At 31.7% G+C, this 50,543-nt stretch overlaps 5 protein-coding genes across 6 annotated transcripts; 1 reads left to right on the top strand and 4 right to left on the bottom strand.

The window, feature by feature from the left end:
• Positions 1-8,736: 8,736 nt before the first annotated feature.
• On the bottom strand, positions 8,737-9,090 carry LOC123199576 (precursor of CEP5-like). The gene has a single exon (XM_044614610.1). It carries the CDS (start codon positions 9,088-9,090, stop codon positions 8,737-8,739), a length of 354 nt encoding a protein of 117 aa, XP_044470545.1.
• Positions 9,091-21,176: 12,086 nt separating this feature from the next.
• LOC123199577 (precursor of CEP5-like) lies at positions 21,177-21,530 on the bottom strand. The gene has a single exon (XM_044614611.1). The coding sequence runs from the start codon at positions 21,528-21,530 to the stop codon at positions 21,177-21,179; it is 354 nt and encodes a 117-aa protein (XP_044470546.1).
• Positions 21,531-25,257: 3,727 nt separating this feature from the next.
• Positions 25,258-25,806, bottom strand: LOC123199578 (precursor of CEP9-like). The gene has a single exon (XM_044614612.1). It carries the CDS (start codon positions 25,804-25,806, stop codon positions 25,258-25,260), a length of 549 nt encoding a protein of 182 aa, XP_044470547.1.
• Positions 25,807-31,299: 5,493 nt separating this feature from the next.
• Positions 31,300-35,449, bottom strand: LOC123198910. Of its 2 annotated transcripts, none has more exons than XM_044613717.1 (6): positions 35,112-35,449; positions 34,351-34,595; positions 34,013-34,271; positions 32,047-32,226; positions 31,898-31,960; positions 31,300-31,690 (listed from the first exon to the last, which is right to left on the bottom strand). In XM_044613717.1, exons 1-6 carry the CDS (start codon positions 35,139-35,141, stop codon positions 31,523-31,525), a joined length of 945 nt encoding a protein of 314 aa, XP_044469652.1. In that variant the 5' UTR covers positions 35,142-35,449; the 3' UTR covers positions 31,300-31,522. The 2 variants fall into 2 exon arrangements, with proteins under 2 accessions (XP_044469652.1, XP_044469650.1); XM_044613715.1 differs by having other exon boundaries at positions 31,805-31,960.
• Positions 35,450-45,742: 10,293 nt separating this feature from the next.
• Positions 45,743-48,469, top strand: LOC123199735 (patatin-like protein 1). The gene is made up of 7 exons (XM_044614787.1): positions 45,743-45,885; positions 45,973-46,154; positions 46,276-46,462; positions 46,677-46,838; positions 46,918-47,223; positions 48,096-48,271; positions 48,385-48,469. Exons 1-7 carry the CDS (start codon positions 45,748-45,750, stop codon positions 48,449-48,451), a joined length of 1,218 nt encoding a protein of 405 aa, XP_044470722.1. The 5' UTR covers positions 45,743-45,747; the 3' UTR covers positions 48,452-48,469.
• Positions 48,470-50,543: the final 2,074 nt, after the last annotated feature.

Raw genomic sequence — 50,543 nt, forward strand, 5'->3', positions numbered from 1 at the left:
TGAGTTGATATCACATTAGATTAATAGGAAGTTTCGGGACCCAAAACCTCATTAGGTCAGCCTCCTTCAAAATGATCTCTTTAATAATTTTGCTTTAACTGCACCTTACAAACATTTGATTTCTTAATTATAATGATGCCATAAATCCGTCTGTGCGTTTGAGTACTAACTTTTTCCATCTATTCTTTAGAGCTCACTTAATACTAATAGAAACACTTGGTTTCTTTTTCATTTTCTGAAGCAAAATATATTAGCAATATTTTTTTAAAAAAGATTTGTTTGAAAAAATGTTACTTATATATTGCTTTTTGCACAAAGATTTTGCTGAAAGCATTTCCATGGAAAGATTTTGCAACATTAATGATGAGCATATGCCAGTTGCCTTTCAGTGGATGGGGACTTAAATTTAACACTTGTCTTACCACGATCATCCAAGTTGCCTATTCATTAATTAAATTTACTCCATTTTTTTAGTGAAGCCGAATCCCATAGAGATTTGGAAACAGAGATCCATATTACTCCATTAATATCTACCGGTTACAGTGTACCTTGTTTGAATATTCTTTTGAGCTATTCTTCATTCTTTCCCTATTGCTCGCTTCTAGTAATTAAATTTACACAACAATAAAAGCACTATAGACTTGGAGCAAAAATACACTTCAAATAAGGAAAGACTTTTTATTCGCCGCCCTAATGGATACACTTTTTGACATTAATGTATGGTTTGTGTAACAGCCGTAATCTGATTGAATATCAATTGTCTTGATTCACAGTAATGATATATTATGAATCTTGCATTTTTTATGGTTCTGAATTTGAAACATTCTGACTCCTATATACGTATAAAATTTTCTAAACTTATAAACTTAATATAATTATTTGGGTTTGACCTTTCAGATTCCCCCGAACCATGGAGATCCTGCTGTAATTTATACACAAGCCGTATGTTTTTATTCTTTAGATGTTATCATGGTTCACCACAGATTTGTAACTTGAGTGGAGTAAGTTAAACATTTCTACAGCGTGCACGACTTCAAATCATTACTAATAGTTCTACTTTTAGAGAGAATTACTAGAAGTGAATTTGTCTTTATACATAAAAATTTAATTTTACTTTAATTATTGAAGCTTACTGCACATGTACAGTGGAATTCACAAGCGATGATCGATATTTAATGCATAATTCCCCTTTGAAATATTTATATTTGATGATCGATCCATAACATACTAATTTCTACCTAGAACAGTATTTATAAACAGTATCACACTTGTCTATAAACAGTACCTATGAACAAGACTCATAAACAGTGTCTGAACAATAATCATAAATAGTATAGTCAATAGTAACAATTTTAATTTCTCAAGGTTAAGAATAAGGGTAAAACATATATGAAGTTGAGCTCTTGACTATATTAGTATATTACATAAAAAAGTGCATTAATATTGTATAACATAACTAAAAAATGTTAAATTAATTAATTTCACAAGCATTTCTTCCTCACAAATAAATTGCATCTTTTTTGTTACACCATGGGTACACCCGCATTCACTTTGTGGTATTGAATGAAGAACAAACACATGAATACTACAAAAACTGATCAAAACAACAACCAAAATCATGAGACTCAGCGACCAAAATTGGTAAAAAAAAAAAATAAATAAACAAATCAACAGTAAATACACTCAAAGAAAACAACCAAGAACTGTGATGAATTGTGGCCAAGATTAAAACATAATCAGAGGGAAACCATCGAGATGAAAACCAAGAATTGTGTTAAACTATAATCAAAATCTAAGAAAGTAAATGATCGTAAATTGCACAAAGATTGATGGTGTCATTAAAAAGTGAGGAAAAAAATAATCGATAACAACCTACACAAGGAAAAACGATGAAGCCTCAATGATGTTATTGTTGAAATTGTAGTTGAATAGTTTAGGGGTGAAACTATCACATCTCAAACTTGCAGGGAGGCGATATAAGAAGTAAAAGAAGCGACCCAAATTTTAGGGTTAGAAGTGTTGAGTTGTGGAAGTCAAAAGAGATTTATTACTATGATACCATGAAGAAAATAAAATATTTGGAAAGGGAAAATTTTGTCTCAATAAATAAAATTTTAATTAATATGATAAATAATATGAAAAATATTTAAAAATAATTATATTCGAGGCATTTAAGTAAAATAATTTACTAGTAATCTTTTATTACCTTTAACTAAACACAATAATTATTTATACCTATCAAATTTTATTAAGGGAAATTATTAAAAATAGCCAAAATACCCTTTTATTAAGCAAAAATGTCCAAAATCACTATTTTCAAGCAAAAATAGACAAATTCACTATTCTTAAGCAAAAATGCCCATGATTTTTTTTAGAATGCCAAAAATACCCTTCCCTTCATTTATATAAACCTTCTCACTCACTAGAAAGGGTTAAATGAAATTTTATTAAAATTAGGGGGTATTTTGATATTAAACATTATAAGAGCATTATAAATTTCTCAATGAAATTTTAAGAATAGATAATTGAGGGGTCAAATGAAATGTTATTAAAATTTAGGGGGCATTTTGATAGATCGACTCGTTTTTTCAGATTTTTGAAGAATTTTTCGATTGTTCTCATTCTAAGGTTTTTCAACTTTTAGAATTCGAATTTCAATTCCGTTTTTTCGAAATTCACCATTTTACGATATATCGACTCATATTTTTCAGATTTCCGAAGAATTTTTCAATTGTTGTCGTTCTAGGGTTTTTCAACCTTTAGAATTCAAATTTCAGTTCCGTTTTTTCGAATTTCACCGTTTTACGATATATCGATTCATATTTTTCAGATTTCCGAAAAATTTCTCGATTGTTGCCATTCTAGCGTTTTTCAACTTTTAGAATTCGAATTTCAGTTCCGTTTTTTCGAATTTAATTGTTTTACGATATATCGACTCGTATTTTTCAGATTTTTGAAGAATTTCTCGATTGTTGCCATTTTAGGATATTTCAACTTTTAGAATTCGAATTTCAGTTTTGTTTTTTCGAATTTAACCATTTTACGATATATCGACTCGTATTTTTCAGATTTTCGAAGAATTTTTCGATTGTTACCATTTTAGGGTATTTCAACTTTTAGAATTCGAATTTCAGTTCCGTTTTTTCGAATTTTATCATTTTATGATATATCGACTTGTATTTTTCAGATTTCTGAAGAATTTTTCGATTGTTGCCATTCTAAAGTTTTTCAACTTTTAAAATTCGAATTTCACTTCTGTTTTTTCAAATTTAACCGTTTTACGATATATCGACTTGTATTTTTCAGATTTCCAAAGAATTTTTTGATTGTTGCCATTTTAGGGTATTTCAACTTTTAGAATTTGAATTTCAGCTCTATTTTTTTGAATTTTACCGTTTTACGATATATCGACTCGTATTTTTAGATTTTCAAAGAATTTTTTGATTGTTGTCATTCTAGGGTTTTTCAACTTTTAGAATTCGAATTTAAATTCTGTTTTTTCAAATTTCATCGTTTTACGATATATCGACTCGTATTTTTCAAATTTTTGAAGAATTTTTTTACTGTTGTCATTTTAGGGTTTTTCAACTTTTAGAATTCGAATTTCAGTTCTGTTTTTTCGAATTTCACAGTTTTACGATATATTGACTCGTACTTTTCAGATTTCTGAAGCATTTTTTATTGTTGTCATTCTAGGGTTTTTCAACTTTTAGAATTCGAATTTCAATTTTGTTTTTTCGAATTTCATTGTTTTACGATATATCAACTCGTACTTTTTAGATTTCTGAAGCATTTTTTGATTGTTGTCATTCTAGGGTTTTTCAACTTTTAGAATTCGAATTTCAGTTTCATTTTTTCAAATTTTATCGTTTTACGATATATCAACTCGTACTTTTCAGATTTCTGAAGCATTTTTTGATTGTTGTCATTCTAGGGTTTTTTTAACTTTTAGAATTCGAATTTTAGTTTCATTTTTTCAAATTTTATCGTTTTACGATATATCAACTCATGCTTAATAGTAACATCACTGAAATCACATATCCATATATAACCACAGATAAAGTATATCATACACATATGCACATACAATAAATATATATATCTAAACATAGGAAAAACGATAAATAAACAATGAGTTAACTAAATATACATCCGTGAGCTACTCGATACAGTGAAAATACAACTGCGCCGCTAAACGTCGATGCATAGAGGTGACGACTCTCGGGGAAAATCATAGCTCCGTGACAACACCAAACACTCAAAAAATCGTAACATGAACACGCCATAGATTTTCAAAGAATCGATGTAGCTGGAATGAATGAACTAATATACCAGAAAATTTGGTCTCGGGTAAACGAAGAAAATATCCGAAACATGTCATCTCAAATAGTCGTAGCTACTTCGGGGTCAGTGTAGACGTAATCCTAGATAAAGCTGTGCGTTGTGCACGACATATCAGATCTGTTTGGAAGTGTCTAGACTCAACGGGGATTCGCAGCTCGCTTTCAACACGTCTTCTTTTGCAAGAAATATCCTGCGAAAATTTACAAAATTCGTTAGTCATTCATAAATAGCAAATATATAAACAAATGTCTTCATGAAAAAAATCATAAAAAGATAACAAATACAAAACAATAAAAAAAGTGATCGCAAACTTTTAAAAATAAGATTTCAGGATTGTAAAATAGTTAAAAGAAAAAAACAAAACTGAAATTATAATTTTATACGTTAAAATACCATATAATGTTAACAATCGAAAAAACGAAATTGAAATTTGAATTTTAAAAGTTCAAAAACCCTAGAATGACAATAATCGAAAAAATCTTCAGAAATCTGAAAAATACGAGTCGATATATCGTAAAACGGTGAAATTCGAAAAAATGGAACTGAAATTCGAATTCTAAAAGTTTCAAAACCCTAGAATGGCAACAATCGAAAAAATCTTCAGAAATCTGAAAAATACGAGTCGATATATCGTAAAATGGTGAAATTCGAAAAAACGAAACTGAAATTCGAATTCTAAAAGTTCCAAAACCCTAGAATGGCAACAATCGAAAAAATCTTCAGAAATCTGAAAAATATGAGTCGATATATCGTAAAATGGTGAAATTCGAAAAAACGAAACTGAAATTCGAATTCTAAAAGTTCAAAAACCCTAGAATGGCAACAATCGAAAAAATCTTCAGAAATCTGAAAAATGCAAGTCGATATATCATAAAACGGTGAAATTCGAAAAAACAGAACTGAAATTCGAATTCTAAAAGTTGAAATGCCCTAGAATGGCAACAATCGAAAAATTCTTCAGAAATCTGAAAAATACGAATCGATATATCGTAGAACGGTGAAATTCGAAAAAACGAAACTGAAATTCGAATTCTAAAAGTTGAAATACCATAGAATGACAATAATCGAAAAATACTTTGGAAATCTGAAAAATACGGGTCGATATATCGTAAAACGGTGAAATTCAAAAAAACGGAACTGAAATTCGAATTCTAAAAGTTGAAATACCCTAAAATGGAAACAATCGAAAAATTCTTCGAAAATTTGAAAAATATGAGATCATTATATCGTAAAATGTGTCCGGAAGGCACAAAAAACGAAAAACTTAATCTCAAATTCGAAAACTACATATTGAAAAATCTTAAAACAGAAAAAACGGATATAAAATTCGAAAACTACGCGTCGAGAAACCCTAGATGTAAAAATATCAATTTAACCCCTAAAAATTTTTTTATTACAAACAGGTTCAATATTTATCCCTTGCCCCCTTAGTAATTTTTGAATATTTACCGCCCCTACAGTTTCAATTCAACCCAACCCACTGTCACACATGGCAAATTTCAAAAATGCCCACAGTGGACCAACAATACAACCATATTCCTAATATGTTTAAAAAGCCACTAAACACCCCTAACCCACTGTCACAGTGGGTGTTCTTCATGACAGTGGGAAACACTGTTCCCACTGTCGCACAGCAGATCGCTTTAGAGGCTTTTTTCGACCAAAAATCCGTCATTTCAGCCTCCAATTTCAACATAAATCAAATCTACATAAGCTATAACATAAAACCCCTCAACAAATTCAACAAAAACACCCAAGAATCAAAACATATTAAGCATTTTACAAAATCAAAACCCTAATATTTCAAACCACAAAATCTCACTCAAATCTCAATAATATTAACAATAACTTGATTCAAAAAAGATTACGGAAGATATACTAACCTTCTTGACCATTTTCGCTCGTCGGAAAGCAAGAAAATCGACAGAAATCGGCTTCACAGTGGGACGACAGTGGGCGACGGTTTACCGTGGGAAAAAAGTCAATTTTTCTTTGGATTTGCACAGTAAAAATGGACGTTTCACAGTGGGAAATAAGAAATTTTGCCTTGTTTATATATAGGGGTAGTTTAGACATTTCACAAATGTTGGGCATTTTTGCTTTAATTTGAATTTTTTGGGCAATTTTGCTTAAGCCCCTTTACTTTTGCCTATTTTTAATAATTTCCCTTTTATTAAACACAGTAATCATTTATACCCAGTAATCTTTTAAGTAATCTATCTTCAAGGTAATCTTTCTATTTTGGTAATAAAACATTATCCAAACTAAACGCTCCCATAGAGTACAACTTGCACAATTTACATAGCAATCTAAGTCTTAATATTAGTTAATTACAATTGGTTAATAATAGTAACATGAATCAATAAGTAGTTGATTGTTTATTTGAGGAAACAAGCAACTAGATTATTTTGTATAATTAAATGATAAAAAATAATGTCTCGATATAAAATATGTTCTTGTAGAGTCAAAAAAGTAATCAAGTCAAAAGAACTATGATCACCAACCCCCACGGGGTCGACTAGGCCGACCATGCCACTTACATTTCATAAGCTTTATGTTTTCTTTTCTTTTTATTTTTTTGATCGAACAAGTCAAACCAATGATCAGGTAAATGTTAAAGTGGCTTGCCTCAACTGCCATTCATCTTCTCCCAACAATCACAATAGAAAATGAATTAAGAAGCTTCCAAAAAGGTCTTTCATGGTTGGCTACTCCAGGTTTGGAGACCCAGCGCCAACCTCCCACTCATCTTATAAACACTAAATTAATTCATTAGGTACAGAGTACAAAAATAAATTCGATTCTCATTGTTGATGTGCTTGGCTGTAGTGCACGACGTTGGTTTACTTTTAATGGTTATAAAATAAAGTTAGTTTGCTTTTGCAATTTGTTTGATTGTGACTTTTGTTGGTGGACAAAGATCTGCCATCATGCTTTCCATTTCTACTGTCCCAAATATTATAATTTTTCTACTGTATTTCTTCTGCCGTTACTGCCCAATCGCGGTCTTGCAATTATAATATTTTATTTTAGGAGTACATAATATTAATTTAAAATATAAAATAGACTAGTAAAATACGAAGAGTTCTAATAACAATAAAATTATTCTGATATATTCTGTGTACATAAATAAATAAATATAAATATATTATTATATAATTAAATAATTTTAAAAAAATAATAAAATAATATTTAATAATCTGATAATACATCAATATGTATATATATTTATATATAAAAAATATGTATACATATCATTACTCTTATGAGAATTAAGATTGTTATGAAGGATAATTAAGATGATAAGGAAAAGAAATATGTCATGACTCTTGAATTACAAAATAAATTTTACGTTATTTATTAACCAAGTGTGTCATATATATGATCAATGATGGTGATGGAGTTATTTATAATAAAACCAATCAAGTATTATTTTCAACTAGATATTAACTTCGCTACTAGCTTGCTAGTTTTTACTTTGCATTTTAGGTCTAAATTAATTTGAGGTAGTCTTCTGCTCTTGAATCTTTCACAATTATTCACAAATCTCTCTTTCGGCTGCGCAATGAAATGAAATGTTTAATGGGAACCTTCATATTGAAATATTTGCGGTTTACTTTTTCAGGAGCATTAATTTAATTACAATTCTGTACTAATTAAGATGTTTTCTTTCTCTCCGAAGATCTTGTGCAAGCGAACAATACAATCGATCTTGAACCTTGACCACATTAATAAACAGAAAATAGATTTCCTTTTGGTTTTAAACTGGTTAGGTAAACAATTGACTTGCAATTAAACAGTTGAAGAAGTGTGCAAATATGATTTCAGATTAATAATAGAAAAATCATACTAACAAGTATCAGAACTCGTGTATGAAAATGCAATGTTTTCTCAAGGTGAACAAGCACAATGGTGTCTCAGCAAAGTCTCTATTCAGATAAAGAACTTGAGGAACTGACTACATATCTCGTGTAGTCAAGGTTTGGCGAGACATAGCTTGCCTTTATGTAAATAGGAGTGCCTTGTGATTTCATTGTAGAATTGTAAAAAGTAAGGATTTTTTGAAAATAATTGGTGCAAGATGCTGAAAATCAACTGGGTGGAGAGAGGCATGCATAAAATCGTTGGAAAGATAGAAAACAAAATGTAAATAATTTGGAAGATTAAGTAGTAGTAAGAAACCCCAAATTACATTGCCTTACTGAGCATCAATACATCTTTGTACAAACAAACATCTTACAGAATACCAATTAAATTCCATTAACTGTACCTGAAGTACAATGGCTTATATGATGCAATCAATGATAATCTCAGTTAGCACAATACATAATGTTTATTTAGCGCAAATACATATTATAGCATGTAGGACAACATAACAAATGAAAAGTAGCCCTAATTTTGAATGGCATGCCCAACACCGGGGCTGTGACCTGGAGCTGTAGGCCTGAAGTCATCTGCACGTTTTGGGGGTGGAGATGGGGATTCCCCAACTGGCAAACTCGGAGCTGTAGGGGGAGACACATTATCGTTTGCAGCTGTAACAGTGGTGTTCTCGTCACCATGCAAATTACTTTTTTGCTTAGCAAGCTCCCTTGTTACTTCTTCGAGGATTTTGTTGTATATCTGAAGCTTTGGGAATTCATTTTGTCTCTCTAACTTTAAATGTCTTCCCTCGATACTTTGAATTTCTTGGCAGAAAATCAAAACGAGCACAAGACAAGCAAAGGTGTGCTTATTTTGAGCCATAGAGAGAAGCCTTATAATTAAGCTTTGACAACTGAGGAAGTAACTTGAAGGAGACGAAAAACTGAAAACTTGAATCAACTTGCTTATCGTAGAGCTATTCAAAACAAGTAGGCTACACTTAGCAAATTGCATGCCTAAACCCTTTCCTCTCCTTGGTATTTATAGAGCTAAAACAACTACATGACATGAGTATCACAATTCACATGTCCGAACTAGTGAGGAATTACTTTTTTTAATTAAAAAATAAAACAAGATATATGACTTTGATGTCATGGATGCCATGCTTAGATGCTTACATGCATGCACGAAGCATCTTATTCATACGCATGCACACTGTGTACTATGTAATTTGAATTAACAGGATCATATATATCCTGCTGTTTTTGTCAACATATACAACTTTATGATATGGTTAATAAATTACATGTTTTGAGTGCTAAGTACACGGTCAATAGGAAGTAGTGAAGATTTCGATTAACGGGCACAAATTCATACTACAATACAGTTCATTTTGAAAAATAATAACAAATAAAAAATTAAGATGCTGATACTCATAATTCATATATATTTGTTTTGTGCCAAAAGACATATTCCCACCCAAAGGTTGTTGCGAACCCAAACTAATATCCGTTAAGTATTAAAAACTTAAACTCTTATTTATAAATTGTCGAAAGTAACAAAAAAATAGTTTTAAAAATAAAATCGTCATTTAATTAGTAATATATTAAAAATAAAAAATATTATTATTTCTTTTTTAAATTAAAAAAAAGTCACATTTTCAAAATTTATGTTGAGATTTTTTGGGTGGGACTGCGTCTTTTGGACTTTCATTTGAGGTCTTTTTATAGTACTTTTCTGTTCCATTGTTGTGCCTGACTGAAAGAAAATAACATATATATATATATATATATATATATATATATAGATATTGTTAAAATAACAAAATTTATGATTATAAAACAACATAAATATTATATTATGTACTTAATAATAGAATGGGTAGTATAAAATTATGTTGAATATATATTCATATTTAAAGTACATCACAAATTGAAGTATAATTTTATAACAACACTTATAAATAACGAGTTCATTTTTCTCACATGTAGATTTTGTCCAAGAGTTAGTATGTGCCATGAGCTTGTGCAATGGTTTAGGTAAAAAGTTTGAATGCTCTTGCAGCCGCCACTTGTAGTGAGGACTTGCCGTTTTAATTTTTCTCAATAAAAATTAAACAGAAGAGTGAAGTAGTACCAAACATTTATAGAATTTAGGTGTTGTCAAATTTTTTATAACCATACAATATATTAAAAAGTCAAGATAATTGAGGTAACAGCTGGAGAATATATAATTTATTATGCATACATATTGCAATATATCGCCGATTCTAAGACTACATATAATAACATGTTGGAACATGAAGTGCACATTTATATAAAGTAGAGAGAGGAGTGTATAGACAATCGGTAAATTTAGTCCCCACAACGCACTTTGTAAAGGATTTTTCTTGAATATTCTGTTGCTCTTCTCTACTTATTCGACGAGCATAATAATATATACAAAAAGTGAATTTTATTTTATCTTCACAACTACCAACATTATATTTTACTTCTGTAGTTACAATTCAATGAACATGACCTGAATTTGGCTTTGGTTTGGATTTAGAGTAAAAATTCATGGTTTGGTTTGGGTTTGAAAATGTTTCAGTTTAGTTTGAATTAAAAAATACTTTGGTTTGATTGGAAATATTTTTAAAAGTGGTTTAGGGTTTTGGTTTTTCTAAATGATTTTTATACCAAATTAAATTGTATACATTTTTTAAGATATATAGAGGAAATAAATGTTAAAATGCCACTGGTAACACATCCTTTTATTAATAATATTATATTTTATTATTATTGTAAACTAAATTAGGTCAAACTGTAATTTTTTAGTTTTATTATATTTGATTTTAGGTTTTTCAAAACTTTTTTTTCTTAGTTTGATACGAAAAATTTTCAAAACCAAATCAAATAGGACTTTACACACTCCTACTTAATTGGCTTCCATGTCCATACATGTTGATTCTTCTGTGGCATGTTCAATTTATAATTCATATATTCAATCTCATGTACATCTAGCTTAATTAATAATTGTAGAAAGTATTTATACTTTCAAGATGCTCTGATGGTTTAGATTTCTCATATTAGTATATCCATAAACTGCCCCAAATGGTCAGTTTTTCTATTTATATATATTTGAATTTATATATATACTTTAGTAAACAGTGAAAATCCTTCCAAATATGATGTCCCGCGTCAACAATAATTCTATGCTGTTATTTTCTTTTCCGATTTATGGATGTAGATTATTATTATATAAAGCTAAAACTTTTGAATTAATATTAAGACGCTCATTATTTCCCCTTTTTCATTGATGTTATGGCTTTTAGATTTCGAGATTTTCTATCGGTATATAACTATATATAGACAATGATGAAAAGACTTTCTTTTATTTGCATATAACATATAGAGCGGCGGCTGAGTCCACGGAAAGACTTCCTATTATACATAAACAAACCAACCTGTACATGGACATTCTAATATTTATGCATCAAACAGAAATTGTACGTGCCAACTTAACACGCGGATTCAAAGACCAAAGGGAATACAGTTTTGAAGGATAAGTAGCCCTAGTTTTGAATGGCATGCCCAACACGGGGGCTGTTACCTGGAGCTGTAGGCCTGAAGTCATCTGCATGGTTTGGGGGTGGACTAACGGTTGTGTTCTCGTCACCTTTGACTCTGGAGTTAACTTCTTCTTCCTCTTCTTTTGCATGTTTATGGCCAACACCAGGACTGTTTCCTGGTGCTGTTGGTCGAAAATCATCTGTGTCTGTTGGTCGAAAATCTTCTTCTTCTTTTGCACGTTTATGGCCAGCACCAGGACTGTTTCCTGGTGTTGTTGGTCGAAAATCATCTGTGTTTGTTGGTAGAAAATCTTCTTCTTCCTCTTGTTTTGCATGTTTATGGCCAACACCAGGACTGTTTCCTGGTGCTGTTGGTCGAAAATCATCTGTGTCTGGTGCCGCTGATTCACCAAAACGCATGGGTGGGTATATTTTTTTTTTACCTGTCACACTCACAGTGTTTTCAGCAGTAGGAACGTCAACACTCGGTTTTGTTGACGGAGAGTCTCCTTTGAGCTCTCCAGAATTCTGGTGCAAATTGATGTTTTTGCTGCCATGCTTCGCTGTTTCTTCGTTCTCCATGAACTTTAACTGTCTCCCTTCAGCCCAAAGAATTGCTTGGCTGCAGGCAATTAAAGCTATAAGGATAACACATTTGTCCATGGATCGGTTATCCTCCATCTTTAACGATAGAATTATGAGAGCTCACTGAAGAAGGAAGAGCTATAAGGAGGTGTGATAACAAGCTCTTGTCCCTTTAAGGTATTTATAGGCGTAAATTGCATACACTGTGAAGATCCTAAACCCTAATAATCATTTCATAAATAATAAATTTAAAAAATTAAACAGGTTGACCCGAGGTGTCAATACCAATTTCGACGGTTTATATGAATTGGATCTTTTAAAGGTCTCTCACCATAATTTGCATGCTAATATATTCTTCTTATATTTTATCTTCTACTTATAGCTACATCATTCCTTAACAATCATTTGAAACAGCAGTGGCCAACTTAAAATTTTTTTACAAGCCAAGATCTTGACCTCTCAATGAACACCACCGAAGTGCACAAAAAGTCAGGGATTTGCTGTTAAGACGTGATTCAAAGGATTGGGCGGATTTTATGCTTAGTTGTTTACAGTTTGTTTCAGTCAATTACATAGTGGGTGTTGTTGCTGCTAATAATCTGGTAGTGGCTGTAGTGGACCTTTGTTAGTGACGGAGTGTTCCGAAAGTCTTGGTTTATTGTTTTAAGCTTTTATATATATATATAGGCAGTTCACGTTTTTAGTTCAAGAATGTACCAGCTATTTTATTAATAAAAGCATCTGCTTCTTTTTATTGCTGCCTGCATTATTCCTGTTTTATTACTCTGTTTAATTTTATTTCCAACAAATTTGGTATCAGAGCAGGTTTGGTCTTTTGGGCAAAAGAGTAAAAATACGTGAGGCTTGGCTCTATTAGGCATTTGAGTTTGAAGAGTGATATAGAGAGATTAATGGCGGCAGCTGGGTTTTCTTCCTCTCAATCGCTTATACCGATTTTCAATGGTGAGAAGTATGACTGGTGGAGCATTAAGATAAAGACATTGCTCAGATCGCAGGGGCTGTGGGACTTGGTGGAGTATGGGTTCATTGATATATTAGAACCCAATGAAGAAGAGGAGGAACGTCTGAAAGAAATCAAAGAGATAAAGCACTGTTCATTATCCAGCAAGCAGTCCATGAGACTATTTTCTCACGGATTGCAGCGGCAACCACATCAAAGGAAGCATGGTCAATTCTGCAAAAGGAATTCCAAGGTGGTTCAAAAGTCATAGTAGTGAGATTGCAATCACTACGACGTGAATTTGAAACTTTGGTTATGAAGAATGATGAATCAATTGCTGATTTTTTGTCAAGAGCAATGGCAATAGTCAGTCAAATGCGCTCCTACGGTGAGCGAATTTCAGATGAGACGATCGTTGCAAAAGTATTGAGAAGCTTGACTCCAAAATTTGACCATGTGGTAGCTGCTATAGAAGAAGCTAAAGATTTGACAATTCTTTCCATTGATGAATTGATGGGATCTCTTCAAGCTCATGAGTCAAGAATCAATAGATCACTTGAAAAGAAAGAAGAGAAGGCATTTCAAGTGAAGGAGACAACCACCAAATATGGAGAAAATGACTATTCAGCAAGCAGAGGTCGAGGAAGAGGCGGATATCGTGGTCGTGGTCGTGGTCGCTTTAACGGCAGAGGCAGAGGATGGAATGAAGGGCAAAGACAGTCCAATGAGCAAGGAAACACAAAGCGTGACATTCAATGTTATCATTGCAAGGGATATGGGCATATAAAAGCTGATTGTTGGTACAAAAATCAGAAGATGAATTTTGCAGCAGAAAATGAAGAAGAAAATAATCTTTTTATGGCTTGTATTGATACTGACTATAAACCAAGTGATTTGTGGTTTGTAGACAGCGGTTGTTCGAACCATATGACAGGCACCAAATCTCTGTTCCAGGAGCTTGATGAGACGCAAAGGATAAAGGTGCAGCTTGGCAACAAAAAGGAGATGCAAGTTGCAGGAAAAGGCACGGTAGGAGTTGACACTAGCCATGGCAAAGTAAAAGTGTTAAACAACGTTCAATTTGTACCTGATTTGGGATACAATTTATTGAGTGTTGGACAATTGATAGCAGGTGGATATTCTGTTTTATTTGATGACAATACATGTGTCATTAAAAATAAGAAATCAGGCCAAAAGGTTCAGATCAGCATGACTTCAAACAAGATGTTCCCATTAGATGTTTCTAACATGGAGAATTTTGCTCTCGCTGCAAGTGCAAAGGATGACTCAAAGCTATGGCATTTGAGGTATGGGCATCTCAATATTAAGGGCCTGAAATTGTTAAGTGATAAAGGTATGGTTCACGGACTACCGAAAATTGGCTCAATTAATTTATGTGAAGGGTGCATTTATGGAAAACAAACCAGGAAGTCATTTCCTATTGGAAAAGCTTGGAGAGCTTCAAAATGTCTAGAATTAATTCATGCAGATTTATGTGGGCCTATGCAAACTGAGTCCTTGGGTGGGAGTCGTTATTTCTTGCTATTTACTGATGATTTTAGTCGCATGAGTTGGGTTTATTTTTTGGAAAGCAAGTCAGAAACTTTTGAAAAGTTCCAAAAATTTAAGGTTATGGTGGAAAAGCAAAGTGACTGTCACATCGAAGTTCTTCGCACAGATAGAGGTGGAGAGTTCATGTCCAAAGAATTTAATTTGTTTTGTGAAGAAAATGGCATCCATAGGGAGTTAACAACTCCATACACTCCAGAGCAAAATGGTGTCGCTGAGCGAAAAAATCGAACCATTGTGGAGATGGCAAGAAGCATGTTACAAACAAGGGGACTTTCAAACCACTTTTGGGCAGAAGCTGTAGCAACATCTGTCTATGTGCTGAATCTCTCACCAACAAGGGCTGTCATGAATCAAACTCCATATGAAGCTTGGCGTAGAAGGAGACCAACTGTAAGTCATTTACGAGTCTTTGGGTGTGTTGCTTATGCTTTGATAAATTCTCAAGTTCGTCAAAAGCTTGATGAAAAATCTGAAAAATGCATTTTTATTGGTTATTGTACTCAATCCAAAGCATATAGATTGTATAACCCTCTTAGTGGCAAGATTTCAATTAGTAGGGATGTAGTATTTGATGAAAATGCAAGCTGGGATTGGAGTAAAGAACAAGTACAACAATAGATTCCTATGTCTGTTGAAATCTCTTCAGATAAAAGACAAGAACCAATTCCTACAAATACACTCGCTACGGCATCAGCAAGCTCATCAACTTTAGCAACACCAAACAGAAATTTTCCATCCACAACTCTTGAAGAGTCTTCAGATGAGACACCACCAAGGAAGAATAGATCTTTGACTGATATATATGCATCTTGTCAGTTTGCTCTTACTGTTTCAGATCCTATAAATTATGAAGAAGCAGCTGAAAAAGAAGAGTGGCAGAAAGCAATGGTGGAAGAGATGAACGCTATTGAAAAAAACAAAACATGGGAGATGGTTGACTTACCGGAAGGCAAAAATGCAATTGGTTTGAAGTGGGTGTTCAAGACAAAATTTGCTGCAGATGGAAGTATACAAAAACACAAAGCTCGTCTTGTGGCGAAAGGATATGCGCAACAATATGGTGTTGATTTCGAAGAAACCTTCTCTCCGGTAGCTCGATTTGAAACGGTAAGACTTGTTCTAGCTTTGGCTGCACAACTACAATGGCCTGTTTATCAATTTGATGTCAAGTCGGCATTCCTTAATGGAGATTTACAAGAAGAGGTCTATGTAGCACAGCCTGAAGGTTTCATAAAGGAGGGCAATGAAACAAAGGTGTACAAGTTGAAAAAGGCGTTATATGGATTGAAGCAGGCTCCACGAGCTTGGTATAGCAAGATCGATGGATATTTTCAAAAAGAGGAGTACATGAGAAGTGAGAATGAGCCCACCTTGTATGTGAAAAAGGAAGGTAAAAATGATTTCATCATTGTTTGTCTTTATGTTGATGATATCATTTACACTAGTTCCTCTCGTTCTCTTGTGGATGAGTTTAAGTCTCAAATGATGAATAAATTTGAGATGTCGGATATGGGTTTATTGCATTATTTCCTTGGCCTTGAAGTCTATCAAGCTGAAGATGGAATTTTTATTTCACAAAGGAAATATGCCAGGGACCTCCTCAGCAAATTTGGCATGCTTAATTGCAAGCCTGCAGCTACACCCATGAATATTAATGAAAAATTGCAGCATGAAGATGGAGTAGAAATGGCAGATGTTAGGAAATTCAGAAGCTTGGTTGGAGGCTTGATTTATTTAACGCACACCCGACCCGATATTGCATTTCCTGTTGGTGTTATTTCTAGGTTTATGCATCAACCTTCCAAGGTTCATTATGGAGCAGCAAAGCGGGTCTTGCGTTATATTGCTGGAACTATGGAGTATGGAATTTGGTACTTTAAAGCTTTCAATTTCAGATTATGCGGGTTCACGGATAGTGATTGGGCAAGTTCGTTGAATGATCGACGAAGCATTTCGGCTAATGTTTTCACTCTAGGATCAGGAGTGATCACTTGGAGCTCAAAGAAGCAAGCAACGGTGGCGTTGTCGACCTCCGAAGCTGAGTATGTGGCAGCAACTTCAGCAGCTTGTCAAGCCATTTGGCTAAGGAGAGTGTTGGCTGAACTTCAACAAGAACAAGAAGGACCAACAGACATATTTTGTGACAACAAAGCAACGATCTCCATGACAAAGAATCCAACATTTCACAGCAGAACAAAGCATATCGAGCTACGTCACCATTTCATTCGTGACCTCGTTGCAAAGGAGAAGATAGTCATGAAGTACTGTAGCACCGACGAGCAATTGGCGGACATACTTACGAAGGCCTTATCACAGGAGAAATTCTGCTACTTCAGAAGATTGCTTGGTGTATGCAACTTTGAATCAAGGGGGAGTGTTAAGACGTGATTCAAAGGATTGGGCGGATTTTATGCTTAGTTGTTTACAGTTTGTTTCAGTCAATTACATAGTGGGTGTTGTTGCTGCTAATAATCTGGTAGTGGCTGTAGTGGACCTTTGTTAGTGACGGAGTGTTCCGAAAGTCTTGGTTTATTGTTTTAAGCTTTTATATATATATAGGCAGTTCACGTTTTTAGTTCAAGAATGTACCAGCTATTTTATTAATAAAAGCATCTGCTTCTTTTTATTGCTGCCTGCATTATTCCTGTTTTATTACTCTGTTTAATTTTATTTCCAACATTTGCCTGTACTATCCACTCGCAAATTTATAATATTCTATTTGATGTTTCGTGTGCAAGTTAAATAATTCTTCTGGTCAACAAATTCAAGTGAAACCTATCTATCCTCAAAACTGTTCGAAATTTTATTATTTATGGTCTGTTACATACCATCAATTGCACTGAATAATTACTTACCGCTGAAAGGTACAGTGTAAATCACAAATAATTTTCTTCAACATTCTTAATTAATATATAAAAACTTATTTTACATAGAATAATTAATATCTATAAACATATTTTTACAATAATTGCTTAAAAGCATTAAAAGTACTTGGCAGTATATAAATATTTATATTCACATTTGTTTTTTGTGTGCACATGATCGGATCTTATGTGAACATCTGACTATTGCTTTTCATTTAAGTACATATGACAACTTTTGCCTGAGTTCAATTTTGTTGTTTGTTGTCCAGATTTACCGTTATGATTCTATAAATGTGTCACTCTTTGATTCATCCTTATTAAGTATTTAATTTTACCTTCTTTTGTGAGATGATTGACTTAAATTTCTTTGATTTTGACACTAATTTTTAGAGCCCTATTTGTTCAGGTTAATCTTATTTTGTGTAGCGAAGTATTGTGTTTCGTTTCTCTGTTTTTCTGAAATTTGTCTTGAGGTTTCTTTATTTGTTCAGATCATGGGATACGAATCTGTGACTGAAACTTGAAAGGATTTTGAGACAAGGAGCTAAAGGGATTTCAGCTTGAATGTTCAAAGAGAGTTTGGACAACTGAGTGGAATACAGTATTTTATATTTACTTTGTATGTTAATTTCATCTTTGTATCTGGTAGTTGGGTGTATTGCTTAGTAATTTGGGTTTAGAATTTATGGGTTTTGTGTTAAAATGTTTTTCTTATCTCAAATTGGTTGCACAAGTTTGTTTAAGTTTTTTTTTGTAAATATTGAATGAAAAATCATACATGAGAACTGCGGATTTTCAGTTCGTTAGTGGATATGACTTGTCCGGAAACTGGGCTTTATGGGTCCGTCGACAATCTTCAACGAATTTGGAAAAAAATGAAGATATGAAAAAAAATATAAAAGCACTTGGAGCGACATGTAATTTGTTTAAATAATTAGTTGTGTAATAAATATGATTCCTATAATATCATATATAAAACGACAAAAAAAATTGTTTTTAACTGTTAAAACTAACATTTGATTTTAACAGATAATGAAAAAAAAGAGTTTTCTCAACTTAAAAAAATGAGAAATGATCATTTCGTCAAAGATAAGTGGGAAATATTCATTGAGCCTCATAGAAGTTATATGCTACTAGTGCTGTTCGAGAGCATTTCTCATTTTTTATTTAGTCGATATCACATTAGAGGAATAGGAGGTTTTGGGACCCAAAACCTTAATAAGATCAACCTCTATAAAAATTTCGTCTTTAATAATATTGCACAGCTTCACCTTACAAACACTTTGATCTGTTAATTATAATGATGCCACAAATCTGTCTAGTGCGTTTGAGTATTAACTTTTTTCAATCTATACTGATAAAATCACTTGATTTCTATATTATTTTCTGAAGCAAAATATATTAGCAATATTTTTTTATAAAAGATTTCTTTAAAAAATGTTACTTATATATTGCTTTTGCAAAAAGATTTTGCTGAAAGTATTTCCATGGAAAGATTTTGCTTAAAAATGAGCACATGCCAGCTGCCTTTTAGTGAATATTCTTTTGAGCTATTCTTCATTCTTTCCCTATTGCTGACTTCTAGTAATTAGATTAGATCTACACAATATTTTACGTAACAATAAAAGCACTATAGACTTGGTGCAAAAATACATTTCAAATAAAGAAAGATTTTGTATTCGCCGCCCCAATGGATACTCTTTTTGACAGTAATGTATGGTTTGTATAACAGCCGTAATTTGACTGAATATCAATTTTCATGACTAATGATAAAATTATGAATCTTGCATTTCTTATAGTTCTGAACTTGAACGTTTCCTATAATTGAAAGACAAAAAATAATGTCTCGATAAAATGAATGTTCTTGTAGAATCAAAAAAGTAAAAAGAACAACAGCGCTGTAGAGTAATTACAACCCCCATGGGTCGAGTGGGTTGACTATGCCACTCACATTCACAAGCTTGCAAATATTTCCTCGTGTGTTCATGGTTGGCTCCTCGAGGTTTGGAACCCCAGCGCCTCCCTCCCACTAATCTTATAAACAATAAAAATTAATTAATTAGATCCAGAGTACAAAAATAAATAGGACTCTCATTGTTGACTTTCTGGGATGTAGTGCACGAGGTTGGTTTATATTTAATGGCTATAAACTAAAGTTAGTTTGCTTATGCTATTTGTTTGATATAGCGACTTTTGTTGGCCGACAAAGATCCGCCTCATGCTCGGAATTCCAACTGTCCATTATATTATAATTTTTTTACTGTATTTCTTCTGCCATTACTGCCCAATCGCGGTCTTGTAATCATAATATTTTATTTTAGGAGTCCATAATACTAATTTGGAATATTACATAGATTGGCAAAATATGAAGTGTTCTGGCAAGATTCTAACGAAGAATAATCAAGATAAAAAGGAGAAGTAATATGTCATGATTCATGAATTACAACATAATTTTTACGTAATTTATTAACCAAGTGTGTAAATTTACGAGTAATGATGGTGATGGAGTTATTTATAATAGAATCAATCAAGTATTTTTTTTCAGTCCCTAACATAAAAAATTGTAGATGAACGACTAGTAAACAGTAATACTAGTATTATTTTCAACTAGATATTAACTTAATTAGCTACTACTAGCTATAGTTATTACTCCGCTTTTTAGGTCTAAATTAATTTGAGGCTGTCTTCCTCTCTTGAATCTTTCACTACTATTCACAAATCTCTCTTTCGGCTGCCCAATGAAATGAAATGGTTAATGGAATCCTTCATATTGAAATATTTGCAATTTATTTTTTAAGAGCATTCATGTAGTATAAATTTTGAAGGTGGTAATACTATATATCTTGCAATTAGACAGTTCAAAGTGCGCAAATATGATTACAGATTAATTAATAGAAAAATGTTACTAACAAGTGTAAAAACTCGTATATGAAAAAGCCAATGTTTTCTCAAGGTGTACAAGTAAACCGGCGTCTCAGCAAAGTCTACATCAAAATTCAACACATAACGAACTGACTATACATCGCGTGTATTAGCGAGGTATAACTTGTCTTTATGTAAATGGGAGTGCAATGTGATTTCATTGTAGAACTGAAAGTTATCAGTGAAGAGTGTGGATCCTTTGACCGCAATTGGTGCAAGATTCTGATAATTTGGAAGGTAAAGAAGTAGTAAGAAACCCCAAATTACGTTGCCTTAATGAGAATCAAGACATCTTTATACAAACAAACATCTTATAGAATAACAATTAAATTACATGAACTATACCTGAAATACGATAGTTTATATGATGCAATAAATGAAAACTCAGTTACCACAATACATAATGTTTATTTTAGTTTTCAGACAAGACGAGGACCTGAAAAATTCAGCAACACCATAGTAGCGCAAATACATATAATAGCATGAGGAATACATAAACAAATGAAAAGTAGCCCTAGTTTTGAATGGCATGCCCAACACCGGGGCTGCGACCTGGAGCCGTGGGCCTGAAGTCATCTGCATGTTTTGGGGGTGGAGGTGGGGATTCCCCAACTGCCACACTCGGAGCTGTAGGGGGAGACACATCAGGGTTTGCAGCCGTAACGGTGGTGTTTTCGTCACCATGCAAGTTGTTTTTTTGCTCAACAAGCTTCCTTGTTTCTTCTTCGAGGATTTTGTTGTAAATTTGAAGCTTTGGGAGTTCATTTTGTCTCACTAACTTTAAATGTCTTCCCTCGATACTTTGAATCTCTTGGCAGACAATCAGGACGAGGACAAGACAAGCAAAGTTTAGCTTGATTTGAGCCATAGAGAGAAGCCCTAGAGATAAGCTTTAACAACTGAGCAAGTAACTTGAAGGAGACAAAAACCTGAAAACTTGAACCAACTAGAGCTATTCAGAACAAATAGGCCACACTTAGCAAATTGCATGCCTAAACCCTTTCCTCTCCTCGGTATTTATAGAGCTGAAATAACCAAATGACAGGAGTATCACCATTCACAGGTCCTAAATAGTGGAGAATTCTTTTTGTAAAACGGTTGGGTGTGAAGTTTCCCTGCACATGCAGCCGCCACTTGTGAGGACTTGCCGTATTTAATTTTTTTTCTCAACAAAAAGCAAACTGAAGAGGGAAGTAGTACAAAACATTTATACATTTGAGGTGTTGTCGAATTTTTACAACCATACAATATATTAAAAGGTTAAGATAATTAGGGTAACAACTGGAGAATATACAATTTATCATGCATGTATTGTAATACAGTGCCGATTCTAAGACTATATATAATAACATGTTGCAACGTGAAGTGCACATTTAGATTAAGTAAAGAGAGGAGTGTATAAACAATCGGTAAATTTAGTCCCAACAATGCACTTTATAAAGGTCTTTTCTTAACTATTCTGTTGCTCCTCTCTGCTTATGTAAAAATAAAAAAAAGTTCTGACAGTGTTCAACTTGTAAGATAATTCTACATCAAATATAATATAATTAATATGCAAGATAATGTATATATTATAACATGCTGAATCAAATTTTTTTAAGTTCACATGAATGTTTTATGTGTTATGCTTTCTGAACAAGTGGCTTTATTGAAGTTTACTACATCACAATGACTACTTTTTAGCTCTTAAACCTTTTTGAATAACGACTTTCAATGTTTAAAACTGTTGAGTTAGAATTTTATAAAAAAGACTCAATTAAAAAATAATAAGTTATTAGATTTCATCAAAGATACAATAAATCTCAAAGTCTACAATGATGTCATTTATCTAAATCATAGCCTATAAAATATATTAGGTTTATTCTTAAGATTATTTTTATATTCTCCCACTGCCACGATATTAACTATTTTTATTTTATTTTATTTTAAAGATTTTTTTTTACTATGAGCTAACCAACATTTAAACTTTAAAGGAACCACTGATTTGAAAAAAAAGTAGTCTAAAGATAACACTACAATAATCAATTCAATCAATATGATTTACCAACAATAAAGCAAGACATTCTTAATTTTTTAATTGACATAAGATCATTTATTATCACTATTAACTAATAACCAAATTAACACAGATTAATGATTTATGAGTTACGATATAAATAGCACCTAATCAAGTCATCCCGAACAGTGTTATTTCTTTATCGATTTCCCTTATGATTTCCATTATTTTTCATGTTTTAGAGAAAAACAAAAGAAATCTCAATTTCACAATAACCTTTATTTGTTGCGGAGAGACAAGGGAAATCACATAGCTATTAATGAAGCTAGTATATTTCAATAATTCTCTCAAATTATTACAACACATAATGTCATACTCAAGATATATAAAACATAAGTCTTGTTGTATTATAACCTTATATATGCGATAATACACATAAATAATTATATCAATATGATTATGATTAATCATCCATTAACTTAAATAAAAACAAAAACATTAAGTCCACAACTTATAATATAAAACTTCCACTAACTCTAAATATTTAAAGACCAAAAATACTCTCATGTTTTCAATATAACCTTGAAGTTTACAAACCTTAATCATTTGGTTTAGGGATTATCTTACATCAACTTTGTATTCATATAGTTTATCATAATATCTCCCTCTTTTGTGAGGTTTTTGACTGTAAAATATTTTATTTGGATGTCTCAATGTATTAATGGTCTTGTTGTTCTTAGTGAAAAACACAAATGCACTGTTATCATAGTAGATCATAAGTTTTACCTAAAAATAAAATTGATTATAAGTAGTTTAAAGATGTAATCTTTCAATTACACACCTTAAGAAGCCATCTCATAGCAAACTACAATTCAATGTACATGGTTGAGAAGGCTACAAATGACTAATCACTTTTCTAGAAAATGACCTCTTTATCGAGTATAAAAATATATCTAAAAATGGATTTAATTTCATCTTTACAACCATCAATATTTGATCTTTTGTAAGTAGTTTATTACCTCCTTAATTACAACCCAATGAAAAAGACCTGAATTTGAGAGGTTTGGTTTGGATTTGGGTTCAAAATTCATGGTTTGATTTGGGTTTAAAAATGCTTTGGTTTAGTTTGGGTTAAAAATTACTTTGGTTCGGTTCGACAAATTTTAGAAGGTGATTTACAGTTTACATTTGTTTTGGATGATTTTTAAACCGAATCAAATCATAAATCGTTATATACACACACATGTCCTTTTACAAATGGAACATATTTGATATAAACTATATTATATTAAAGATAAAGACGCTCTCCAACAATTATTTTTTGAATCAATTTTGTACAAAAAGTCTTTTAAATTACTTTCAATACAAGAACATTACATATTACAAAACAGAAGAATTGATCAAAAATTAAAAAAAAAAAAAAGAGCAAATAGATGCATCAGGATTTTTCGTTTCCACCTATCTCTAATTTTAATATATAAACGTGACAGCAAAAAATAAGATAAGGTAATCGCTATCAAAGAAAAAGAAGGAAACTGTTTTTCTTAATTAACAATAACATATTAATCAAATTGAATACAAAAATTATGATGCCGCTAATAAAGATTTAAATTTTTCTCATCACATACATTGATGAGCATTTCACTTTACTTATTCACAATTAAAAATACATTTAATAATATAAACAATTATACATATTCCTAATATTTGTTGCATTAACCCTGAGATAGTATTGACACTAAAGATAATTAAAATTCAAGAAACTTTGTAGATAGGTTGAGAGAATAAATTAAAATGTGATTGGTATCACATATTTTGTTGATAATACTTTTTTTTTTACTATCGTAAATCAGACTAGGTTAAATTATAATATTTTAGTATAATTTGGTTTGATTTGAAACACCGTAGACTTTGATTTGATTTAAGATTTTTCTAAATAATTTTTCTTGGTTTCATTTGAAAATATTTTTGAATAGAACTAAACCGAACTGTACACTTCTATCTAGTCGACTTACATGGCTGTTTATGTTAATTGGCATGTTTGATTTATAATTCATATATTTGATCTCATGTACATCGGTCTTAATTTAGAATTGTAAAAAGTATTTATACTTTCAACATGCTTCGATGGTTTAGATTTCTTACATTAGTAAATTCATAAAGTTGGGGCAAAGACTGCCCAAATGGTAAGTTTTTTTTTTTTTAGCATAATGCTGTTATTTTCTTTTCCGATTGATGGATCTAGACTATTATTACATAAAGCTAAAACTTTTGAATTAATATTAAGACGTTCATTATTTCCACATATCCATCAATGTTGTGGCTTTTAGATTTCAAGATTTTCTGCCGGTATAAAGACAATAATGAAAAGACTTTCTTTTATTTCCATAAAATATATAGGACGGAGGCTGAGTCCACAGAGAGACTTATAACATAAATAAACAGACCAGCTTGTACATGGACATACTAATATTTGTACATCAAACAGAAATTCTACGTGCCAACTTAACACCTGGATTCAAAGACCTAAATGAATCGTTGATAGACTCACAAAAGCTTTGTCAAACAATCGGTTTAATTATTTGAAGGATAAGTAGCCCTAGTTTTGAATGGCATGCCCGACACGGGGGTTGTGACCTGGAGCTGTAGGCCTGAAGCCATCTGCATGTTTTGGGGTTGGACGTGCCCCAAATGGCAAAGTCGGAGTTGGAGGGGGAGACTCAATAGCTATTGCAGCTGTAACGGTGGTGCTCTCGTCACCTTTGACTCTGGAGTCAAGTTCTTCTTCTCCTTCAAAAGCATGTTTATGGCCAGCACCAGGACTGTTTCCTGGTGTTGTTGGTCGAAAATCATCTGTGTCTGATGCGGCTGATTCAACCAAACGCATGGGTGGGTATATTTCTTTTTTCCCTGTCACACTTACAGCGTTTTCAGCAGAAGGATTGTCAACACTCGGTTTTGTTGACAGGGAGTCTTCTTTGAGCTCTCCAGAATTCTGCTGAAAATTGATGTTTTTGCTGCCATGCTTCGCTGTTTCTTCTTTCTCCATGATCTTTAACTGTCTCCCTTCAGCCCAAAGAAGTGCATGGCTGCAGGCAATTAAAGCTAGAAGGATAACACAAGTGTTCATGGATCGGTTATCCGCCATCTTTGGTGAAAGGACAAATTACTTAAATGATAGAATTATGAGAGCTCACTGAAGAAGGAAGAGCTATAAGGAGGTATGATAAAATTCTCTTGTGCCTTATGGTATTTATAGGCGTCAAGTGCATACACTCTGAAAATCCTAAACCATAATAATCATTTCATAAATAATAAATTTAAAAAATTAAACAAGTGGACCCTTCGTGTCAATATCAATTTCGACGGTTTATATGAATTGGATCTTTTAAAGATCTCTCACCATAATTTGCATGCTAAGTCTTCTTATATTTTATCTTCTACTTTTAGCTACATCATTTTTTAACAATCATAAAGTAAACAAAAATGAAACAGCAGTGGCCAACTTAAAATTTTTCTTAAATCCAAGACTTTGAACTCTCAATGAACACCGCCGAAATGCACAAAAAGTCAGGGATTTGCCTGTACTATCCACTCGCAAATATATAGTATTTTATTTGATGGCTCGTGTGCAAGTTAAATAATTCTTTTGGTCGACAAATTCAAGTGAAACCCATCTGTCCAACTGTTTGAAATCTTATTATCTATGGTCTGTTGCATACTATTAATTGCGCTGAATGATTACTGACAGATTCCTCAATGTGGAAATCATAAATAATTTTCTCCAACATTCTTAATTAATATATAAAAACATATTTTTACATATAATTGCTCATAAGCATTGAAAGTAATTGGCAAAATATGAATATTTGTGTTTATATTTGGTTTTTGTGTGAAGACATTTGTCTTGCTTTTTGTGTGTATATGATTGCATTTTGTGTGAACATTTAGATGTAATTTTTCATTTAAGTATAATTTATAACTTTATTTGTCCATATTCAATTTTGTTGTTTGTTGACAAGATATACTGTTATGATTCTATATAAGTGTCAATCCCTAGTTCACCCATACTGAGTAACTAATCTCGCATTCTTCTATAAAATGATTTACCTAAATTTCTTTGATTTTAATGTTTAGTACCCTACTTGTTCAGGTTAATCTTATTTTGTGTAGAGAAGTATTGCATTTTGTTTCTTTGGTTTTCTACTCTTCGTCTTGTGGGTTAGTTTATTTTCAGATCATGGGATACAAATCTGTAACTGAAGCTTGAAGGGATTTCAAGACCAGAACCTTAAGGGTTTTCAACTTGAATGTTCAAGAAGAGTTTGAACTACCGAGTGGGATACTTAGTATTTTAGATCTAGGTAATAGTAATGATATTAGGAGAGTTAGAAAATCAATTTAGTAAAGAGAGAGTTTACTTTGTATGTTAATTTCATCTTTTAATACAATAGTTAGGTTTATTACTTAATGATTTGATTGAGCCAGACTTAGTCCCATGGATGAGGCTGAGTTGAATATTAGTTAAATCATGTAAAAATTGTTAGGTATCCTTTACTTTGCATGTTTATTTTTTATTTTTTTTGCTTTTTGAGTGTGTTATGTAAGAGATAAGTGAGAACAATTTTGGTAGCTCAATTTAATTTGAAACAACCAAGCCCATATCACTCACAAATAGACTTCCGATTGGTATCAGAGCTAGTTCTTAATCTTCTTATATTCAATAGATCCTCATGGGTTTAGTTGTTGTGTTTAATTTTTCTAGAATTTGTAAACCTTGCTTTTTCCTCTAAATGTATATGTTTCGAGAGTGAAGATATACTACTAGAGCTTCTATGTTGGATGAAATTAATTATCCATATTGGAAGGCGATTATGCCTACATTTTTAAAATCTATTAATAAAAGAGTCTGGATATATGTTGTTAATGGCTGAAACCTCTTGAGATTGTTGAAAGTGATGTTTTTAAGTCAAACCTATTGAAATGTGGATCCAATGCTATCCTTATCCCAAGTTACTTATTGTGTCAGCTATAAATCCAGGATATTCTGAACCAGAAAATGTGACTGGAGCTTTGGTTGATTTGGTTATTGGTTTAAGGTCATGCAAGATGAATACTCTAACTTTGTTAAAAATTATACTTGGAGTCTTGGTCCTCTGACCAATTCTATGCATGTACTTGGCATAACTGAGTTCTTAGAACAAAATGTTATTCTGATGGTACAATTCAAAAGCACTAGTGGTTAAGGGGTTTCAACAAAATCTGGTATAGACTATTTTGAAACAATTAATCCAATGGAACTATGATCAGAATTATATTGTCTCTAGCGGTATCCTTTAATTGGAATATACATCAGATAGATTTTTTAGTAATGTTTTTTTCTAATTAATGGAGAGCTTCAGAGAGGAGTGAGAATAATTTCGCTAGATCAATCTAAGTTTGAAACAACCAAACCTATGTCACTCAAATAGACTTTTAAGCATAATGCTCTGAAAATAAAATTGTGATAAGTGACCAACTTCTCTTTATTTGTCAGCGATCGGTCAAAAAAAAAAAAGAATACATCTTTGTCTCTGGTTAAAATTGTTTTTTAGAGTTTACTCAAAACAGATTACATACATAACTAGTAATTTTTTTTTTTTTCAAATTAAAAAACTTTGGAAGCACAAGTTCTACGGAATTCTCCTAGGTGTATCATCAATTTAAAAAGATGGAAGTGGTTTGTTGTTAGTGGGATCAACAGACACATAGAATTCAACAACTGTCTTGCCATAATCATCCAACTTGTTTTTTGTTTAATGAAAGCCGAATCATACAGAGATTTGGAAACTGAGATCTCAACTATTTTGTGAAAAAAATATTGTCGTTCTTCTTTGGATATTCTTCAACATTCCAGCTCTATTAGGGTTTTGAAAATCTAAACAATATTTGACGCAACAGTAACTGCACTATAGTTAGCTGCCACTAATGGGAAAACTTTTTGAAACAACGAGTGGTATGTAGAACAGCCGTGATTTGACTGAGCATCAATAATCATGAGTATTGACTCAAATTAGTGATATATATGATAGACGATTCCAAAATGATTTACCTTTTATATAATACGAATTTGATTTTTCATATTCGTTCTGTCACAAATCATGGAGATCCTCCCACTATAACTCATAAAAGCTACATCTTTTTATACTTTATTTCTGTTCATGATTCTTGAAAGAAACTTAAACATATTCTTATTTAATAGGATTATAAGGTATAAATCAATGTTTTATAAGCGTTTTAAAGATTTAAATTCAAACTTTTTTTTAAAAAATTTTAATATTTCACTAATTTTGTTAATGTTTGATTTCAAATGATTGAATCACCATTATTTGCTAAAGTTAAATAATTTATTTTTATTATTTGATGATGATTTCTTTTGGAGTTCTTCTAAATGAAGAGACAAAAATGAAATGATATCAATGAACCGAAATATACTACAAGATAAACAACTGAATTATTATATAGTAATGTTATTGTTAATATTATTATCGTCATTGTTATTAATTGAATCTTTTTCTTTAAGATAATATTATTAGGTATATATGTTAATTAGTTCATGATGATCTCATATTGACACTACATTACAACATGGTTGAATACTGATTGCCGTGCCGTCATTAAAAAAACTTATGTATCAAGAGTCAAAGGATACTTAAATCAAATCTCCAACAGGTCTGGGGCCACAAACCACCATATGTGGTGGACTGTGCCACTCACAAGCTAGGGTTTTTATCACTTTGCTTGTAGTGAAGAAGTCAAACCAACGATGACCAAACTAAGTGCCATGCCCCAACCTGTCATTCACCATGTAATTGAAAATGAGTGAAGAAATTATTGCAAAAAGAAAACTCCACTGTGCATGGTCGGCTCCTCAACGTTGGGAACCCCAGGCAGGCCCCAGTCTTCCTCCCACTAATCTTATTATAGACATAATTTAATGAGTAAATAATTGCCTGATTAAATATTTAGATAGTACAAAGACAACTTGATTCTTTGTGCGGTGTGATAGCTTGCATATTACTGCCGAATCTTGGATGCACAAATCTCTCTTTCGGTTACTGCTTTATGAACTAAAATGAAATTACTGCAAGTAATGGTAGCTTCTTCACAATTGAACTGATAATTGTCATGTCATTCAAGAAGTGAAAACTTTAAATTATCTCTAATATGAACTCTTTCGCTCTTATATATTTATATAGCAAGGTTGCAACCGGGCTAGCTTAGGGTTGTATGTTGTCACGTGTAGAGCTAGATTTGAGCCAAATCAAGTTCAAGTTCATCGAGTTTACTTTAAAAGTGTTTGAATTTGGCTCAAGTTAGAGCTGAAATTGAGCTTTAAGCTTAGCTCGGTATTAAAACAATGTTATTTTACTATATTTTAGTCAAAAAAATGTCATTTTCCATTAAATTTTTTATACTTGTAAACTTGACGAGTTGAATATCTCTAAAATACAAGCTCAAGCTTAAAAATATTGAATTCTTATATTCGAACTCAAACTTGTTTAAACTGAACTCATTTTAAACTTGTTTGAGCCAAATTTAAATTTGAATAAATTTGATTCGAATCCAACCCTAGTCACATGATGAGTAAAATGTTTGTGTGCCACGCGCATGCAGGCAGTCCCCACTTATTTTGAGATTGTAATATTCCCATTTCCTTCCTTCCATGCGGTGGGTCTCGGCTGAGTTGTGCTAAGCCCATAAAACAAGTGCATTTAAGACTAAGGTTGGGATTAGAGATTTTGGGCTTAACTCAATCCACTCACGTTACAAATTCTGAAGACCCTAATCCAAATATTTTAGGCTTTAAAACGGCTACCCAGTCCTTTCGGGTGCATCTTTTCTATGTCGTGCAAGCACTTGCCAACGTAATATACAAGCCATTAGGACCAAGGCAACACTAATCGCATGTTATGACATCGCTAGGTATGAGAGGAAAGTTTCTCCTCCTGTCTGTTTTGATAACAACAATGGTTGTCTGAGGTGCTCTTTGATTTCTTGAAATGCTTGTTCTTATTTAGTTATTTCTTCGTCCTTTTGACTTTCTTTGCCCATTGACGGCGTAAAAGAAAGGAAGGCATTTGTTTGTCGCCCTAGAAACAATGCAATCAAGCACTACTACTCTGCCCGCTATACTAGTACATGATTTAGCTTCGTTGAACTTTTCATATCCAAAGCATTTTTATCTTTTCTGTATTCGCCTCAATTCCATGCCGGTTGACCATGAAACCTAGGAACTTCCTTGAACTAACTAGAAATGTACATTTTAGGAGATTCTATTCCATTTGGTACGCTCGGAGGACATTGAACATGTCACCTAGGTGTGTGATGTGATCTTCAACAAATTTAAACTTGACTAGTATGTTGTCCACATAGACTTCGTCCGCTTTTTTTTAATATATTGACCAGTTGCTGATACATGGCTCCAGCATTCTTAAGACCAAAAGGTATGACCTTGTAGCAGTATAGTCCCCTATCGATGAGGAAGTGTGCTCTTCACCTGGCCTAAACATGGGGCTCTTGTTGTAGCCTAAATGGACATCCAATAAGCTTAGGATATCCCTATATAGCATTTTACTAAAATGCGAATCAAGAACAGAAATAAAGAAAAAAGTAACTACTTGAAATTACAATTGCTTTAATTAGCTGACATTTACATGGTGTTTCTATGATCAATAAGATCAGAGACATACTCGACGAGGGATTGAGGAAGCCAGAGATACATAGTGGAAGCCAAAATTTCATCAGGTATATCATCCTGTCTCTAACGAAATCAGTTGGAGTTGGTATTCACACCGTTTCACTAGTTAGCAGAGCAGTCATCTTTAATAGTCAGCATTCAAAAAATTCTCATAAACTGTTCCGTGGAGTGTTCTGTTGACTTCATCCCAGTTCTGTATAAGTTCTGACAATGAACCTTTGTGAATTTTAACCTGTCGGCTTGTTAGTTCCATCTGCGGGAGCCTCAGAAACTCGAGAACATCTCTTACTTTCTGCAACAAACAATCAGAATTATGACCATTGCATAGAAATAAGAATATATATAGAAACTATTGAGTGTTGTTGCAACATCAACATTCTCAGATTTATGTATGAATAATCCTCACCGAAGGATTCTTAACAAGATCCTCATAATATAGAACAATGTGGCGAGCATTATTGAAGTATTCTAAAGCTTGAGTTGCTGTTGACTCCACTACCTTCAGATCAACTAACAATGATGTGGAATTGATGGTGGGCTTATAGCTTGAAAGTGTTTTGGCCTATGAGATGTTCATAGCAAAGAGTTCAAGATCATATATGTAGTATATATGTACACATAAAGGTAGATAAAGAGAGAGAGAGAGACCTCTTGGGGTGAATGCACATGAGACTTGTGGATTCCATTCAGTAGCTTAGCATAGCGGTCATAGGAATTTGCAAGTACAGAAACCATCCGACGCAACAGATTTCGTCGAAAGAGAAATATTGCGGAAACACCCTTATGATTGAAGTATTCTACTATTTCTCTATGGTGCTCCATCAACCCCTGCAGAAGGTATGAGAACAAAATTAACTCTTTGCGCTTTGTTTCCATCAAAGAAATATTCAAAAGCGAAATCATGTTAATACTGTACTACAAAAAACTGCCAATATCTGAAAATAGTGCAGAGTTTTCAGAATTTAGAAACTAGATCCCCCTAATCAATACAAAAAACTGCCTTGATTGAAAAGAGCATAATCAATATAACATATTTCTAAACCTGCTATTTTCAACTGTTGCAAGGTAAAATCAAGCAACACAATACCCATCTACCACCAGATTAAGGATGACTTAGTCCCTGAACTTCAAGGTAACCACGAAACCACTTAAATAACTTCTGAAATAGTTCTTAAGAGCACAACCAAAATTTTGCACTCAATTTAAACAGCCTAACATAGTTAATGATACTGACTTATATTATACAGAAACAGAAAATCAATATCCATTGTTTTGTTCAAAAGGAAGAACATAGCATTGAAAATATTCTGTGATTTGTTAAGGACACGAACGATCAATGCAATACACATTGACAAGTTGCTTTTCATGATAGGTGATAACCCCATTTGAGATTGCAATTGCACACCAGTCAGCATAAGAATTTCAATAAATCCACCAGAACCAAAAGACTTGGCTAATCTACTTTCCCAAAAGCATTCTTTGTATTATTTTCTGCTAGGAGCTACACCACTTTGATAGTTACACTAGAGTTTCTTCACTATTTTGGCTTTGTGCACATGACATCCATATTATATTATATAGTCAAACCTTTAAAGAAATCTCCCTTATTCTTAAGGATAATGGCTTCACTATTTGCAGGTGTTTTTAATCTCCTTATTTTATTTAAAATAAATGAGCTCTGATACTAGAATTCAACATTAAATTTCCAAGCCAGAGGGGATGTGAGACCAATAATGCCATCAAATAATTAGAAATACCTGGCAATAATGGCACTAAAAAGTTAGAAATCCCACATCTACTTTACTGGGAAACACAAGACTCTTTAGCAGGAAGATGAAAATTTATAATTTTCCAAGTTTGGGTTATTATGTTCTCTTATAGCTCCATAATTTCAAAAATCTTGAACAAATGCGAATAGAAATCAAGAGATTTAAGAGTTCAAATTTCTAAGCTGGCTGCCCAACCTTAAGAAAACACCAAGTTAGCGAACTACAAACCTTGGACCATCAAGAAATAATTATTCATATAATATGTTCCCTTGTATCTAAATGAGGACTCTCAGTTACATCCTTTTCCAACTCTTCTTTGAAAGAACAGTTTATAAATTTTTATTTTAAATTAACAACCAAAGCATCATAAGCTGAACTCGATTTAGAAACTGGATAGCTTAACTTCTCGTAAAGTTTGCAATCCCTAATCATCAGGCAATGGAACAGTCCAAATTCCAATGTGTAAATAGCAAATGTCACAACCATGAGAATCTTTGTATACAAGTATGGGAAAGCACATAATACTAAGTTCAATAGGATGCTTAATGAAAAGCCTAGGAAAGAAGTAGACAATCTTCTTAGAAGTTTGCACTTAAAGAAAAACATTATTCACCAAACATAAAAATCAACAAAGCAAGGACCTTAAGAAATATATTTTTCTTTGGATCAATAATGATAAAGAATTTCACATACTGTTTCCAGGCAAACAGTTAGCTGAAATGATGTTTACTTGAGAGGTTTCACATTCAAAATGGTAATGGGTAAAGAATATGCTTTTACCGGCCACCAATAGGTCATCTAATGAAAAGGTTATCACAAAGACAAAATAGAAGACAACATTATACCTGATTGAGCATCCACTTGAATCCAACCGCTGCAGAGCACTCATTCTTGGAAGCACTAGTTAACCAATCCAAGTTGTAAACTTTATCCAGGGTATCTATAATTGAAGAAATATTTCTCCTCTGATCCAATTTGGAGAAAATCTCCCCATTTGAGCTCACATTAATATGACTATTTAACAAGGTCTCAAACCATCCACTCCCTGATCTTTGCATTGATATTATGGCAAACAATCTTACAGGATTATGTTTGCATTCAGCTCTGCTCATACAACAAAACTTAACATGATGAGAATAAGCTTGTGACGAAAACTTTTGGAAAATAAGAAAATCTTATTTACCTGCTAAAAGTCTGGGGTTCTGGGTAATGCAATCGATGAACTTCTAACTGGTTGGTGCCACTACGGCCAGGAAGCTCTGATAGCTCAATGTCAATATCAGTATTTTGGTATTTAAATTTGGCACCAGTGCTCATATGTTTTAACCGGATTGAGCAGATTAAAATGCCACAAACCATCCCAAATAGTAAAGCGATCATCCTTAAGAGCAATGGAGATTTCTTCGGAGGCTTTACAATAAGAGAATCCTAAAGCAAACAAAAAAAGGTGTCAAATATATTTGTTAGCAAATTAAATTCGTGGGCAAAAAAAAAAAAAAATTACAGACATCTGACATTCTAATCTCATTGAACGACGTAAATCATAGGACAAACACAAGAAACAATTATTTGAAAGCCAGGAAGTGCAAATGATGATGGTACGCACAAACGTAAAATTTTTACCGGAAAAGTGATAGCAAGGAAAAACGCCCATAAAACTTGTGTACAGCCCAAATAATGAAAAAAAAAAAAACTTTCGTATAGCCCAAATAATGCTAAAAAACAAAACAAAATGCAATAAACTCTACAGTGAAACTGGAGATCAGAACATGCACAGAAAACAGAAATCCCAGACCGATCAATCTTCCACAAAACTTAAAGAACAACCCATTTAAATAAGCTTTTTTTTTTCACAAAAGAATATGAACAAATAAAGGAACTTTTAAAAAAGTACAGATTCTGAGGAAAAATTATGATATTGAAGTAAACAAATAAGCATAGTACCTTGTTGAAGACATAGACGTATTCTGCCATTTCTATGTCCAGAATTTGAAGATAAAACCCAGTAAAGCTAAAAGCAGAAGCAGAAAAAGGAAAAAAAAAAATATAGAACCCTCTTCTTCTCGTCAGCTCCCGGAGAACAAGGAAAGCGAAGCAAAGCACAGGAAAAAGAAGACAAACAGATATGTCATTATATTACGTCCGAGATTCGGATCAGTTTAGCCACGTGTATAACACAGCCGTTGAACAAGAGAAAAAAAAAAAAGAAACAAAAGAAGAGTTCTCTTCAGTTATGCTTGGAGCGTATCTGGATTGCTGTAGTTGCCTAATTATTGAACTAATTTTTGTATCAATCGACCTACGAATCCAAGTCCTGATGTCAATGGACAGAAAACTGGGTGTTTTTTAAGGCCAAAGCACATGTTCCCAACCAAGGTTTGATGAAACGACCATGCCACCCAATAAGTTTAATAAACCCAAAATTCCACCCATAAACAACTAATATTATCATATTTTGTTGGCAAAAAGGGTATTTAAGTAAATTTGAATAATTTATTTTAAGCGTTATAAACAAAAGAAATAATTCTTATAAATGACAAAAAAATAAGAAAAGAGTTTCGTTTATTAAGATGAAATTTTGACGAATAATAAATGCATCAAACCAAAATTTACACACAATAAAAAAACAATTTCATTTATTCAATCATGGTCTTTTTTTCTGCAATGAAATTCATGTTATGATTGGAATTATTTACAAGTTTTTGCTTATTTTTATAAAGAAACATGATGATGGTGATATCAAATTAGATGACTTTGTTTTTTTCACTTTGCAAGTTTTTAACTTTAAAAGGTTTTCTAGTCTCTTAAAATTGTTCTTCAATCATCATCTTGGTTTTATTATGATGCCCCCCAACTCTAGTATGGGAGATGAACTGAAATTTTAGTACAAATGGGATTTTAGGAGGAAAGATAAGAGTTTTAATTCTTCAAGCAATGACTCAAAATCAAATTCCATTAGTGAGCCTATCCTCAAGGACCATGATTATGATGAAACTAGCAATAATACTAGTAGACTTCAGCAGAACTTAGACAATGATTCTGATTTTGAGGGTTAATTTCAATTTGATAAAACTGAAGAAAAGAAAATCAAGAAGAGTAGAAAGAAAGATTGTGCTGAACAAGTCAATCGAAAGAAGAGTAAAACTAGTGCTTATGTTCTTGGTACAACCAGCGATGTTAAGAGCTTCACAGAGGTCTTATTAGAGGATCTTAGAACTACAAGAGAAAATTTGTTTACATGGATGAGGGAGAGATAAATAAATGATAGCTAATGATACTATTCCTAGTAAAAGGAGGAGAAGAGGAGCTTCAAGAGGGAAGAAAGTCCAATCTTTACAACAGAACAATTTTGAGAAAATGGAAGTTCAATCTTAGAAAAACTTTAAGAAAAACCTGAAATTGAAACACGAAAAAACTACTAAGGAGTGTATGCAACAACATAACAACTTTCAGGGCCAATCTCTGGAGAGCATAAAATTCATAGATTTATAACACATAAAATTCAATTTTATTTAATTAACAGAATCACATTTAGTCTTACAAAATTGAGAGCAATTATTTGGTTCTTGTATAATAAGGGGTAATTAAGTAATTTTATTAATTAAAATAACAAAATACATAATTTATAATTTTCATTTAAGGGTAATTTTTACAATTTATTTGGAGAAGGGAAAAATCATTATTTCAACAATTGACTAACAAAATCCATTAAGAGAGTTGGCTTATGGGTGACATTTTGGGTCTATTAAACTTAACAGTAGCATTTGTCTTATGTCGGATATAGTCGTAGGGCCAATAAAAAATTACAAACTGGGAAAGGACCACAAAGGGGCATTGAGTTTGACAATTCAAAGGGGAAGAAGATTGTTGCTTGCCTTGAACATGACTCCATTAATGTCACTGAAATGGTCAATCAATTGGTTATTCCAACAAATAATAAATGGCAGGTCCTTGTTCTAGAATCCAGCTACATAAAAATCAAAGATGCGCAACGTGGAGACTTCAATGTCTAGTTTTTATATTATTAAGGTGTTCAATGCAGAAAAGTCAGCTAAAAGTGCCCACGAGACTTGGCCTTAATTGCTAATCACTTCAAAATTAAACGGAAGGTTAAATGTCTATTTCCCGTAGAGATTTGGTGGGGGTGAATGCACTTGAGATTTAAAAGTCAAAATATAGAAGTATACATCATCAGTTTGATACCCATTAAAAAATTTTAAATTAAACTAACCTATTTTAAATTCCAAATCAAATTAAATTTAATTAAAAAATATAATTTAATTTAGTTAAGACTACGATTTAAATTAATTAAAATTTATTTATTTTCAAATATTTTATACTTAATAAATAATAATTGAGTTATAGTTATTTATGTTATAAAATAAATTTATAAAAAAAATGATAAAATATATATAAAAAATAATACACTAAATTGTTTATTGAAAATTTTAATCCAATACGGTTTTATATATAAAAAATAAGGAATGTTATGTACATAATGTTATGTATAAATAATTACGTATTATTGTTTATATATATAATTTTATTATATAAAAAAATATAATTTATGATTTAGTTTGATTTGATTTGATCTGAAAGTTGTTCAAATAGCGATCTAAATTAAAAACTTTTTTTTTTAATTTATTAAACCAAATTAAAGCAGTCTATAAAACAAATTAAATTAAACTATAATTTTTAAAATTTTAATTTAATTTTATAATGTAAAAAACTAAATTATTCACAACCCTAACCGGGGAAAAAAGAAAAGTCTATCATGAACTAAGACTCGTTTTAATCAAACACACAGATTTTCTGAGTCAGCAGATGAAAAACACTAGCCGTTTTATGTCATAATTGGTAGTAACATCACATGTATGTATGCTTTATATATTTAAATTCGATATTTAATTAACTGTTTAATGAGAAATGGGCAATATGATTGACATCATTAATTTAACACCGAACAAACTTTAATGCGGGGCACGCCCCCTTTAATCATCATCGATGATGAACCTTCCTGCCTTTATACCGCGCCACTACACCATCCTTTTTGGCACATATATATTTTTTTAATGGCCAAAGGACTTATTCCTAACAAAAGTATCTTGTATTTTCAAATTTTTATTTTTTAACTATTTACCCACGTATAAATAGTTAAATTTGTTAATTTTAAGGATAAAATCGTTATTTTATATCTAATATTAAAAATAAACTTAAATTTTATTTTTTTCCTTCCTTAAATCCTAAAAATTAATTATTTTATCTCTAGACTAAATTTTAAAAAAATGATATTTCTCTTTATAAAGTTTAATTTTAAAACTTTGATGTCATTAGCAACGATCTTTCTCTCTCAACGCTTTCTCTCCCTCTAACAATATCTATGGGTGGAGGTCAAAATAAAAAAAAAAAATCTTCAAAGAGAGAGAAAGAGTTAAGAGGGAGAGGTCATTGATAATAGCATCAAAGTTTAAAAACTAAATTCTGAAAAAAAAATATTATTTTTTAAAACTTAGGTTAAAAGTGAAATAGTTAATTTTTAATATTTAAAAAAGAAAAAAGAAATAAAATATTAAGAAATTGAGATTATATTAATTTTAACTGTTTAAAAATAAATAAAAATTTTAAAATAAAAGAATAAAAACTTAAAAAAACATAATACTTTCTATCGGAATAAGTCCTTTGGTCTTTTTTAATACTAAAACACACCTAAATTCTAGCCATTTTTTTTTTCTGTTTAAAAAAAAAAAGTCAGAAGAAAATTTGACAAATGTTTCTCCAAGCCAATAAAATGTGAATAATAATAGAGTCTTCTGGCAATATATTTGGAACGTTTCATCGCTTACTTCAAGATGAATCTTGCCAACTTTGAAGATGGACCTACAGATTTCTTCGGAAAATAAAAATGAAATCATCAAACATGCCATTGTCAGCCGTTTGTCTGGCAACGTGAACCCCACGCTTGACATTGTATTTGTATACATATACTCAGTATATAATGCAATAATTTGTTCATTTCATTGTGTCGGTGTAATATATTTAATAATTCGATGTAAAATAGGAATAAAAATTAAGTTTCCGGAAGTATTTATAGGTACGTGTTTTTATATTAATGTGAAGTCGTAATATTGTTGGAATTTAATGCAATAATTGGATAGAAGAGGCGATGCTTAGCAATGAAGCATTGCAGAGGGGGTGTGTCACGAGGCTATGTGGGCACTAGAGTTATATTTAAGTCAAATTTATTTAAGTTTGAATTCGAATTTGATTTGAATAAACGTAAAATGAGTTTAAATTAAACAAACTTGAGTTTAAAATTTTAATATTTTTTACATTAAATTCGAATTTTAAAGGTATTTGATTCATCAAGTTTATGAACCTAAAAAATTCGATACAAGATGAAATCGTTTTTATCAATATAGATTAAAATAACATAATTTTAGTAACGGATCGAACTCAAAATCAAGTTTTATTCTTTTGAAATGAGTTAGGTTCAACCTCGAGTCTAATTACATATAAATTTAAACTCAATTTGATTTGAATCTGACCCTAATAAGCACATGCAAACCGGTAGTTAAGATGTCACTTAGAGATACCACACATGGGTTCCGAAATTTGAGGTGTGTAAATGGGGAAGTGGGATATGCAAGAGAAATTAGATTAACGAGATGAAGTGGGGTGGACGGAAGGTGGTGAATTTTTTTTGGTAGTAAAATAATTGAAATGGTTGGTTTGTGGGGGTATTTAGTCGCAAAAGCAGACTTTTTTAACACCATCACTATGGAATTGTGACTATAAAAATTATGCACTCTTTCTTTCCACCTTAATAAAAACAAAACATTAATGTGATACATAATAAAAGTTAATCATAGTATTTAGTTGGAGCTTCTCCTTTTCGTAGCTCTATTCTTCTAGGCTAATAACATGAAGATAATAAGGATTTAAATTCCTTCTAACAACATTTAAAATTAAATTTTTTATTTCTCTATTATAATGATTGTAAAATCAATTATTAAAATTAATATTTCATTTATTTAAGATAATTAATTCAGTTAAAAAAAATGATTCAACTTAAATAAAGTTTTTTTAATATCCAAAAAACTTGACAGTAAGAAATTTGTTAGACCTATAGAATAGAATCCTAATTTCCCTAATTTCCAATGCGTATAAGGTTTGAGGAAAGAGATGGGTATCAAAATTAAATTGTAACGCAATGTTGTCAGAATTAAAGATATATCCTTATTAGGGGTGGATACGAACCAAGCTAAATCTAAACACCTTTTGGCTCATGTTCAGTGTAAATAGAAAATGATCCAGTTTAAATTCGATTCAAATAAAGAATGGCTCGATTCGAGTTTAATAAGCCAAAATTAAGTTTGACTCAAGTTTGGTTTGAATGAAAAATGACTTACCTTGGTTTGAATTTGACTCAATTTTGTAGCTCAAATTAATGGTTTAAATTCATAACTTGGTTCAACTTAAATTAATGGTTCAAATTTATGGTTTGAATATATAGCTCGAATTCATAGCTCGAGTTCGTGGTATATTGATAAAATGACATCATTTTACCTAAATAATATTCAAAATTTCTAATTCAAGCCACGTATTTGAACTGCTAAATTGAACTATAAATTCGAGTTGATTCAAACTGAGTCAAACTACAAATTTGAACTAATGATTCGAGCTAAAAATTATATCCGAATATCTCTTAACTCTAGTTTAGCTTGATTTAAAAAACAAGTCAAATATTTTGATTCGAGTTCGACTCAAGTTCAAATTAAACGAATTTGAGTTAAAGTGAATCTAACCGAATTAACTTTCGTAATCGAGCCAGCTCATATCATATCCATGCCTAATCCCTACAATTTTAATCCAATATCAATGTTTCAATTTTTTCTTTTTCAAAAAGAGCTTTATGTCTTCTGAATCGGTCAAGTTTTCCAAATCAGTGGTGCAAATCCAATTTGTTTGCAGTTAATTAAAGTGTACTTTGAAAAATATAAGGTTTATTTAGTAGCCCATTTATTAAATAAGTTCACACAACTGGTTTCTTTTGGGCCTAAGTTTGAGTTGGATTCTTCCAAGTCACTTTGAATTTGATTTGCCCACACTCAATTTTAATTCAAAATATAACTATATGTAATACTAATAATTGCACTTACAGTATCAATTCAAATGGGCCAGTTGCAGAGCTTATTTGGTAATTGTGCTAAATGAACCTCACATTTTTCTAAGAACACTCGAATTAACGACAGACATTGGATTTATCTTTACATGTCACTTATGAATAAAAGAATATTGAAATGTAATTGGGATGTTTTAGCATTACCTAATGGTGAAACCAATATGGTTAAATTACACTTGCAACGGAGGTGAATAGGAGTTACAAAAATAATACAAAATTAAAAACTTAATTACTCTAAATCAACTTTAGCAATTATATAAGTAGTTAAACAATAAATGGTATGTATTAAATTAAACAGACTAAAATTTCGTACATTCACTTTTTAAAGAAATTTTTTTGAAGTTTTGTATTATCTTCTTCAAAGAAACCTCCATGAAGTGACATTAACATGCATGAATCTGATATACTAATTTTATAGAGATTCTATTTTTATAATAATTTATCTAGGATTTCATCTAACCAATAATTTATACAAGGGTATCAAATCATCCACCTATCAAAAACTTAGTCCAAATGGGTATAAATATTAGACTTGTACCTATTTTTAAGTTGGTACTACCAAGTCTAATGGTCACGTGGGTAGTATTCCACCAAAAATCAATACATAACTGTTTACTCAACAACTCTACCAATCTTTCATATGTTATGACTAGATATAATATAACTGTTTTTTTTGTTTTTCTCTCACATAATTCATAGTTTGTTGTCATTAATTGACCTTAATTCCCTCTCACATAATTCATTTTGATTAATCTTACTATTTAGACTAAAATTACTTTCTAGAAGTTTGAACATTTCTACTCTTAGGCCACCTACCTATAACAATTTTCCGTTTTATTCACTATTTCAAATTGTTTGACATAAACCAACATTTCTTGAATTAACATAGCTTGAGAAATCAAAATCAGCTCTAGAAAAATCCATTTCTTGTAACCACAACATATATTTTTTGCCCATTTGTCTCTGAAAAAACCATTTCTTTCAAGAACAACTTGGAATACGGGATGATGAAGTAGAAGGAATGAGTAGAATTAGGACATTATTTAAACTTAGTAATTTATTAGTAACTTATACGAAGAAGAAACTAGGAGAGCACTGAGCACATCATGAGTTTTCTTGTCAATATGAACAAAGAAAAACCACACGCATTCAGCCCAAATATTACATTAAACCAAGAGATACGATATGGTTAATTGATTCAATCACGTATACCAGCTTAAAATAGCAATAAGAAAAATACATAAGAATGACTCAATTTTTTAAAATATTATCAGTCCAGAAATTTTCAAGCTTGTTAGGGTTGAACAAGAAATGAAATGTGTAGCTTTTATTTAACTTCTATATTAAAATTTTCTATTCATATTATTTTCTTTTGATGTGTCAAGTTATCACCTATCATTCTGGTCTTTGTGCTAGGTGTTGAATATGGAAAGAAAGAAGAAACTCTGAATATTTATGGGATAATATTATTTTATATATAAATATAGTTAATTTTAGTGATAAAAGAGGAGTGAACATAGGTTTAAATCTCCTTGATCAAATTAGTTCAATGGTTATATGGTTGATCATTAGATCCAAGGTTTAATCTATTTGCGTGGGATTCTTTTAAAAATATATATATTATTTTATATATAGTTATTTATTTAAGAAACCTATGTAATTTTAATAGATTGTATTTATTGTAACATCTGTTCTGTTCTACTTCTGGGTAATAAATTTCATGGAAAAACATGCATTGGTTTTTCCATAATCAGTAACTTCAAAGACTGCCAAATTGATTGCCTGAGATTTTTAGATGCTGATTCTTTCATCAAAAGTTGCTTGACAAGTTTAAATTTTGTGACCTTGCAGGTTTGAATAGGTAAATAACGTCTTGTTCAAGAGAGAAAGAACTACCTACTTCAGTAGAATATGTGAGAAAATTGAAGAATCGAGGGTCTCATTAAAAATAGAAAGCGTGGTCTAATTGAGAAAGTTGAACTAAACTAATAATCAGCATTGATTTATTAACATAATTAATAGACATTATATGATATTTGAACTTCTGCAGGCATAAATAAATTTGACTCCTCTTGTAGTAGTTGTATGTTATGGTTTCAGCGGCAACGCAGGCAGCTCGAGTAGTGCAAATTAAAGGTATTGAAATTTGATTTTCTATATATTATCTGTCTCATATGGATATGGTACAACATAATATAAGAATATGAGATGATATACAGAAAATCATAGACCTCTTTTTCATTTATTTTTTTTACAAGATTGAATATGAAAGAAATAAGGTTATGGGGAATGGTGTTTGTAACTTTGAAGAGAATTGTTTGATGTTTAAAAGATGGATTTGCAGAAAGGTTTTCAAGTGAGGAGGATATTTTATGGAGCTTTTGGTGATGCATTGTTGGAAGTGTTAGGTGATGAAAATTGTTGAGATTGAGAGTAAATTTCAAAAAAATTAATTGAACTTTATAAGAAGAGTATGGAAGAATGAGGGAGATGTGAATTTGTAAAATAAGCAGCTCAAGAATAATTCTAATGTTATAAAGGTGCTTTTGTATTTTTGTTACTTCTGTTCTAAAATTTAACATAATTTATTAATAAAACTTACTAAATGTCATTTTTTAACTTTAAATATGATAACCTATTATCAAAATATGCTTTACAATAATATCAATGTTTTATATATATATATATATATATATATATATATATATATATATATAGTCATAACTTACCATTTTATCTTTCATTTTATTATTATTATTTTTTATATGACTCTCTTATTTAATAAAATACACTTTATAATTAAGAATAAATGTAGATATAGTCATCAATAAGACAATTAATTATGCAAGGGAGACTAACTTAATCTGAGGCAAATTAAGCTGTGCTCAAATAATACAAGGCATTCTTCCATCATTTAATTGATTTGTAGTAACAGTAAATTAAAAAAAAATAACCAGTAGGAATTTAATAGCAGGTGTTGTTCCACTGTTACATTGTAAAAACCTAATTAGTATCTAATTACATAATGATATATTATCTATGTATTTAAATTATATATAATATATATGTATAATATTGTCTATTACTAATATATAGAAGATACATCATCATGTAATTAAATAATTTTAAATTAAAGATAAAAAAATATTCAATCAAATAATGATATATTATTTATGTATATAAATTATATATAAAATATATATATATAACATTGATATTATCGTAGAGTATATTTTGATGGTAACTTCTCACCAAGATCAATCTTTGATATTGACCGGCTTTGTTCACCAAAGAAAGCTTGGTGGCTTAACCTTGAATAGACAAAGTCAGCTTTGGTTCATTAATTTATTAAATTTTAAGTTCTTACGTTTTGTTCTTACTGGCCAAAACAAATGCCAAGTAGAGGAGTAACTCAGCGTAATTGGAGCCATTGAGGTTCTCGATTCTGTTAACTAAACTTGAAAATTTTGTTATAGTAATTTGATAATAATACCTAATAATATACTAAGTAAGTTTGATCCTTTGACCAATTAACTTTATAATCCCAACTGATTGTACATTGGCAAAGTCTTTGTGTGATTTAACTTTTAATTACCAGATCAATGTGCTATGTACGGTCTCAAACCACCTTTAGAGCTTCTATGATCATGATCTTGACAACTTTCAGAATCTCTACGATGGCGAGCTCTAACTGTCTACTCTTATACCATTTATTGAGTAAAAATAGTAATTTTATTAATATTGAATCATTATAAAATCGTGCAAAACCAGACCAACACTTGACAATATTTTTCACTCACACATCACACACTCCTTAACACACACGTACTAACAACCCAGACCCTTTATTTTTGAGGACCACGGCACACACGTAATTTTCTGCGCTTCTTAATTTTCACATTCAAATGGCTGGGCATCAAGCGTATTTATAGTAGCCAACTTCAACTTTCTTGATTATTCTTGAATGGAGCTGCCTTGGCTGACTTGAAGCTTCTTGAATGGCGGTTGCTGGCGGTGTATTTGTTTAACATGTATATATTACTGTAAAGTATATTTGGCAGCGACTGGAGATGTTAACCTCTCACCATGAACAATCTTTGATATAGATCACTTCTGTTCACCAAAGAAAGCTTGAGAGGCACGACCTATAATAGACAAAGTCAGCTTTGGTTCATTAATTTATCAAATTTTAGGTACTTAGGTTTTGTTCTTACTGGCCCAAACAAATGCTTAGTAGACGAGTAATTGGATGAACGTTAGCTATGACGAATTTGCACTATGCGCCTTAAATTCAACACCACTACAACAGACTCCTATGTTCTTTCATAGTGCATCCGATCTATCTCTATATATTGAACTTCTTTGGGTTCATCCCTTATTCATATCTCCTCCATCAAAATGGAGAGAAAAACACCAAACTTAACAGTTCAACCTCCAAAAAACGGAAAACTTATTACAATTCTCAGTATTGATGGAGGAGGAATTCGAGGAATTATTTCGAGCGTTATTCTAGCTTACCTCGAGTATCAACTTCAGGTAGTCATCTTAAAGACAAATTTATATATTTATGAACATTGTTGGCTAACTCTACTGCGTATTTAAAATTTGTTGGCACATATATAGGAACTAGATGGTGAAGATGCAAGGCTTGCAGATTATTTTGACGTAATTTCAGGAACCAGTACAGGAGGCCTCATAACAGCCATGTTAACCGCACCAAATGAAAATAATCGTCCTCTATACGCGGCCAACGAATTAGTACCTTTTTACATCAAGAATGGTCCTAAAATTTTCCCCCAAACATGGTGAAAACATTATAATAAAACCCTAATTAACACTGGCATCACGCTCAATATTGCACAGAAGTATTGCTTATTTTTATTTTGATTGTGCTAGCTTAATTATCTTCTTGGTTTTGACACACAGTGCGGCGCTAGCTTGGCTTGTAAATTTATGGAAAGTTCTAACAGGAAGCAAATATGACGGGAAGTATCTCCACAAGTTGATAAGGGAGAATTTAAAGTACAAAAGATTGCATCAAACTTTGACGAACATAGTTATTCCAACTTTCGACATCAAGAAACTTCAGCCCACTCTCTTTTCCTCGTATCAGGTTGTTGTTATTATTAGCTTACACGATGAGAAGCAGCTTTAATAAAGATTGTTTTTTGTAAGTGAGTCATTAGGTTTATTGAATGACGGTGATAATGTGAACATTGATTGCTTGTTTTTTTCGATAGCATAGTTAATTACAAGCAAACAGTTTATCAAATCCTGATGATTAAAATTGGAATATGATTTTATGTTTAATTTTGCTGGGCATGCAGTTACAAGCCGATACAGAATTAGATGCTAAATTATCAGACATTTGCATAGCGACCTCAGCAGCGCCAACTTATTTTCCTGCCCATTACTTTACCAACGAAGATGAAAATGGAGTTATGAAAGAATTCAATCTCATCGATGGTGGGGTGGCAGCCAACAATCCTGTAAGCTTCTTCTTTTCTTTTTGTTTTCATTTGCAAATTTAAATGCCCTATTATTAAGCTATTAGCTTGATGATTGCAGACTTTGGTTGCAATGAGTGAGGTGACAAAACAGATAACAAAGAAGAATCCGGATTTCTTCCCGGAAATCAAGTCCTTGGAATATGACCGTTTTCTTGTGATTTCAGTCGGAACAGGATCACAAAGGAAACAAGGAAAATACAGTGCTAAAAGGGTTTCAAAGTGGGGGGTTCTCTCTTGGGTGTACGATGATGGATCTTCTCCAATAATTGATTGTTACAATGAAGCAAGTGACGAAATGGTGGATTACCATATCGCTGCTGTTTTTCAAGCCCTTCACCAAGAGGAGAATTACCTCAGGATCAATGTAAGCCCTTCAACACTAGTAACTTATAATTCCCTAATTTGTCTGTAATTCACAATATTTCTCCATCTGAACATTAAATGTTAAGAGAATTATTAAATAAAGTGAGTAAAATAGTGAATAATAAAGAGTTTCTGATGTCATGTATATTACTAAAAATGAAATTGATAATGAAATATAAGTTGTTAATAAGTTAAAAGTAACGTGTAAGTTTTACCAATTTGTAAACCCAATTGCCTTATTTAACCAATATAATAATATGAAGAAAAATAAGCAAGCTTTGATGGTGCACGTGTACAGTGTGCTTTCTGGAAGACCAAGGGACAAACACAGCCTTAGAGCTTATTTCGTTTGAGTCTTAGTTAAAGCTGAATTTGAATCAAACTTGTTCAAGCTCTCAATCTTGGCTCAAATGAGCTCGAAACAAGCTCGGTTCAATTGAGTTTAAGTTCAAACTCGACTTTAAAGTTAAATATTTTTTAGTTCGAATTTTAAATATGTTTGACTCATAAAGCTTACGAATCTAAAAAATTTGATATAAATCGATTAAAAAGATATTATTTTGACTAATACATATTAAATAATGTCATTTACTATTTTTGCTCAGCTACAGTATTAAGCCAAGCTCAAAGCTCTCTTTTTAAACGAGTTGAACTTGAACACTTTTAAGATGAGTTCAGCTCAACTTAAATCTAATCTTAGTCTTAGTGACGAATATGCACCTGGCCACATCCCATTCTTTGTATGTCAATAATAATAGAAAACACCAGAATTTTTAATGAGGCATTTTTATACTATTCATATATAACTATTATAGAAGGGAAATATCCATGACAAATACTAACTATATTGTGCTAATAAATTTAATCCTGCAGGATGACACCCTACAAGGAGTTTTGGCTTCTATTGATGTAACTACGAGTAAGAATTTGGGAAACCTCATTAAAGTTGGGGAGAAGTTGTTGACAAAACCAGTGTCCCGTGTAAATTTAGAAACTGGTGTCAATGAACCAGTTGAAGGTGCTGACACCAACATGGAAGCACTCAAAAGGTAACTTATATATAAAAGCTGCTACTTGTTCGATTTTTTGAGGGGATCCTAATTCTACTACGTTGAAATGAAAAGAAGGTCACCATCTCTGATTGTCTGTTTAATGGTGGCAGGTTTGCAGAAAAGCTCTCTGAAGAAAAAAAGCTCCGGGAATCAAAATCCCCGCATACGCGAAACTAACTCAATTTCGAATAGATATGAAAATTAGTAGTTATCAATAATTTGCAATAAAATTATTTGTATCCAATTTAATTGTATAAATAGATACATATTTGACATGTGTTATTAAATGGTCTTGTGATTTTGAATAAAAGATAAAGTAAAAATCAATCATATGATAACGCATTATGTGTATACTCATTTGTGTACATAAAAGTGGGTACGTATAACATTACTCAATAATTTGTGTAGGGATATGAAGTTATCACAAAACAAATTGTGGGTTCATCCTTGCTTTCCTTCGGTACCACAAACACGTTTGATGTTATTATGCTTATAATAAAATTGTATATATTCGGTTTTGAGTATTTAATTAAATACTCAGATGGTATATGATCATGTGATTAGATTATTTTAAATTAAAAGTATTGTAACATCTAATCATAATACCCAATTGAATACTTAAAACTAAATGTCAATATAATTACTCTTATGCATATGCCTAACTATGCTAAATTAAGTCGTGGTTGCGTAGCCACAACATGATACTTGGCTACCCATCACCTACGACCAGGGCTAGATTCGAGTTGAATCAAGCTCAAACTCGACTCTATTTGTATATGGTAGAGCTTGAGCTCATGGAAGCTAAGCTCGAATTCGGTTTGACTCTTTTTGAGCTCGAATTCGGTTTGGCTCTTTTCGAGCTCGAATTTTTTACTATTTCGTTATTAAAATGACGTCGTTTTAATACATACTAATTAAAACGACATCATTTTGTATTAAAATTTTTAATTGATAAATTTGGCGAGTAGGTCGAGCAAGCTTGTATAGGGTTAGCTCGTTCGAATCAAGCTTGAGCTCAAACTTAAATGAGATTGGTTTGAATCTAACCCTATCTGTGACTTAATTATGATCTCTTTGATTATCTGATTGGATTAATTTGAGTTAGAATTAGAGACGAGGAAAGTTTGGGTTAGAGTTCATTTGGGGTTTGGTTTAGGAAAATTATGGGGTTTAGGATTGAATTCGTAAAAAATTGGGTTGGTTTTGTTCAGGATTTGAATTGGGAAGTAGGGCTAGGGCTTTATGCAAGATTAGATTTGGGCAAATTTAAACTTATATTAGATTAACATTTTGATTAAACCATTATAACACAAAGTTTTGACATAAATTCGGAATATAACAAAATTATGATTACTGACTTAATATGATTCAATGACTTGGTTGATATTAAATAAGGTTGAATTAAATTCACCGCCCAAACTTTGATGAAATGACTTTCTTATCCTTAAAATTTGAAAAGTAATTTGTCAAAATCAAATTTTAATTTTTACAGTCAAAAAAAATATTTTTGTCATTATATATAATATGTTATAGGTTTATTACCATGTACACCTATTATAGTAAAAATAATTTACAATTTCACCCTAACTATTTTACATTTGTCTTTTTTTTTTTCTCATTTTTTAGTTATTAGAAAGCAACTGTGAAGAGTTGGCGGATCTTACTAGGGCTAGATTCGAATCAAACCGAGCTCGAGTTCAACTCAGTTCACATATAGTTGAGTTTGAGCTCGTGAAAATCAAGCTTTAACTCGGTTTGAATTCGACTCGACTAATTTTTCGTTATTAAAACGATGTCGTTTTAATACATATTGATCAAAATGACGTCGTTTTGTATTAAAATTTTTAATTAGAAAATCTGATAAGTAGCTCGAGCTCAGTTAGGACTGACTCATTTCAGACTCGTTCGAGCCAAGCTCCAGCTCGAGTTTGAGCTAGCTCGGTTCGAGTCCAGCCCTAGATCTTACCATTCATTCAACAACTCCCACCCTAATTTCTATATAAATTAGGGACAACCATCAATTTCCTAAAATTTGTCTAACAATTCCAAACTACTTTGTCATGGTGATTATTTTAGCTAATACAGAAGAAGAGAAGAGTCCGAAGGTCGTGACTTCTACATCCACATCATCGTCATCTAAGACAACACATTTTACTGCAACATTTGATGCTTCAAATTTGCTAGGGATTTTGATGGTGCTTGTGTTCTTGGCAAATCAGAGAGAATTTCTAATGCAGGAAACAACAGAGAATTGACGCCATCGAAAGAG

This window comes from Mangifera indica, chromosome 16, assembly GCF_011075055.1.
Source record: "Mangifera indica cultivar Alphonso chromosome 16, CATAS_Mindica_2.1, whole genome shotgun sequence".
NCBI classification, from domain to species: domain Eukaryota; kingdom Viridiplantae; phylum Streptophyta; class Magnoliopsida; order Sapindales; family Anacardiaceae; genus Mangifera; species Mangifera indica.

Bases quoted from the DNA above. Each gene is read 5' to 3' on its own strand.
- LOC123199576 (XM_044614610.1), bottom strand. From the start codon at position 9,090: ATGGCTCAAAATAAGCACACCTTTGCTTGTCTTGTGCTCGTTTTGATT.
- LOC123199578 (XM_044614612.1), bottom strand. From the start codon at position 25,806: ATGGCGGATAACCGATCCATGAACACTTGTGTTATCCTTCTAGCTTTA.
- LOC123199577 (XM_044614611.1), bottom strand. From the start codon at position 21,530: ATGGCTCAAATCAAGCTAAACTTTGCTTGTCTTGTCCTCGTCCTGATT.
- LOC123198910 (XM_044613715.1), bottom strand. From the start codon at position 35,141: ATGGCAGAATACGTCTATGTCTTCAACAAG. The intron at 32,227-34,012 runs GTATAATGTTGT...TACCTTCTGCAG, and splicing joins TCAAGTGGATGCTCAATCAG to GGGTTGATGGAGCACCATAG. The intron at 31,961-32,046 runs GTCTCTCTCTCT...AACATCTCATAG, and splicing joins ATGTGCATTCACCCCAAGAG to GCCAAAACACTTTCAAGCTA.
- LOC123199735 (XM_044614787.1), top strand. From the start codon at position 45,748: ATGGAGAGAAAAACACCAAACTTAACAGTTCAACCTCCAAAAAACGGA. The intron at 45,886-45,972 runs GTAGTCATCTTA...GCACATATATAG, and splicing joins ACCTCGAGTATCAACTTCAG to GAACTAGATGGTGAAGATGC. The intron at 46,155-46,275 runs GTGAAAACATTA...TTTGACACACAG, and splicing joins AAAATTTTCCCCCAAACATG to TGCGGCGCTAGCTTGGCTTG.